Source organism: Haliotis cracherodii, unplaced genomic scaffold (assembly GCF_022045235.1).
Source record: "Haliotis cracherodii isolate W230 unplaced genomic scaffold, xgHalCrac1.p SCAF_8, whole genome shotgun sequence".
NCBI classification, from domain to species: Eukaryota; Metazoa; Mollusca; class Gastropoda; order Lepetellida; family Haliotidae; genus Haliotis; species Haliotis cracherodii.
In genome coordinates, this window is record NW_027266341.1 from 29,342,774 (window position 1) to 29,394,997 (window position 52,224).

The following is a 52,224-nucleotide window of genomic DNA, read 5'->3' on the forward strand; positions in this document are numbered from 1 at the left end:
AATAGATAGAAATGTGCCCATGCTTATATAGAAATGACCTTCCTCGTAAAACAGCAGAGTTTGTGCACGGATCCTTTGACAACGACAAACTTGTCTCGGGGTAACTTTGCTGAACACAACTAACCCTATTATAACTAAGGCTCATACAGACACGCGAAATCAGTGAAATGAGAGACACAGCATAGTCACTTAGCGTGGCTTCATACAATGTAGCTGCGGGCCCACGAAGATCCGGATAACAATTGGTCTTCAGCAACCCAGGCTTGTCGTAAGAGGCGACTAATAGAATCGGTGGTCAGGCTCGCTGACTTGGTTGATGCATGTCATCGCATCCCAATTGCTTGAATCAGTTCTTAGGTTATCAATCACTGGATAGTGTGTTCCAGACTCGAATATTTACAGACCCCGTCATATGGCTGGAATATTGATGAGTGCTGCGTCAAACAATAAACACACAAACAAACAAACAAACCAACAAACCAAAATTTCACCATCTTCACTTTTCAGTGTATAAATGTGGGTGATTGTCGTTCGCTAACATATATGTTCAACATTAGGTCTTAACTGTGCTAGGGATAAACGAGTCACCGTACGCTCACTGATGGCAGTTTCTTAGGTGTACATACAAGAGCTAGTTCGGGATTTGTTGGAAGCTCTACTGATGACCAAAACTTAATATCCGTTCACTTACAAAAAGGGCTTAACACAGACCCCTTTTAAATTAACAACAACTAACGCTAAATGAACACACCCCTACCCCACTTGACCTTATTATATATTGCATATTTATGACATACGCAATAAGATCTCTAACATTGATAACTAATCATGATGAACATAATTATATTTTATCAGGAGACGAGTTGGTGCAACTGTCCACACAAGAGGAAACTGATGTACACAGAGGACCAGAAATCAAATATCTTAATATGTAGGAACGGCATGTTGGGGTCTTGTTACCTATGCCATGCACGGCGACTAAATGGATATCGAAAGCACAGGGTATTGGTGCTGGAATATTGCCAAAGTTGTCATAACACGCTTGTAACAATACATGTGACAATGTTAAAAGTTTAATATCTATCATGTATTTGTATTACATATCAGAACAATGTTACACTTTAGAATATGGCTGTGGGATTATCGTTAAGGATAGGGGGGGGCAGAAAGTGTTTTTCTGAAACCCCGATGAGGAGAGGATGGGGAACTTGGGCTCTCGCTGCCAAGGACATATCCCTATGCAGAAGCAGGACATCCCTCACAATTGACAGGATAGTAAAGTGTATCCACTCGTCTCTCAGGAAGTTCTCTGTAAGCACGATAACAATCTTCCAGCTTCTCGACAAAGCATCAATGGTCACTTGAGTGTGAGTCTGACTTTGACAGTCGGTGACGTTACCCTGGTAGGCTGCACTATAACTGGTGTAACAGCCACTGACAGAGCTACATGTTACATCCGTCATCAGCAGGACACACATCATAAGTTCCACGTACATTGTTTCTGAAACACAATGACATCTGTTCTGGGTCGATTCCCAAATAGAATCAGTTATATACAAATTCCCGGGTGTATACAAACCAGTGATCATTGACAATGGCGTTTTCAAGCAGGATTGAGTGAGTTTTACGCAGCTTTTAGCAATATTTCAGCAATATCACGGCGGGGGACACCAGAAATCGGCTTCACACATTGTACCCATGTCGGGAATCGAACCCGGGTCTTCGGCGTGACGAGCGAACGCTTTAACCTCATGGCTACCCAACCGCCCCGCCCCTTGTTAAAAAATTGCCATATGACACATGGTACTCCTTACCAATAGATTTGGCCAAATAACGTGCAGATATATGAAAACACGCCTGCCTCGGTGCTTGTTGTTTTAGAATTCAATTATATCACATTTTGACAAGATATATCATTGTTTCTACAATAACAACCACGTCAAAAGCATGCAACATTGTAAGAAGTTGTCTTCTTGTTAAACTCCATTCAAATATCAACGTATATCTTAAATTCGCTTCATACACACCAAACGTTGAAGGCCGCATTCTCGGTTTGCTGTTTGTATTTTTTTTAATTCTAAGCATTTTGTTTCTTCCTTTTTGTTGAATAAAGTCACGTAATACCAAATCGTCTTCCTGCTTGAACTAGCCATTGTCAATACACCACTTGTTTGTATACTCCCGGGAATACAAGTGTCTGCTTGGCGGTGAAGTAGTGACTCATGTAAAATTAATGACATGAATCTGATTAAAACACATGGAAGGAATCCCACTCTGTCTGAAGCTTTGTGAGAACCTGTTCGGTGTCTACCATTAAAGCAATGCCCAGAGCAGACACCCAGAAGACCATGTCTCTATACAAATGATGTCAGGCGATATACGGTTGCCGTCTGTGCTATGTAAGCTGAGCGCTTATTGGCCGCCGAAACCAGGTCTTTGTTGGATGACTTTGGCAACAGAGGAGTTACAGCATCAGTTCGCGGTGATCGAGGACTGTAGCGCATACAACCTCCTAAAGTATTGGCAGGATAGAATTTCCCTTGTGTACTCAATATATGAGTGAATACACCAATTAGAGCTTACACTCACCAATCATTTTAATTTACAGGAAGAATACCAGGAGATCGAAAAAGGGGGAAGCGTTTCTAAATTGGTTCCACTGTTTGTGTGCGACGCAAGCTTATCGCTTTTAACCAACAGGCGGTGGCTGAAAAATGGTTCAAATCTGTACCATGTCCGGTTACGAGTGCGCAAGAGTAGCGTCCTTGTAACACTTTCAACATCACTACGCAAGCTATCTATTTGTCGTGGAGATAATAAGTACAGCAACCTTCTCTGCTGATGCTACTTGTTGCGAGAGCTATTTTACCATCACAAACAAACTTAATATAGATGTAAGCAACAGATCATGTCCGCATTCAAAAGAAACCTCTGCCAAAAGCTGGTTCGATTGTACTATTAAGACGCATTTTGTTTACTTTCAGTAGCTCTAACTGAGGATAAACCAGCACTTTCTGTAGCATACGTTGTGAGTGACGTTTATATTAAGAACTTGACATCCATATATTCTCTTCCTTAACTATGATCTACATGAAATCTCCTTATCATCCCATTTTGGATACCATAAGAACACTCAGAACACTAGAGATGAATCAGTGCATTCTCATCTCCCTGATGAGTATACAACCTAAGTTGACTGAGGAGCTTGAAGGTTAAAAGTTATATTAAGGTTAACATTACCATCCCATTCTACCGGAGACCCATTCACTGCTGGATGAAAAAGGCATGTGAACCAAGACACACTTGCCTAAGCCTACACAATGTACTTCAGGAGTCAAGCTGCCGAACGCAATCACCCATCCAACTACTCTCCGCCACCAACGTTGCTTAACTTCATTTGGTTTGTGACCTGTACGCTGTCCACAGTACCACGTGCCACCTTAATATGTTGTATGTTCGTCGCGGTTATCCATTCTAATTTCGACCTCGACGTTGCTCTATTGTTTGAAGCCGTCACTGACACAATATCCAAGCAGAATTTGCTTGTTTTGCACTTTATAGGTACAGTGTCATACATTTTATATGAATTTCCTTTGCGACCACAGTGATCTCTTTGTTAACAAAAACGGTAAGGTCAGGATTAAATTGTACAGAAAGGTTAAGAAAACTGAACGATGTTGATTGTAAAACGTTTATTAAAGTGTCACATGTACAACATGTACAATGCATAGTTGACGCATAGCACAAAAGGTGTATGGAGTGCGTCCAGACAGACAAAGACACTATATACAACATAAACAAAATATATACATACATATAATGTGAGAGGTGGGAAATGTAGCTACGAATTCAGAAGACTCACAGGACAATAAAGAACGAGAGAGCAAATTAAATAATCATGGTGACAACTGTCGTCTCTTAAACATTTTCAAAGGCGTTGCGGCAAGCAACTTTGGTAAAACGTTTGAATTCATTAAATGAATAAATTTCTCTTCTTCGCATATCACATTAAACTTCAGGTTTTTTTTTCAGCTGCGCAATATAAATCATACCGGAAATCATCATAAAACTGCTTTGTAGTAAAAAGTGACATTTATCTTCCACCAAATCACAATCGCAATATTTACATAACCTTTTCGATAGATGTATAGAAGGTTTGGAACATCTACCTGTCTCAACAAACAAAGTGAGTGAGTGAGTGAGTTGGGTTTAACGCCGCTTTTAACAGTATTCCAGTTATATCACGGTGTGTCAGCTTAATGTGGGAGGAAAGCCCGAAGTGATGCAGGTCTCAGACGTTTACCACTTCGGTGAAACCCACGAGCACGGGTATGGTGCTGACAAACCTAGAAACATAATCGGGTCGAACCGGAATTCGAACCCACAATCATAGGTTTCTGGCGTGCCCAAGGGACGCAAATCTGCACAGCGAATCGCGGCGCCTTAGACGACTGGGCCACCCGTGCCCCCCTCAACAAACAAAGGTAAAATTCAACATCTAAACTTGGCTAAAAGACGGCGGTGGTCTCTATACATAATATTTTTAACATAGAAATCAACAGCAGGTGTAAACTTAAATTTTCTGCAAGTACTTAACTTATTTCCATTTACATTACACTTAACATTCCAAAACGAAGTGTGAAAATTAACTACGTCATCCTGAAATAAAACGTTTTTAATATACCCAACACAGCATTTAACACCCAATCTGATTTCCAGTAAGAGGTGGTAAAACATCCAAACAATCGGTGAATAATATCAGGCAGAAGCTCTTGGTGCATAGATATAAGTCTGAAACATTCTGTTTTCTGAGTAACAGTAACTGAGCACCAGCCCATATCCCCTCTACTTGCAAGAACAGGTGCATGTTTACTTAAACCAAGATACCTTCAGGCAGCCTTTTTTTGCACAACCTCAACTTCTTTAAAACTATGAAAGACCCATATACTGGCACCATAAAACAAAACTGGTTCTACCAGCGATTTATACAACTTCGTAAAAACATAATGTGACATTCCAACAGCATAAATATTCTGAGAGTACAGAGCAGTTAACTCTCTACTAGCGGACTAACAAAGCTCTTTCATAGTCTTGTGCATGTCTAAATATTCTTTTAAACACAATCCTAAATGACGATAAGCGCTGTCATAAGAAATGTGAGTATTGTAACAATAAAACTTATAACAAGATCTAAAAAATTTTTTTCCCGAAAACAGACAATTTGGATTTTGTCATTAATACTAATACACCATTTTAAACACCAAGTACTTACAATATCTAACATATGTTGCAGATATTTTTTATTTTGAGCTAACAACGCATTATCATCAGCATATAACAAAATGGGTAACATTCGTTATCCAATGGTACACCCCATTTGAGAGTTGTTATCAACTTGGCAACATCATTTATATATAGAGAAAATAGAGTTGGTGACAATTCGCAACCTTGCTTAGTACCCATGGAAACGTTAAAATAGTATGTTATGTAGTCAATCACGCGTACTGCAACCTCACATCTTGATGTAGGGCTTCATTCACTCCTCAGGGGTTGTGCAATGTTCAGTATAATAACCCTATGTTTACGAGAGTCTTTCAGCGTAGATTTAGCCTTCATAACTTCAGCTTTTGCTTCCAAAGAATCCATAGTTGCTCTGACTAAACGTGGGTATATTTCCTCTAGGCCTCTTCCTTTCATTTTAACATTGTTTGTGTAGTTCCAGATCGTCAGGCAGAAGCGCCAACACCTTGTTCTTTGTCACTCGCGAATCCTTATCCTCGTGCGTGTGAACATTCAGGTTCTTTATGACTACAGAATTATCAACAGCATTATACATTTGTTTTCCTTTTATAACCCTTTGGTATATTTTTTGGAAATCTTGTACCTTTCTTTCATATGCTTCGAACTTTCAGTCAATTTCCTCATGAACAGAACTAATCTCACTTTTGACATTCTCGTAAAGATATTAAATATATTATATTAAACATCAAATGTTAAGCTTTAGAATAAGGCTGCGGGATCAGCGTTGAGGATACGCTGACACAGATGTGTCCAGAACTGGGGGTGTTCCTCCACGTCCAGAATGTGTTCCTCTGAAACCACGTTGAGGAGAAGATGAGGAACTCGAGCTCTCGCTTCCAAGGACATATCCCTGTACAGAAGCAGGACCCGGTCCGTGATAGCGTTGTTCACAGACATCAGTCTGACAGTAGACAGAACAGTAAAGTGTATCCACTCGTCTCTCAGGAAGTTCTCTGTAAGCACGATAACAATCTTCCAGCTTCTCGACAAAGCATCAATGGTCACTTCAGCCCGAGAACACCCTACAGGGTCATGTAAGTCGGGCAGGTACAGTCTTATACCAGGGGAGACTTTGGGGAGCTCCTTGAAGAGACAATGACATGGCCAATGATACTCAGCACTTTCATAGCATATGTAGGCATCATAATCAAAATCCTCCCTTTGTGGGCGGCGTCTTGGATTATAACCAAGCATATGTAATACGCGGTGTTCTATTTTGGGGAAATATTTCTTGAAAAGAAAAGCTACAAGTAAAGACAACAGTGCAATCAAGTTTCCAACTATGGCAGCCGCCAACCAGAACTGACCAACACATGTTCTCCACTGAAATGTCCCACTTGCATAAAAGGTAGCTGTATCAGACAACGTTCCATCACCAAGGATGCAGCTGTAGTTACCATGGTGATCTAAAGTGACATCGGTTTCCAGTAACCATTGTATGAAGTGCAGAGTTCCACAGCTGCAGCTGAAGATGTTGCCTGTTAGGTAGAGGTGGAACGAACCGTTATTCACAACAAAGTCATCGAGCATTGTCTGTTGCTGTTTACTGATGACTGACAGGGAATTCGATGTCATATCCAAATGTTTGAGCCTAGCCATCATCAGGATTTCTTCTGGTACGTTATCCAGTCGATTTCGTGCAAGAGAAAGGTTTTCCAATTTGTTAAAGTTTCTCAATGTATTTTTGTTGATAAGCTGTAGATTATTGCCTGACAAATCGAGTCTTGTTAATTTTGGCATGACATGGAAAAAAGGTTCAGATGGGGACACAAACATGTCTTCATCTGACGTCACATCGTGAACAAGCAATGTTTCGAGATTCGTCACCATGTTGGTGTTGTTGAATACATTCTGACTGATCTTCATATGGGATATGTCCAAGAGTTTCAGGTTTTTACAACATTCTAAATATGACGGAATGTCTAAAAGATAATTTCTAGAGAAATCTAACACAGATAGATGATCGCTTTGTGTCAGTGTTAAACTAATACGCACATGGTTAGCACTGGCAGATCTGCTGAGGTTTAGATAACTTAGATTAGGAGGTATGGGAAAATACACCCCTCCTCGTTTTGTGGTATTATATTTGTTACTGAGAGAAAAGATCAAATTTGTACCCCGAGACAAATCCAGATATTTCAGATTTTCCATCATGTACATATTTTTTGCAGCAGGGAGCAATTTCCCATTCAACAAGTTTCGAGACAAGTCTAGATATTCGATACATCTTACAAAAGTCGAATTGGTTATGGCATTATCATCAACTCGTGTAATCTTATTATGAGACACGTCTAGCTTTTTCACACATATATCTGCAAGATAACCGAACATCTCCTCTGTTAGAGTCACACTGGTTTCTCCTGTGGTAACAACTCGAGTCAGTATTATTTCCTCCATATGTCTTCCAGCCAAACACTGAAGAGCTCTTGTTATGGAGACGAACTTGGTCGTGCTTCCATGCGAGAGGCCAATTAGCAAATTGGTTAGGTTCTTAAAAGGACAAAATGCTCCTGCTTCTATATTTCTAACAACACCGTTGAAATTTAATATTTTAAGTGGAATATCACGCAAAGCTTGAAAGGTTGTGTTTCCAAGAACAGGTATACCTATGGTATTGATATTCAGAAGTGTGAGGGTGTCTTTCAACTGTTCTAGTTGAGGCCATTTTCCGTCTTTAGGCCAGGAGTTAATACGAAGCTCTTCTAGACGTTTTAGACCTTGGACGATATCAATAGGAAATTGTCCTTCGTTATTTATACTTCCTAACAGAACCAATTGCCTCAGACTAACCAAATACTGGAACAGTCCATCTGGGTATGTTGTCGTGCCCAATGAAAGCGTGTCACAAGACATTTCCAAGACTTCCAGTTTACCAAGACCTTTGAAGGCATCTCTCTGCAATGTATGTAACGGATTGGCACTCAGATAAAGGAATCTGAGGTTACTGAAAGTGCTAAAACTGTTGTTGGATATTCGGGTGAGAAGATTATCTTGTAAATCCAAACCTACAATGTCCTTTGGAAGATCTGATGGCACTTGAGTGAGATGCTGTCTTTGACAGTCGGTGACGTGACCCTGGTAGGCTGCACTAAAACTGGTGTGACAGCCACTGACAGAGATGCATGTTGCATCCGTCATCAGCAGGAGAAACATTAACATTTCCACGTGCATTATTTCTGAAACACAATGACAGCACATCAAGAAGAAGAAAGTTAACTGTGTAGACACATTTATTATGAATTAATGAATTAATTTGACTTTAGATCACGTTAAAACTTGCATGTTAAGGGAGTGAGCGAGTTGGGTTTAAGGCCGCTTTGAACAGTCTTAAAGCTATATAATGGCGTGTCAGCTTGATGTGGGGTTGAAACCCATGATCATTGTTTTTGTAGGTGTTTTTGTTTGTTTGTTGCTTAGCACCACACTCAGCAATAGTCCAGCTATAGTCCAGCTATATGATGTCGGTCTGTGAATAATCGAGTCGGGACCAGACAACCCTGTGATTGTTTTGGGGTGTCACAAAGGGATTCAACTCAATTGCGGTGCCTCAGACGACTGCATGTTACATGTTGCGCGTTGCATGTTAAGAAGTTACATGATCACATAAAATACCAATCAAAACAAATAACATTGAACTGAGCTTGTGAAAAACTTGCAGATAAACGAAAACAAATTTTGTCAGTGATTGTTTTCTAACATTTAATGATTTAAAATTCTGACAAGAAATACCATTATTACAAAATTGTTTAAAAATTTTAAAAAAAAACACACAAACATTACACGTTGTTAGGATTCGCCTACTGATTTTAACGTATTTCCAATATCAACGAATATATCTAAAATTTACTTCGTGCTAGACAGACTTAGTTTTTATTTGATATCCACATTCTTTTAATTCTATATGTTTCGCTATCCTTTTTGTTTAATAAAGTCAAACGTTATAAAATTGCCTACCTTCTGGAACCGCTTCACCATCAATACACCACTGGTTTGTATGACCTGTTAAAATCCGGTGTGTCTTTATATAATTCAAGGGAATTCAAAACATAAACTCTAGAGAAGACATTCTACAAATGCTGTCAAGCGAGAAACATTTCTCTTTTGCTATGTCAATTGAGCGCCCATTGTTCGCACTTGAAACCAGGTCACATAACAACTTCAAGGGTGCTCATGAATGTTGCCCATAAAAAACTCTTAAGAGTTGTAAGAATAGATCTTCTCAAGGCATGCTGGTCAACTCATGTGTTTTCCCCGCAATACACCAAAATATACTAGCGTGACCTTCAATATACTTGAGAAAATACACCATTTCAAACCTAGGATCACCAGTCATTCTAAATTGACAAGAGTTATTAGAGCATGTCCAGTATTTCTGTGTATCTCCGTCACTCAGTGTATCTGTCTTCCTGACTCTGTGTCTCTCTGTACCTACAAGTGGCTGTCTCTCACTTCAAATATTTCGTGGGGCGGTCGGGTAGCCTAGTGGTTAAAGCGTTAGCTCGTCACGCCGAAGACCCGGGTTCGATTCCCGACATGGGTACAATGTGTGAAGCCCATTTCTGGTGTCCCCCGCCGTGATATTGCTGGAATATTGCTAAAAGTGGCGTAAAACCTCACTCACTCACTCAAATATTTCGTACGATCCATTATGTTTCGTTATAACATGTTACGTATATTACGTTACGAGCCGATGTTCATCACACTGATGTACTACGCAATTAGGGCACATATATTTGACACAGACACATGCATATACACTCACTGATACAGCGTACAGGTAACTGGCTATTTAGCTCTCTTTGTCTACCTATTAATGAATAATGAGTTTTGGTAAAAATCGTGACCTTTTACTTAAGATCTATATCATCATTACCAAAACATGTTCAAATGATTTTTCATATAAATATCGTTTAGATGAGCAAACACTAACCTAATGTTTAGTAAATATATCATTTGTCTCCTTACCAAACTTGTCCAGTATTTCAGACGGATAATTATCATGATAATAGGCATCACTAGGTGATCATGGTTCCGGGAATGCTGACTTGTTTGTCCGATTGGCTAATGATGTCGGCTGAAGAATATCACGCTGAAAATAACAACACAATGCCTGAGGTCATGCATGGAGACAGGATAGACAGGATAGACACGAGTCTCGTCAACTGGCTTGGCTAATTTACAATGAAATGTTTGAAAGGGATGACTGGAGCTGCTGCACTGTGTGGGAAGGAAATACGATCTGTACCTGTAGTAAGTAGATTTATTACTTGCCCGTGAAGAGATCACCCGTTTAATAAACATACAGCTTTATTACACATTGTGTAATACCAAAACGCGTGCTTATGTACTCTCGGAACACGTTTCACGAAGAAATATTGAAAGCTCTCAACACCCCTTGGCTTATTCAACGACATTGTGTGTGGAGATGATAGATCACTGAGAGGAGCTTATGCACACTCGATGACCCAAGCAACCTTGTTGCTAGGCTGACGCCACATGGCATTGTTTCGCCGATGGATCTTGCAACGAAATTCAACAAATTACGTCATCGGGTATTGTGACGTGATTGTAAACTTTTAGGTGCAAGGCCCCGTTCCACAAGGCGATCGTGCTGTAGCGCAACGACAGTCGTTAGTCTAAGTTAAATTATGTGAGTTGTGATAGCCTTAGCACTACGATAATTTTGTGGGACGAACGCCTGAATTCTAAAGGTGGACCATTGTATGATATTAAATTCATACGTTTCAACTTTTGACGTGTTTGAAGTATTATTCTGTTAACTCAATTGGATTATGCCATGGATCGTGTAGGTGTCAGCCTATTTACATTCAACAGTATAATTCTAAAAACATTATAAATGACAAGTAATAAATAAAATACTAAACTCGCTCTCGTGTAAAACCAATTTTATGAAACTCGTGAATAGTTGTGGTATCTGACTCGCTTTCGCTCGTCAGATACCACAACTATTCACTCGTTTCATAAAATTGGTATTGCACGGGAGCTCGTTTAGTATTCTATATTTATTATCGTTTGTTGAATGTCGATATGACATGGACTTAGCTGATGTGTAACAATGACGGTGTATGTGATGGTGGTCATGAATGTACGTACCCGACACTACAATAAAGACACCGGAGAAGATATTTGGAACAACAACTTTACCCAAGACCAGATAATCCAGTGATTAATATCATGAGCATCGATCCACGCAATTGGGATCGATGACATGCATCGACTAAGTCAGCAAGTCTGACCACCCGATCCCAGTAGTCGCGTCTTACGACAAGCATAGTCGCCTTTTACAGCAAGCATGGGTTGCTGAAGACCTGTTCTCCCCGGATCTTCACGGGTCAAGACGAAAATGAAGGGATATTTAAAGCGAAAGGGTATCCCCTGTCTCCCTTAATTAGACCAAGGCTTCCTGTGCTGGACGTGTGATTCGTACTCTCATTATCTCTACCTGGATGAACTACAAGATCTGGTCAGTGATTATAACCACATTATACGTTAGTCGAACCTTCGCCTCCTGATATTAATAATAACAAAAGCGACAAAAAGAAAAATGAAGTTGTATGGAAAAGACAGTGAATTGATCTCTTCGTGAAATCTAAAAATCTGAAGCCAAAAGCTAAGCAAGGAAGAAAGTAGACAAATCAGTTGAAACTATGTGGAGGATGGAGAATATTCTGGCATGGACACGCTTTGCCCTTTTGTGAATATCTAGTGACATCACTGATTTTCAGTGATTCATTCATGTAATGTTCACCTTTCTTTTGCCTTGATGCCAAATGGAATCTATTTAGGTGGGTAATATTGAGACTGGATATTCTCTGGCGTGGTCATTTTAATTTGTGTAGTGATTGGAGGAGATTTGAATGCAAGATATTTGGACTGATCCAGCCGTTGTAGAGGATTTATTCTTGAATATCTAAAGGGTCTTGGTAACAGTTTATGTGGATTTTCATCAGACGATTTCACATTAAAGGAAACTGACAGACTGCGAATGAACCAGAACAAATATGTCTAGGAGAAGGCAGATGTTTCAAATGCCATAGTCAACTACCGTAAGATTCAAACATTAGTTCCCTGAGAATGGGAATTGTAATATTAGGATTTCCCGACATTCCGTAGTAATAAAGTAGTACGCCTCGGTGGGTATGGCTTAATATTTCACATTCATGAAATGAATGCAATAACACGTGACCAAATCTAGCTAATCAGAATGCAGAAATTACTAGGAACACAACAAAAAAATAATATTAGCACATTACAACCTACAGATGACAATGCTTCTGGCTCTGATAATGTCATAGCGGAGTTTACTTTGTAAATGTTAAGCAGCCATGCTATATTGTGAACTTATTTTCAATATTCTCTTTTGAAAGATCCTATTTTCTTGGGAATTTGATGACTGGTTTTCTTGTTTCCAATTTACAAACAGGTCGCCGCAAATGTTGTAAATAGTTATAGTGGAATAACTCTCCTTACCATGTTTAGTAAATTATTTACAGACATCGTCAAGAAGAGGTTTGTTGTCCAGGCAGATACCTTCGAAAATATGTGTGTCACAAGCTGGGTTTTGAAAGGGTATTTTACAAATGGCGACGGTATAATCCTAACCCTACTAAAATACAGAGATATTTATCAGTAAAGGGAAATAATGTAGTTGACTCTGTGAAAAGAATCAATATGTGATTACCTTATCAAAGACATTTTGGAAAATAAATGATTTTGTTTGTGTGAAATAATGAGAGGCTAGGTTTTCGAAGTATATCAGAAATGTTTATAGGCAACATCGGTGTCCGCCAGTGATGTATACTATGTCCTTTTCTATTTCCATTTTTCATGAATGAATTAGTATATCGAATTCATAGTAATTGCATAGATAGTAATTAATAACACCTCGAAGCTGTTATATTGTTTTGCCTCTCCTTTCGGGTGGCATAGGATATGGTCTCGAGCACAATACCTTGTTTACAAAGATAAATACATGCATGAGACCGTTATAGTGAAGAAGCGAAACCTACTGCCCATACAGAAAGAAACCAATGTAGTAGTCCTTGAAAGTGGTGCTAACTCATATAGAAAGAGAAATGGTAATCTATTTTGGAGAGTCAACTTTGGAAATTGTTGTATATACCTGGACATTTGGGACTTAGACAGTTTTGATGTTATTGAAAATAGGTACGCTTATTCACAAGTATAAAAGGGTTTGACTGTTAAACCTAGTACTCAAATTGCAGTGGTAGATGGCAAATGTGGAAGGTTGTCTATGTATGCATGAGGTTGTCTACACTACATACTGGGTCAACATATTAAATATACAAGATATTCATATGTCATAAAACAAAGATTATGTGTGGTGAATTGCAACACATTGTACCAGGCCTTCGCCCCCATCAAAACCACGAAAAAATATTGACTGTCAATGACGGCTGTCTGTAAATAATCGAGTCTGGAACACACAATCCATTGATTGACATTATGAGCATCGATCTACGCTTTTGGAATACGATGACATGCATCACGTCAGCGAGCTTGACCACCCGATTCTGTTCGTATGCTCTTAGGACAAGCATGTGTTGCTGAAGATTTTAACCCGGATCTTCATTGGGTTCAATGACAATATTTACTCATAATGAACTTTATTCCTTTAATATGTATCTGGGGCCAAGTATCACAGCAAATCAACTGTCAGGTGAGATCTGACCTTCTTATGCCTGACCAATCAACTGAATACGTTTTGTGGTCCATAACAAATCTGTAGTCAGTTTGATTATAGTTACAGGATCGTTGGTCCCCATAATATGATGTTTGTGACGTCATGCCTATATTCTTCTTCAGAGTTATTGTCTCAAAAGTAGCGCAGTCACATTGAAATTCGGATCGGTATTGTTTGAAGTTAAAATTAGAGAAATCAGTGGTTGGTTATCCAATGCCATCGGTCTGATATGTAGAACCCGTGACAGGACAGCATTACGACGCCAACGAGGTTCAACCTCTCGTGAAACATCATCGACGTTCTTCTTGCAGAAGATGGACCACTTAATAGGGCACATGGGAGGAAGGTGAGCAGGATAAGGGGGATTTCAGCTGGAGGGGTTAGGACGCTCGGAAGCTTGATTCCAGGTTCCGGTCGACAGAAAACACAGCTTCACGGTTTACAAAAAATTCTGTTCACACATCGGCGTATGGGTACCCGGAAGGATGATATTGTCAACTGATTGATGTCTGCCATACAGCGTTGGTTGTAGACCTATGTGGAAGAGAAGAAATTTGCATTCTCACTGACGCACTGATGCGTGAACAGAAGTAATAACTCTTTGTGCTATATTAACCACAAGGTGTAAGAGACAGGTGGTGAAATGGTCAGTGTGTTCACTTCATTTCAATTGATGAGTTCATATCTGAAAGGTCAGGTCGGTATTTTGTTTTCATTTATAAAAAAATCAGAGACTTCTTCATGATTTACACTTTATTACACCGAACACACACGTCAAACACTTCAATTCCGCTATGTATTCTGTATTAGTCATATCAACTGCAGACACACTACACAATCGAACTATATGCGTGTGCTATGTACATATACAGTTATGTCAACAGGTATAATGAGGTCTGCCTGGCACAGAGCGTGATGAATCAAACCACTTGATATCTTTTGTTGATTTAATGTACATAATGTTAGTATCGAATCGTATTTCGAAGTACTTTGCGACCTAAATTGTACCGTCAATGCGAAAAGTGCGAAAGTGTTAATGAATGAAGGTGATTGAACGAGCAGATCACTCGAACAGGACATTTGGATACCAATCATAAGAACACTCCATGAAAGTGTGTCTGACTCAAAAGTGTGCAGCCTAAATATAAGGTATAAAGGTCTGTTGGTCATGGAAGGTCGATGGGCATTGTTACGTGTCGATTCCCAGATTGAAACGACATGTTAATCCAGAAAACTGAAGCTAAAAGACAACCAACAAACAAACAACAAGTGGTATACAATCAACCAATGAATTATAAAATTAACTTCGTTTACATATCAATACAAATGTCAGCACAGCAATTACAATGGCAGAAAACAAAAGAGTGGATGTCCAATGTTCAATGTCAATAACTAGCATGATAGAAAATTACAGTGGTGATGGAAAAAGTCAGTGATACTAATACATATTCACCCAGCGGCCACGGTGGACAAGTTTCCAAGGTGGGCTAGGCAGGGAATCTGGGATGAAGAGCAATCCTGACATGAAAGCTGGTGCGAGACGAGATGAAATGCACGCGAGACGAAATGTGTGAGATCCAAAAGTGTGAGAGATGCGTAAACACGCTACTGTCCCCTTATGTACAGTCAAATTCGCTTCCTAAACACCACAGAATATTTCATACCAGGTCACGGTAAACCGGAAGTTTACACACAACACTAGTATCTAAATCTAGTAGCTTCCTGACGACTGCTTAGATTAAATAGTACTACATTCCTGAGGACTAATCACTGCCGAAATACATTGCAATTAGCGGCTACCGAATCTCTACAGAAACAAGGTAAAACTACTGTTAAACAAAAATACACTGCAATATAACAGCGTGATGAAATTAACTACATAAGACTTGTAACATGTAAATCATGCAAGTACCGTGTCGTGTCAGTGTAAAAGCCGTCAAAATGTGTCTGACTCAAAAGTGTGCAGCCCAAGATGAATTTTGAATCCCCCATCCACTCTTCTAACGATACATCATGTCCCCCAGGAGTCAAGCAGCGGGACGCGGTCACCAATTCAACTTCTCCCTACTAACGGTGCTTACTTTCACCTGGTTTGTGACCTGTACGCTCTCCACAGGACCACGTGCCATCTTAATATATTGTATGTTCGTCGCGGTTAACCAATCTTATTATGACAGTGACGTTATCCTAATGTTTGAAGCCGGCACTGACACAATATCCAAGCAGAATTTGTGTGTTTGCATTTCGTAGGTACTGTCAAACAATTAACATGAATTTTCTTGACGATCACAGTGAATTCTCCACGTAAAGACCCTGTAACGACGGGATTAAATTATGCAGATAAATCAAGAAAACTGAAAGATGTTGATTGATGTTGTCTGTGAAACATTTTAAGTGTTCCATCGCCAGTTCATTTCCAAATGGGATACGTATGTTGCAACTCCAATGTCATATGAAAGACAATAAATGGGACATTTTTTATAGTTGATATATGTCAGGTATTTGTGATTACCATCAGAGAAAGGTCACACTTCAGAATAAGGCTGTGGGATCAGCGTTGAGGATACGCTGGCACAGATGTGTCCAGAACTGGGGGTGTTCCTCCACGTCCAGAATGTGTTCCTCTGAAACCACGTTGAGGAGAAGATGAGGAACTCTAGCTCTCGCTTCCAAGGACATATCCCTGTACAGAAGCAGGACCCGGTCCGTGATTGCATTGTTCACAGACATCAGCCTCACAATAGACAGGACAGTAAAGTGTATCCACTCGTCTCTCAGGAAGTTCTCTGTAAGCACGATAACAATCTTCCAGCTTCTCGACAAAGCATCAATGGTCACTTCAGCCTTGGAACACCCTACAGGGTCATGTAAGTCGGGCAGGTACAGTCTTATACCAGGGGAGACTTTGGGGAGCTCCTTGAAGAGACAATGACATGGCCAATGATACTCAGCACTTTCATAGCATATGTAGGCATCATAATCAAAATCCACCCTTTGTGGGCGCCGTCTTCGATTATAACCAAGCGTATGTAATACATGGTGTTCTATTTTGGGGAAATATTTCTTGAAAAGAAAAGCTACAAATAAAGACAACATTGCGATCAAGTTTCCAACTATGGCAGCCGCCAACCAGAACTGACCAACACATGTTCTCCACTGAAATGTCCCACTTGCGTAAAAGGTAGCTGTATCAGACAACGTTCCATCACCGAGGATACAGCTGTAGTTGCCATGGTGATCTAAAGTGACATCAGTCTCCAGTAACCATTGTATGAAGTGAAGAGTTCCACAGCTGCAGCTGAAGATATTGCCTGTTAGGTAGAGGTGGAACGAACCGTTATTCACAACAAAGTCATCGAGCATTGTCTGTTGCTGTTTACTGATGACTGACAGGGAATTCGATGTCATATCCAAATGTTTTAGCCTAGCCATCATCAGGATTTCTTCTGGTACGTTATCCAGTCGGTTTCGTGCAATAGAAATGACTTCCAATTTGTTAAAGTTTCTCAATGTATTTTTGTTGATAAGCTGTAGATTATTGCCTGACAAATCGAGTCTTGTTAATTTTGGCATGACATGGAAAAAAGGTTCAGATGGGGACACAAACATGTCTTCATCTGACGTCACATCGTGAACAAGCAATGTTTCGAGATTCGTCACCATGTTGGTGTTGTTGAATACATTCTGGCTGATCTTCATATGGGATATGTCCAAGAGTTTCAGGTTTTTACAACATTCCAAATATGACGGAATGTCTAAAAGATCATTTCTAGAAAAATCTAACACAGATAGATGATCACTTTGTGTCAGTGTTAAACTAATACGCACATGATTAGCATTGGCAGATCTGCTGAGGTTTAGATAACTTAGATTAGGAGGTATGGGAAAATACACCCCTCCTCGTTTTGTGGTATTATATTTGTGGCTGATAGAAAAGCTCAATTGTTTATTCTGAGACACATCGAGATATTTCAGATTTTCCATGATGTACACGTCTCTTAATGTAGGCATCATCATCTCAATTATGTTTTTGGACAAGTCCAGATATTCGAGACATCTGAATAAGGTGGAACTGGTTATGGCATTTGCTTGAATCGAAATAATCTTATTGTTAGACAAGTCTAGCTTTTTCACACATATATCTGCAAGATAACTGAACATCTCCTCTGTTAGAGTCACACAACTTTCTCCTGTGGTAACAACTCGAGTCAGTATTATTTCCTCCATATTTCTTCCAGCCAAACACTGAAGGGCTCTTGTTATGGAGACGAACTTGGTCGTGCTTCCATACGATTGAGAAAGCACCAGCTTGGTTAGGTTCTGAAAAGGGCAAAATACTCCTGGTTCTAGTTTTGTTAGAACACCATTAAGATTAAATATTTTAAGTGGGATATCCCGCAAAGCTTGAAAGGATGTGTTTCCAAGAACAGGTGTACCAATGGTTTGGATATTCAGAAGTGTGAGGGTGTCTTTCAACTGTTCTAGTTGAGGCCATTTTCCGTCTTTAGGCCAGGAGTTAATACGAAGCTCTTCTAGACGTTTTAGACCTTGGACAATATCAGTAGGAAATTGTCCTTCGTTATTTATACTTCCTAACAGAACCAATTGCCTCAGACTAACCAAATACTGGAACAGTCCATCTGGGTATGTTGTCTTGTCCAATGAAAGCGTGTCACAATTCATTTCCAAGACTTCCAGTTTACCAAGACCTTTGAAGGCATCTCTCTGCAATTTCTTTAACGGATTGACGCTCAAATAAAGGAATCTCAGGTTACGAAAACTTCTGAAACTGTTGTTGGGTATACGGGTGAGAAGATTATTTAGTAAATCCAAACCTACAATGTCCTTTGGAAGATCTGAAGGCACTTGAGTGAGATTCTGTCTTTGACAGTCGGTGACGTTACCCTGGTAGGCTGCACTATAACTGGTGTGACAGCCACTGACAGAGGTGCATGTTGCATCCGTCATCAGAAGGAGAAATATAAATATTTCGACGTGCATTGTCTCTGAAACACAATAACAGTTGACATTGCGACACAGAATATTTGTATAAATCCATGAATTCTGATTCTGGAATAATTCAAAAAACGTAGGAAGGCACCTCGCTGTTTGACATTTGTAAATAAAAGTTTCACAAATAATACCAGATAAATGAAAACAAAGCTGTTTCTTTCTATTTTGATTGTATAAAATTTAATGTAAAAACCATTGTTTCCAACACCTGCAAGTGCCACGTCAAACATATAAGGGTGTTGTGATTTGTCAACTTTGAAAAAACATCGTACTTACCAAACGTAAACTGCCACCTTTGCCGTATGATTTGTGTCAACATTCTGTTCCCCTTACTCATTTCCTTTCCCTTTATAGTGTCACGTGTTACTAAATCATAATACTTCTTAAACTGCCTTATATAAACTCTCGCTTGTTTTCCTTATAATAAACAGTGTGACTTTCAATTGGATTGGCTCAACCAGGATCAACCAACAATATGACATCCTTTGATTCAATTTAATACGAATCAAGGTGTGAACAAAGCCTTTGTGTCTGAAAACCCTTGAAGATACAGGTATACATTTCAGTGAACTTGTAGACCTTCTCTTCAGTCGCTAGGGGTTATTTCCTCCTCAATGTTTGAATGACGCCGCTTGTCACTGATTTCTTCCTTCTATTGAACTGATTTATAACTACAGTTTGTATTCCTTCAACACACTGTTTCCCCATAAGGGTTATAAGCTAACAAAGCTAACAAAGGGGTAAACCTGTGCTCAAAGACATGTAATTATCCAATTGTTGTCCTATATCCTTCAGTGAGTGACTGAGGTGTAACACGGCTTTGAACAATATCCCAGTGATATAAGGGTGTGTTAGCTCACTGAGAACGGAAAGTCCGAAATGATGCATGTAGTTGACGTTTACCACTTTGGGGAAACCCACGAGTACGGAAGACACTACATCGAGCCCATGATATGATAAGGGACGCAACTCTTCACGACGAACACCCATGCATCCCTTAATAAAAGAAAAGTCTTGCTTGTCAAACAATTATAGTTGAATTGGGCCTTCCGATTGCTTTCAGAAGAGCTGTGGCATGATTTTGAAGCCTTTTCATCATCACCAAAGAATGTTCCAAACAAACATCATTTCTTTTCTAGTCGCTAACGTAACCGTCGGAGAACGACAGCGTATTCCATCTAGGTACTATGAATGTAAAAGGTAATGTTTTGTTTGGTTGGTTGGTTGTTATTCTCAGCAATATTTCAGCTATATGACGGCGTTCTGGAAATAATCGAGTCTCGGCAGACAATTCAGTTATTGATATCATGAGCATCGTTCCAAGCGATTGAGATACGATGACATGCAGCAACCAAGTCAACGAGTCTGACCACCCGATTCCGTTAGTCGCCTCTTACAAGGGTTTCTCAAGACCTATTATAACCCGGATGTTCACGTGTCGTAATAGGTAATGCCCCTCATTACCACAAAGATGGGTGTCCCGACACTCTTTGTCGGGGGCTTCACCAAAGTAGGAACACTACCCTGACAGACCAGAAATACAGTTCAATCACAACCGACTCACTCATTTGTTGCATGTGACTGAAATAACACTGGAACATATAGTACAAGACAAAATAGGCAATTGGATCTGACATCATTATTGTCACTGATGCATCAAATTTGGAGATGTCCTCCACATATCTGCCACTCACTCACTTGTTGCACTGGAGTGAGTGAGTGAGTGAGTTGGGTTTAACGCCGCTTTTAACAGTATTCCAGTTATATCGCGGCGTGTCAGTCTAATGTGGGAGGAAAGCCCGAAGGGTTGCAGGTCTCAGACATTTACCATTTGGGTGAAACCCACGAGCACGGGTATGGTGCTGACAAACCTAGAAACATAATCGGGGCGAACCGGGATTCGAACATCAATCATAGGTTTCTGGCGTGCCCAAGGGACGCCTTAGACGACTGGGCCACCCATGCCTCCTTTATTGCACTGGACCTGCATATTCAAACATTTAAATGTATGATTAAAGCCACATTATTATCGACATATTTACAATGGGATTAATGATTTGGGCTGACTTCAATAAAAGTTACACAAAACAACCCTTTCCAAAATCATAAGGAAAGATTCTCCTGTTATGTTAACGTAGACAGGCTCAAATTACGGAACATGAGCGTATCTCCATTGTTGCTTTGAGTGGCACGTTATAAGCTCAACAAATACGATCCTTTCTGATATTGCATTTTCAATTGTGGTTTAACTTCTGACACCGAAATAAAGTTTGTTGTGATAGATATGTTTGATATAAAATAAAAGCGACAAAAATAATTTCATAATGATGAGAAATTTCATTGTACGATTCCGACTTTGCATCTGTTTCATGTTTCATAAGATAGTGATGCATTAACACATTTGTTTGATATACAGTAAACTACGGTTATAACGAACTCAAAGGGACCACTAACTTTAGTTCGTTATAACCGTAGTTCGTTATAAGCATATATACAGTATAACAATAGCAAATAGTCGGGAAAAAAAAAATTAGTTCGTTATATCCGTCAGTTCGTTTTAAGCGTGTTCGTTATAAACGTACTTTACTGTAGTTGGAATACTGCAACGAACTGAATTTTGTCGCTAATATTTATGAATCATTATCACATAGATACCAGGTGTTCGCAAATACGTGAAAATGCAAGTTAATTGTACACCTAAAAACGCGAGAACAAGCGAAATAGAGAACTGTACCTGACATAGTTTGTGTCACGGATGCTTCAAATTGGGAAATATCCCCCACACCTGTACTGTAAAACATTTACAAAGGCCTTGAAAGTTGTATTACGGATGAAACAACTTTTGATTAAGATCATGCTCGGTTATACCTGAAACTTTGTGAAATGTTAACACCATAGGCTGGGGCTGCTGGAATATTGCTCGACAAGGGGAGAGTTGACTATTGGAAAGTTTGATACTTTGTGTCCTGCTCTATAAGACATGGATGGCCCCACCTAATCAACACAGCCCGCCGTATCCAGGTGCACAGTTAGGCTACTATAAAACTATAAAACAAACACTTCAGATCAACATGGATTGAGTGGCACCAACTTGGTAGAGCGTGGTTGTGTAAATTCTTCCTTGGACTAAATTCTCAATCTCACATCCAACGATGAACAAACTTTCCCACAGGGAACGAAAGTTTTACACAGTTGATATATAAGATATATTATATAAAAATATAGATGTATGCGTGTTTTTGTTTGCAGTTGTGTGTGATTTTTGTTTGTTTGTTTGTGTGTGTGTGTTCGTGTGTGTGTTCGTGTGTGTGTTCGTGTGTTCGTGTGTGTGTGTTCGTGTGTGTGTGTGTGTGTGTGTGTGTACAACTGTTTAAAGGATCCTGTTTGAGCGTGATAATTACCATGGCGAAACATGAACGATAGTATCATATATCACACATTATTGGGAAGGGACACTCCTTAAACAAAAAGAATGATAAATGGATACGACAATCCGAGTATAAAGGCCCAAACCCTCCGTAAAAACAGGAAAACAGGTTTATTGTTTAGATAATGTGGATAATTAGGGGGGGGGGGGGGGGGGGGGTAGAGCAAATGTTGTCAGCCCGTAGGGCACGAAATATGATTTATTACCCCTGACAGACAAAATGGCCGCACACACACAACGAATGATTAACACACTGTGTCCCAGCAATAAATCACCAGTGCCATTCATTGTACCCTGGGTGCAGGTTTTATCTCATGGCTATCCACTCGGCTTCTTAGTGCTGGAAGTGCAAACTGGCGTGCTGGCGTACAAACTAAACATGGGGCAGGCTCAGGCGGCGTTCCTATCGGATTGTTTTTTTCACTGGTACTCAAATCTCTGATACGGTTGTATGGCCTTACGGAAGCCGGTAAACCTTGACATGTCGTGTTTCGACACTCCTAACTGTTCGTACACAAGGAACCACTTGTCCTTAAACAGGTCGAAATGCACAGTGAATTCCCGTTTGAACTTTTCGGGATGATATTAATAAGGACACCAGCGTTCAAATTATGTACAAACGTTATCTGAAATGTAACCGTGTTAAAAAATACAATAACTCAAGATCGTGAATAATATGATCCTTTTTATTTGAGTGTAAAGGTGGGATAGCCGAGTGGTTGGCTCCTTTAGGGAAGCGACCTGGGTTCGATTCCCAACACGGATACAAGATGTGGAGCTCATATCTGTCACATCCCCCTCCCTCCCCCACAGCCCGTATGGCTTAATATCATACTGCCTCACTCACTCTTCTAATGCACATCTGCTGTGTCGTGATGTATAAATAGTGTCAATATATCATAGATTAAGGCTTCAGTATAAAAAAAACCCTACAGAAGTGGAAACTCATTTAAAATGTTTAGGGGCGTGCCGCTGTTATGAAATGCCCCTAACACCCGACTCAGTAAGGTTGGAGTGCACAGTGGGTTATATCAACAGCAACATGTATATTATTGGCGGAACCTTACATGGGATATGTTGTGAAGGTGTGCAGTTCTATATTTCCCTTAAAGCAGCCCGACTGTCAATGAAGGATGAATCAACTGACTCTAAACCAACTGCAGATATACACCAGAATGTTTAAAGAAGTCGATCTGAATCATGATGGACGTTTAAACAAATCCGAGGTCAAAGGCTTGTGTGTGGAGTTGGGCTTTGACTATGATGACTCCCAGGTGAAGGTAAGACGCGACAATCTACCGTACGACAAATAAGTCATGCCGACACGTGTCCAACTCATGTGTTGCTAGGAGTGAGTGAGAGAGTGAGTGAGTGAGTTGGGTTTAACGCCGCTATTAACAGTGTTCCAGTTATATCACGGCGTGTCAGCTTAATATGGGAGGAAAGCCCGAAGTGATGAAGGTCTTAGACGTCTACCACCTCGGTGAAACCCACGGGCACGGGTATTGTGCTGACAAAGCTAGAAACATAATCGGGTCGAACCGGGATTCGAACCCACAATCATAGGTTTCTGGCTTGCCAAACGGACGCAACTCTGCAAAGCGACTGGGCCACCCGTGCCTCCCTGTGTTGCTAGGAACTGTGGCACACTTTACTTGAGAACACTGACTTACACTTGAGGACGTGAAGGTGGAATGACACGCCTCTGAAGCGGAAGGTTGTTTGATTGTTTGTTGTTTAACGCCGGACTTAGCAATATCCCAGCCATATGACGGCGGTCTGTAAGTAATCGAGTCTGGACCAGGGGCGGTATTCATAAAAGAACTTAAGTCTGAAAAATATACTTAAGTCTTGAAAAAACTAAGTATTTTACCTTTTCTGACTTAAGTTTTTCTTTTGAGACTTAGTTAAGTTTCGGACTTAGCATCTTTATGAATATCACCTTTAGTCTCAGACTTAGCTAAGTCAGATTTCTAAAACTTAAGTTTCCACTTAAGAAAAATCTTAGTTTCTTTATGAATACCGCCCCAGACGATCAAGTGATTGACATCATGAACATCTATCCACGCAATTGAGATCGATGACATGCTTCAACCAAGTCAGGGAGCCTGACCACCCGACCGCGTTCGTCGCCTTTTACGGCAAGTATGGGTTGCTGAAGGCGTATTCTACCTCGGATTTTCACGGATCTGAAGCATAAGAAAATGTGTCCATGTCTTTTCTTCATGGATAATATCGTAATGGGGTGTTAAATTGTGTTTCCCGATTTTGTTTGTACGTTATTATGATACACAAGTTTTATGTTCTGTACTTAAATCGAATCTTTAACCAAGCAAGTGCTCCTTACGTTTGTATATAGAAAAATTATCGTAAGAAACGTGTACTTCCTGGTTTGAGGTTCACTGTACACACGGTGTTATACATACTTTGTCAAGCCGCCGCCGCTACCGACTGCGCATGCCCATGGTGAAAACAAACAGGACCCGGAAGTAATTCAAACCAGCCAGTATTAGACTTTTAAATGTTTATCTGTTTGATACTTTATAACAGTTCGCTGTACACAAATCTTATACTGCTACCATCCCTTTTATTTAAGTTTACTATTGCTGTGATATAAATACATATACTTTAAGATACCATTCCTTGTCGTAACTGTGATAGTGTGCAATTCTACACATGTTTTACCCGATTTTATATTTGTAAGTGTCTTATTTTCTTATGTACATAGTTTAATATGATATATTCTTTTCATATTTTAGTGCTAATCAACTGTGCAATATGAATTTCCATTGGGATAATTAAGTCTTATCTTATCTTATTTTATCTCTAAGCCCACTAGAACTGCCACATTTACAATTTGGAAAACGATTAAAGTTCATGTAAGAGCTATTTGACATTTTTCTTTGGACAAGTTGAATGTGGTTTGGAGAGAATGTCAATAGAACAGCGTGACCACAACTTACTCAGCAAAAATCTCTGCATACATTTGATGGATCACAGTATTACAGTTATTCCTGGAAATTCAACATCAAATTTCATGCAGCTTAACCACTGTATTTGATGTTGTTGTTAACCAAACTTATACCAGCAAGGAATTCCAGATATCAACCATTTGTTGTACTAAGACGTATAACATTTGAAATAAACAATAACATATTGCATATCATAATATTTTGTATTTCGAGAGTCTGTTATAACGGAAGCAAAAATGAAATGGATTCAGGAAATGACTGAATGTCTTGTCTCTATTTGTAGCAACTGTTTCGGGGCTGTATTCAGGAAATCGCTGAATGTCTTGTCTCTATTTGTAGCAACTGTTTCGGGGCTGTATTCAGGAAATCACTGAATGTCTTGTCTCTATTTGTAGCAACTGTTTTCGGAGCTTGACAAGGATAAAAGTGGTGATGTGACCTTGGACGAGTTTCTTGCTGCTATGCAACCAATCAAAAAAGAGAAAAAACGGTAAAATGCCTGATGGATGCAGATCCATTGCTCATGCAAGATGTGTATGTACTTACATACATGGCACCGAATTGTGTTTAATATTTAGGAAGGCGCATTAACCAGTAAACATCCAAATCTGTTCCTTATTCAGAAGGTATCCGCCATAGCACATGTACTTTTGACTAATATTCCAAGAAAGCAGGTTTAAATGATATTAGTGTTGTTTTCTATGTTTACATTGGCTATTTCAGAATTTTGGAGAATTATCTACAACAAAGTGCTTCACAGATGACTTCCGGGTCTCGTAACTGTGCTGATCGAACAAGATGATATGAAACCACGTGGTTGTTGTCTTTCACCATTTAAAAGAAAATGGTACCCGAAATCAAAAATGAAACACGAAAAAACAATCAGTTGTGGTGTCATATTTACCCGACAATTACAAATAAAGCGACAAAACCTTTTCAATGTCCAATAGCAAAAGGAGAGAGTCGATAATACGACTCCGACTATATCATGGGCATGTGTTTATGAATCACTATCAAATGGTGATGAGTGAGTGAGTGAGTGAGTATGGTTTTACGCCGCTTTTAGCAATATTCCAGCAATATCACGGCGGGGGACACCAGAAATGGGCTTCACACATTGTACCCATGTCGGGAATCGAACCCGGGTCTTCGGCGTGATGAGCGAACGCTTTAACCACTAGGCTACCCGACCGCCCTCAAATGGTGATGATACCAGGTGTTCGCGAAAAGATGAGCGTATCCTGCCCCACCGGTGGCACCGGTCACAAACACATGCAAACGCGCGACAATTGTTCGCCTGAAAAAAACACGGGTTCTAAAAATTGAAAAAGGGTTCTATTTAAAAATATATGAATCTGTTTTTGTACAATGACTTTCTACTGTAATACAAGCCGGATTATGCTTCTTATAAACTCCCCCAAGGGGATCACTTGGCCCAAAACTTCTTAATGACAAATGCGAATTTAGTGTTCTGGAGCCCCGTTGGTGTTTGTCGAGGGAGGATCCCAATGTCGTGTCTGCTTCACAATGGACTAAGTCCGGCTCGTGGTGGTTTGTTGAAATACCCAACTTTACTTCTTCTTCCAGATGCGCCACTTTCAGACGGATGTTTAGGAGGATGGACCTAAACAAAGATGGCTTCCTGTCAGTATCCGAGCTCCACCGGTCTCTGTCGTCTGCTGTGAATGAGGGTGAACAGCCGCTGTCTGCACAAGAGGTCAAGGACATCATAGCCCAAGTTGACGTCAATGGCGACGGCAAACTGGACTATGAAGAGTTTCTAATGCTGATGAAGCCTTGAAGTTTGACTGAATGTCAATCCTTCATGGCCAAGTCGGATAATGGAACATGCCAACCCACTAATAACAGTAGCTATTGACTATTGTGCATGTAAACAGCAAATATTTGACCTTAACGACCTGTTTAAGTCGTTCCTTAAAATTTGTGTCTTGGCAATATTATAATTATAAAATTATTATTATTAATAGAACTTCTAACATCAGAAGCACCTGTACCTGAACCAATAAGGATACCAATTTAGCTAAAATATAAGCCATAAAAGGACTTACTTAAAATACGGTTAAATATTTGTTTTTGATTTGCAAAATTGACCGCACGCTTCGACTGTTATTGGATATGGGTTAGATAGGACTGAGGGTCCAAACTGGCTGGCGAAAATGGTTACAGACTGGATCCGTGACGACACATTGGTTGAATTAGTGTCGGAGATCTAAACCTTATTACTTTTCCATGTAATAAAATAATACATAAGTCGACTTCCTTGAATTATTAAGCCTATGCTAGAAGTGCCCACAGTAATATGGATACAATACATAGAGCTAATAGTGGCCTACTCCCTCTCTAGCCACTACTCCCTCGCCAGTGAGTGAGTGAGTGCGTGCGTGCTAGCGTGCGTTAGTGAGTGAAGGAGTGAGTGAAGGAGTGAGTGAAGGAGTGAGTGACATTAGTTGGAGGTAAGAAACATTATAGTTGTGTTTGAAGGCCATTCAGAAGATACTTTCCCGGCAATGTCGAGCTGACGATTTCAGCAATATGAATACATATTTTCGAAGTTAAGGAACACAATCTTCCTCTGCATTCACAGACAGGTTTATGGCTTAAAAACACACAGGTCACGCTAGCACTGGTGCAATCTTTGTGTCCCCACGTACACGTGCAGGCACGGACACAAAAACGCACGCACACACACACACACACACACACACACACACGAACACACACACGAACACACACACACACACACACACACACACACACACACACACACACACACACACACACACACACACACGAACACACACACACACACGAACACACACACACACACACGCACACGAACACACACACAAACAAACAAACAAAAATCACACACAACTGCAAACAAAAACACGCATACACGCACGCACGCACGCACACACGCACACACTTCCAGATTATCAATTATTGTTTGTCACGTACACAAATGCCAAATACACTATCTCAGCATATAGCCATTCCTCGGAGTCTGCGTGATATACCGACTACGTTGAAAGGGATACATGCACTAGTTTCCATGTAAGCTAACGTAATACATCAGATGGTGTTAAGAAAACAAGATAAACTACCCAGTGCTTGTGCATAACCTGATAACAGATATCACATTTAGTGATTGCTTTTTTGGAAGAATAGTATTCCATCCACGAACAAAACAAGTAAGGTGATTACAAGGCATACAAGCATAGACACGAAAGGGAATCACTCCCTAATGTCATAGTTTTGCACACGCATACACACACACGAACACACTGTTAATGACACTAGACCCATGGACCAGGAAGTCTTGTATATGTATTTATTCTATTTAAGATATAATTAACTATACATGCTATTTATTATAACGTTGTGACTCCGGTCATATTGATTACCGTTGAGAACTTTTATCAGTCGAGGGTATCAAGTTTCTAAACGCTCGTATCTCTGCAATATATAAACCTCTTGTGTTTGCCCAAGACGCTACTACCCAGGAATCGATTATATTTGCGTGCCCACTGTGCAATGTTTTTACGTATGGACAAGAAGGAAGTAACTGTTTAATCCCAGATATCGTATACCCCTGCATGACAAGCACGACTACACACTAACGCTGGCCCTCGCACCGGCGACATGAGCCACTTAGACGACGACGAACTTGCTGTATATACCAAGGCGTTTCACGACTTTGACGCCAATCATGACGGCTACATGACGTTGTCCGAGTTCTCACGAGCGTGTGTAGCCCTGGGCTTTACCTATGAAGAGGAGACGGTACAGGTATGTGTGACTCAATCACGTAGTTTAGGGGAAGATGTGCATTTATTTAAAAAAAAGATGTACATTGCTTTGCTGTGGAAGTTAAACGATCGAAATTAGCGATAGCCGCATATAGGTATTACATGCCGTGTATCGTTGGTTAAGCTTGGATCGTGGAGAATAAATGAGTGAATGGGTGAGTGAATATTGTTCTGCCCCGCATTAGCAATTTTGCTAGCCATTCGCGGCGATGATAATATTTGCGAAAGTCGACTCAATGCACGATGTTGACGGTGTTGATAGCAATGACATAGTTATATCACGGCGACTTGCAGACACTGATACTAATAATATAATAAATTTAAATATAACGATGATTGTCGCATTACACTTACAGATATGGTATATATATATATGGAATCCTTTGCAAAATAAAATTGCAATTGATTTCAACAACACAGTACAGTATAGCTGACCATATACCTCTTAGTTAAGGAAGAACATGTTAAAGTTCCGTATGAACCAATACCACCTTTGTCCTAATATACCTCGTTCTTCTCTCAGCGGAAATAATGGTCCAACACGTTTTGATGACATCCTTTTTATTTTTACTGATTGTACACTCAACTCAACTTTAGGGAGAGGCTGACAATGGTTTATTTTCGGAATGGCATGTGGTTTTATGTAAATCCTGAAATGAAACACAACTGCTACGGCCTCTGTCCATCGCCAGCTATAGCTGATGAATTTTATTTTCCTATTTAGATGTGAAGCATATATGCAACATAGAACCTCTCTCATAGCCGATAATTTCACGACCGCCTCCGTGGTCTAGTAGTAGAGCGGAAGGTCCGGGGTTAAACCCAATTTCACCTCACCGAAATTTTCACATATTCTTCTCACATCACTAAATTTAAACACTTCCTTTCCTCCAAAACAGATACAATTAATAGATCTGAAGAAGCTCGCAAATTCCTCTCAATCATTGATAAAAATATAAAATGAATAACTAATCAATTTAGAGTCATGTATACCTTTATGGTATACAAACTAGTATGTCCCCATGTACACTAGCTTGATTTTTCATATGATGTATTGTTATCCTGATACATTGTAAATAATTATGTGTGAATTATCATAAATTATTACGTATGTGTGAATGATCATTGTACGAGATATATGTGATATTCAAGTGTGCATTACATTATTTGTATATATTCATGTAATATTGCGTATCCTGCCATCTTGCTTTATATTTATGTATTTTATTGAAATTAATAACTTTCCTTTTGTACCACCGTGGTTGTGTTTGGAGAATACACCTGAGTTGAGTTGAGGAAGCAGAGTCGTCCGAAGGCGACTTTCCATCCGTTCTCACATTCAGAACAATCTTCAGATCCAACGAATAAACAAATCTCACTGACAGACAACAATTGGTTTTGAGTCATTCCTTTTCTCTGTGTACGATTATATCTGCAGAAGTCAATAAAAAATTCTTTCAAAGCATTTTGCTTAGTCTGTTGTGGGTCACTTACATGTATACTTACAAGAACCTGGCATCAAAGGTGCGTGACGTGCGATCCGTGTTATATCCTTTGGACCCTCACAATTTGTATATCACGTTAATCAATACGGATCTGGCCTTTGCGATCTGTCCCGACTATATCCACTATGCCAGCAACACTATAGCCAGCCATACGTGAATGTTCAATGTCATATAAGAATTGACTTCAATCTCTGTTTGTTAATATAAACCGAAACGCTCTCGTGTAAATCCTCGTAGCGGCACACCAGTTTTTAACGTTTATACCTCCAAATACATTATCAAATTCATATCTAAGAAATAAATAAATCAACAAGGATTACTTCACAGACTTGTTATGCAGTCCTTAACACAAAACAACTGCCGATAACCATACGAAAATAGCGCCGTCGCTGAGCGCAATAATGCAACACAAGGCCAACCCTCTCTATCAGCAAATCAGTTATACGTGTCCCAAGTCCCTGGTTGGCCTGTTCGGGTTTATGGAAACCAGTTGCTTGCTTGGCTATGGGAATAATTTGCAAATTATATTACATGGCGACTGATTCGTTATCTTTAAAATATGCAGCTATCTAAAAATACTAGAGACGTGACTCACACATATTTGAGACGTGACTCACACATACTTGAGACGTGACTCACACATACTTGAGACGTGACTCACACATACTTGAGACGTGACTCACACATACTTGAGACGTGACTCACACATACTTGAGACGTGACTCACACACACTTGGGACTGACTCCCACATACTAGACACATGACTCACACATACTAGACACGTGATTCACAAATACCAGACACGTTACTCACACATACTAAAGACTTGACTCATACATACCAGACACGTGACTCATACATACTAGACACGTGACTCATACATACTAGACACGTTACTCACACATACTAAAGACTTGACTCGCACATACCAGACACGTGACCCACACATACTAGACACGTGACTCACACATACCAGACACGTGACTCACATATACTAGACACATGACTCACGCATACCAGACACGTGACTCACACATACTAGAGACGTGATTCGTGACTCATACATACCAGACACGTGACTCACACATACTAGACACGTGACTCACACATACTAGACACGTGACTCACACATGCCAGAGACGTGACTCACACATATTAGACACGTGACTCACACTGAGCTGGGTCTCGTTTCTCATATTGCATTTTAAGTTGAAAATGTGCATATAGAGCCGTGAACCAGCTTAGACTTCCACATTCAAGGGCGTAACTTCCACACACCAGGGCGTGATAACTCTTTAAAGACCGAAAGTAAATACTTCAATTCAGTTGTAAGTTGTAGCATGCTGACCCTTTAAAGACCGAAAGCAAAGACTTCGATATAGATATAAGTCGTAGCATGCTGACCCGTTAAAGACCGAAAGCAAAGACTTCGATATAGATATAAGTCGTAGCATGCTGACCCGTTAAAGACCGAAAGCAAAGTGGGTTTAGTTTATTGTCGCTGTGTGCTGCCACAAGGAACAGTTGTGATACATTCAATTGAAATGTTCAAATAGTACGGAATTATGACTTAACTGATCCTCCCATTTGGGACAAGCAATGTAGTAGACTTCTGTCTTGATGAAAAGAATAGCAAACTAGATATTTTGTGGAGTGCGCCACTTGTGTGTGTTGACCACTGTGTTCCGGTTGCATGCAGTTGCTCCATTCTAACATTCCATACCCCAGGAAGAGCTCTGAGATATTCTTGTCGATTATCAACGTGACACCAAGTGACAAATCATTTCCAAACATACCAGACGACATGGAATCACACCGGTTATCACAATCGACCAGCAACTTTGGTGAATTTCATACATGATCATCGAATCACGGCCAGCTGAGAGCCCCTTGCATCAAATAGCCCTGGTCTTGGGGGGATTCCATACTTAGATGAGTTTTGTGGGTACAGGTAGGAATCTGATGGCTGGATCTGGGTTAAAGGAGATCATCACTCAAGTATATTCAGAGGGTAGTACAGATCAGATGTTGTCCGGCAAATCAGTGGCACAAGCTGTGCGGGCTCATTTCTTGCGGAACCACTTCTGCAATGCTCTGATCGTGTTTGATGGTTATTGTGGTGTTTTTTTTACCAAGCATGAGATCCATCAGAGAAGAACTGGAAGTGAGATTGGAGTGGATGTGGATTTCACACCAGACATGATTCTGAAAATGAAGAAAAATCCCTTTTGGCAAATGAAAGAAACAAACAGAAATTCTTCAGTCTGTTGGGGGCAAAAATAAAAAAAGGTGGGTTTTCAGATTAAACACTCATCCGGAGATGCTGACTATGACATTGCAATGTCTGCCTGTACATTGGCTCAAACACTGCCTGTGGTAGTGGTAGGGAATGACACCGACCTTCTCATCCTGTTGCAATATCACTTCAGACCCGATACCATGAGACCATCTTTCTTCAGACAAGTACAAAGATCATTGAAATCTTCATACTACAGATGATCCTTGATCCTAATCTCAGCCATTCTTTGCTCTTTGTACATGCATTGTCAGGGACCGACACAACATCGAGGCCATATGGCATAGGGATGGTCTCAGGAATATTCAAAGGTTTTCATGGTGACAGGTGGAAACCATGCAGAAATCGAGCAGGCTGGTAATCAGGCACTTGCAATCCTCTACGGCTGTATGCCTGGCTTGGATTTGAATTCTGAACGTGTGACAAAATTCACTGAGAAGGTATGTATCAAGCTCAAATTACCTACCCCTTCGACACAAGTGCAGACCTGGCTAGGCAACAATATGGATGCGACGGAATGGGGCTGGACGCTTCACAAGAGCAACAAGGGCATTATATTGAAACCAATCACAAGGCACCAAGCTGTCACTCCTAAATTTCTGTTGAAAATAATCAGATACAATTGCACTGGAAAGTTTGATGAAAACACATGCTCATGCAGAATTTTTTTTGTCTACAATGTATCTCAGCATGTGGACAATGCAAAGGGATGACATGTTCAAATGGACCAAGTCATGACTTTTCTGACATTACTGAATAATCGTCTCTTCATGTCCAGTATATGAGTGTGATTATAAAGACTGTCTTGAACTTTAGACATTTAAATTGATAGTATGTTTGACTTGCAAACTGTAATATTGCAGGGTTATATCCTCTTTATAAGACCGTGTTAAGTATTTTAATTTGTAGTCCGATATGAAACAATTGCATTTTTTTCACATTTCGGGCAGCCGTAATTTATTTCTGTGTAAGATTTCACTTCAAAATTGTTAAATATATATTCCCCTGTCTTGATCCTATAAATTATAAATAGAGTCATCATCCAGTTTAGATTTTGATTGATTCTTTTTTTTTTTACTTTTTCGATTTTCGTTTGTATTGATGGCGGCCATCTTGGATTTGACTTATTTTGGGTGTTTCCCCAAGTCAAATTTTGGTAAACTATTTTTTTTTTAAAAGTAGACCTATCAAGGAAGTGAAATGTGTTAAAAAAACCTTTTCCGTCAATTTTGTTGAACCTTCATGAAAAATAAACCTTTAATTACCGGACTATAGGTACAGATTGACCGGATGCAGCTGGACTATTGCTGAAAAATTACAGATCGACCTGATATAGACGGACTATTGCTGAATAATCACAGATCGACCTGATATAGACGGACTGTTGCTGAATAATTACAGATCGACCTCATATAGACGGACTATTGCTGAATAATTACAGATCGACCTCATATAGACGGACTATCGCTGAATAATCTCAGATCGACCTGATATAGACGGACTATTGCTGAATGCGGCTTACACCAATATTCACTCACTGTTGTATCGATGTTTTCAGACCCTGTTCTGTGAAATGGACGCCGACAAGAACGAGAAAGTAACACTGGAGGAGTTTCTGGCCTTCATGGGTCCCGACAGCGAGGAGAAGTTGTAAGTAGCATCTTACTTGAGATTATACTACACTCTTGCCACGTACAGATTCGTTCTACTCCCTAAACACCGCCAAAGGCAAGGTGAATTGGTGATAAAGGATGTGAATTGTATACCGTCATAAAGGATGTTGACCGTACACCTCAGTTAAGGATATAGGTTGTATACTTGAGGATGTAGGTTGAATGCTTTCACTAAGGGCGTAGGTTGAATTCTTACATTGAGGAAGTAGGTTGAATATTATCATTTTGGATGTAGGTTGAATATTATCATTTTGGATGTAGGTTGAACAACGCCATTTGGGGATGAAGGTTGAACCACGCCATTGGGGATGTAGGTTAAATGCCGTCATTTAGGATGTAGGTTGAATGTTGTCATTGAGGACGTAGGTTGAATTTTGTTATTGAGGATGTAGGTTGAATGCTGTCATTGAGGATGTAGGTTGAATTCTTTCATTGGGGATGTAGGTTGAATTCTTTCATTTGGGGATGTAGGTTGTCATTGATGGTACTTGTTGAATATTGTTATTGAGGATGTAGGTTGAATGCTGTCATTGAGGATGTATGTTGAATTCTTTCATTGGGGATGTAGGTTGAATTCGTTCATTAGGGATGTAGGTTGTCATTGATGATGTTGGTTTAATATTGTTATTGAGGATGTAGGTTGAACAACGCCATTGAGGTTGTAGGCTGAATGCTTTTACTGAGGATGTAGGTTGAATGTTATCATTTGGAATGTTATTTTAATGCTGTCATTAAGGATGTAGGTTGAATGCCGTCATTGAGGATGTAGATTGAACAACGTCACTGAGGATGTAGGTTGAATGCTGTCATTGAGGATGTAGGTTGAATGCTGTCATTGAGGATGTAGGTTGAATGCTGTCATTGAGGATGTAGGTTGAATGCTGTCATTGAGGTTGTAGGTTGAATGTTTTTATTGAGGATGTAGGTTGAATGTTATCATTGGGGATGTAATGTTAATGCTGTCATTAAGGGTGTAGGTTGAATGCTTTCATTGAGAATGTAGGTTGAATAACGCCATTGAGGATGTAGGTTGAAGGCTGCCATTAAAGATGAAGGTTGAATGCTTTCACTGAGGACGAGGTTGAATGTTATCATTTTGGATGTAGGTTGAACAACGTCATTGGTGATGTAGGTTGAATGCTGTCGTTGGGGATGGAATATGAAATGTTGTAAGTTGTACACAGATATAACGTAATTAGAACACCACACTGTGGACGGAAGTTTTTGTACGTAATGTCATACTGAAAGAATATACTGACAGATTGTCAACACTTTCGCACACGAAGAAAGCAAAGAAACCGACTGTAGTAGTGGTTGAGTTGGGAATGCAGATTATGCTGACACAAATTTTATGAATTATTTCAATCCAACAGTTGACAGTTCCCTTCATGCATTACCAATTCCAACCTGTCGACCTATGCTAAGGGTGCAGTTCATATTAACGACATCTAAAAGTATTACTGTCAAATCACACAACTATATCTTTCAGAGTGGCCAGTGTCAGGCGGATATTCAATGAATATGATACAAACAAAGATGGCTTCCTAACAGCAGACGAGATCCAGAGCGCGTGGTTCTCGGGGGATCGTGGAACGAAGAGACTTTCGAAGAGTGAGGTTGCAGAACTTATGGCACCGGTAGACACCAATGGAGACGGCAAACTGAACTACGAAGAATTTCTCCAACTGGTGTTGTCGGCAATGGGAAATGATGATACCAAAACGTTTGACAAAGTCTGAATTATGTACACTCGCTCGTTCTCAGCAGAATAGGCCATTTGTTGAATTTTGTACATATATTTGTTATGTTCATAAGGTCAGCATTAGCATCACAATTATGTCGATAAGGACCAATAACTAAAATCTATCTCCCACTTGATTCTTGTCCAAACTCTTCGGGACATTTAACCACCAAACCTGTATAAAACATAACTCTGCGTAAAGCCTTCTTTTTTCCTGAAAGTACTTCGTTACATCTTACTTTTATACTGATACCCGGGATATTTACAGGGGACCTCGTTGTAGAGTCCGTACCCATGGTGCATACAGAGAAACTCTTTAAAGAGATGGTACCAAGGGATATAGGGGAAACTTTGTTGTAGATGTGGTATCCAGGATACTTACAGGGGACCTCGTTGTAGAGTCCGTACCCATGGTGCATACAGAGAAACTCTTTAAAGAGATGGTACCAAGGAATATAGGGGAAACTTTGTTGTAGATGTGGTATCCAGGATATTTACAGGGGACCTCGTTGTAGAGTCCGTACCCATGGTGCATACAGAGAAACTCTTTAAAGAGCTGGTACCAAGGGATATAGGGGAAACTTTGTTGTAGATGTGGTATCCAGGATATTTACAGGGGACCTCGTTGTAGAGTCCGTACCCATGGTGCATACAGAGAAACTCTTTAAAGAGATGGTACCAAGGGATATAGGGGAAACTTTGTTGTAGATGTGGTATCCAGGATATTTACAGGGGACCTCGTTGTAGAGTCCGTACCCATGGTGCATACAGAGAAACTCTTTAAAGAGCTGGTACCAAGGGATATAGGGGAAACTTTGTTGTAGATGTGGTATCCAGGATATTTACAGGGGACCTCGTTGTAGAGTCCGTACCCATGGTGCATACAGAGAAACTCTTTAAAGAGATGGTACCAAGGGATATAGGGGAAACTTTGTTGTAGATGTGGTATCCAGGATATTTACAGGGGACCTCGTTGTAGAGTCCGTACCCATGGTGCATACAGAGAAACTCTTTAAAGAGATGGTACCAAGGAATATAGGGGAAACTTTGTTGTAGATGTGGTATCCAGGATATTTACAGGGGACCTCGTTGTAGAGTCCGTACCCATGGTGCATACAGAGAAACTCTTTAAAGAGATGGTACATAGGGTACATACAAGAGACCTCGTTGAAGTGCGGGTATATATGTCATACACCAAGGGAATTGTTGGGATTTCGTTGTGGTTCTCGTACCCGTGATATATACGGTGGTCCTCGTTCTAGAGCTGTTACCTTGGCTATTGAGAGGGCTCAGTCACACAAACACCAGGCTCAGTCACACAAACACCAAGCTCAGTCACGCAAACCCCAGGCTCAGTCACGCAAACACCAGGCTCAGTCACAGAAACACCAAGCTCAGTCACACAAACATCAAGCTCAGTCACACTAACTCCAGTCCGGCCACAACTATAAATGACAGCAGATACATTTAAACTGCCTTTGCATGAATATGATGTTCCTGAATCGGATCATTGAAGCTGAGGGTTCGAACACTACATCGATAAAGTAAATATACATCGGACATTACGCTGACAGTACACATATGCAGACCAGTCATGGCGATTTAGCGAATGTACAGCTTGTACACATGGGCCCCACTTGCGGTTAATCTGAGCTGGGAACTGGCCCTAAATGGGCAGCCCATCGGGGGCCCGTTCGACTTTGTCCAAGGGTCCCGACAGGGCTCTGAGTGGGCATTATGAGTTATGAGAGTGATGTACCGTGTGTGAGCCTACGTACCCCGAACCGTCTGGCTCATACACGAGGTACATCAAACCACATGCCCCGAGGGATCGGTTGACAAGGAATTTATCTGATCGATATACATTTAAACAGACCTGGAATTTATAGGCTCTTACACGAGGTACATCACACCGTATGCCCCGAGGGATCGGTTGACAAGGAATATATCTCACCGACATACATTTATACAGACCATAAATATGTCCAAAGCTTCACTGGGAAAAACGCTTCAGCTATTTTGACAGCTCCAGACGACCCTAATGAACGGAGTTACTTCCCTTTAACGAATGCATTCGAATAAACATCGGCTCATTTCTGCTTAACGATGCTTATGCGAGATATGCAAGTTACCTACGGTCTGTTCCGATTGATTTCTCGGCAGACTACATGATACATACTCAATATTAAATTGGCGAAATATGAAATATGTCTTTGTAGTGACTTACAAGTTCCGTTCCTTCAGACCCATGTACGTCACATCCCTTTTACAGCAGGAAAAAGGACGCCCCCTCATGTGGCACGTGTGGACAAGGGAATATCTTCATACTTTTTCGATCTGCTGTTTCCATAGACCTCACGCCTATATAACATGTGTGGGATGGAATTGTCCAAGAGTGTTGGTAGCTCGGGGTGATGTTGGAAGACCAAACTCAGGGATGAAGTTTACTCCTGTATAGTTGAATCTTTCGGGAACACCCGTTACTCCTGTATAGTTGAATTGTTTGGGGAACACCCGTTACTCCTGTATAATTGAATTGTATGGAAAACCCCGTTTCTCCTGTATAGTTGAATTGTTTGGGAACACCCGTTACTCCTGTGTAGTTGAATTGTTTGGGAACACCCGTTACTCCTGTATAGTTGAATTGTTTGGGGAACACCCGTTACTCCTGCATAGTTGAATTGTTTGGGAACACCCGTTACTCCTGTATAGTTGAATTGTATGGAGAACCCCGTTTCTCCTGTATAGTTGAATTGTTTGGGGAACACCCGTTACTCGTGTATAGTTGAATTGTTTGGGAACACCCGTTACTCCTGTATAGTTGAATTGTTTGGAAACACCCGTTACTCCTGTATAGTTGAATTGTTTGGGAACACCCGTTACTCCTGTATAGTTGAATTGTTTGGGAACACCCGTTACTCCTGTATAGTTGAATTGTTTGGGGAACACCCGTTACTCGTGTATAGTTGAATTGTTTGGGAACACCCGTTACTCCTGTATAGTTGAATTGTTTGGGAACACCCGTTACTCCTGTATAGTTGAATTGTATGGAAACACTCGTTACTCCTGTATAGTTGAATTGTATGGAAACGTCCGTTACTCCTGTATAGTTGAATTATTTGGGGAACACCCGTTACTCCTGTGTAGCTGAATTGTTTCGGAACACCCGTTACTCCTGTATAGTTGAATTGTTTGGGAACACCCGTTACTCCTGTATAGTTGAATTGTATGGAAACACCCGTTACTCCTGTATAGTTGAATTGTTTGGGAACACCCGTTACTCCTGTGTAGTTGAATTGTTTGGGAACACCTGTTACTCCTGTATAGTTGAATTGTTTGGAAACACCCGTTACTCCTGTATAGTTGAAGTGTTTGGGAACACCCGTTACTCCTGTATAGTTGAAGTGTTTGGGAACACCCGTTACTCCTGTATAGTTGAATTGTTTGGGAACACCTGTTACTCCTGTATAGTTGAATTGTTTGGAAACACCCGTTACTCCTGTATAGTTGAAGTGTTTGGGAACACCCGTTACTCCTGTATAGTTGAATTGTTTGGGAACACCTGTTACTCCTGTATAGTTAAATTGTATGGAAACACCCGTTACTCCTGTAAAGTTGAATTGTATGGAAACACCCGTTACTCTAAAAACAATTGTTGCATGTTCTGAGAGGTTGCACTTGTATCTAAAAAGTCCCGATAAATACAGGTTTAGTTTGGCAAGAGTACATTCATGAACAAACCTCTGCCCATTAACAACACTGGGAGGATCTTCAGCAGCCAGATGACATCAAGTATCTGAAAGACTTCTTGACAGATGGTCACACATTCAATAATGCCAGGATACCTTGACTGACCCAGGAGAGAACAAAAACAACAACTGAACGTTCAAATATGAGTCTTGATGTGTAGATACAAGGTTAAAGAAGTAATATGCCAGGTTTTTATGCTTAATTCGAAAGATTCACACTCCACGTGCTATTTACTGTCCTGTTTAAGTAAGACGTATTTCACCCCCTTTACTATTATATTATTGAATGCTTCCACTCCACTTTACTGTTAAATCAACAATATCAATATTTTGCAGACCTTATCTTGCGTCGCTTGATGTACATTTTACAGGCGCTTCTGGAAGTGTCAGCCGCGTATCGAACTTTCCTTGTCCACGACAAATCACACAAACATGAGCGGAGTTAGGAATCTAAACACGAAGGTACAAAGGGCCCGTGGACGGAAGTTTCTTGATAAACCCAAGGTGAAGCATCTTGTCTCAGTTTCAATTTGACAAATAACCATCACAGACATCAGAATGAATTCAGAACACATGTCCACTTTGAGCAAAAAGGAATACTTGAGATCTTTGTCCTTTATACGGATGTAGATTCGACAGGCGCCTAATCAGTTTTAAACATGTACATGCAGCCAAATTGCCCGTGACAACAACGTACAGGACGATTTATAAGTGTCGTAAAAGGTCACACAATCATTGTGATTGCATTTTCCTGGAATGCGAGAAAACGCTACAAACTATGAACGTTCAAATATGAGTTTAATAAAAGCACTAGTTGATGTGTATATACAAGGTTACAGAAGTAATGAGCCAGGATTTTATGTTATCCACGACTGGTCATTCTGTTTACAAAAGTAAAATAAAATGAAGAATTGTGATCTTAGTATTATCTAAACATACATGTCAATACACTAAATGGATGTGTAAGAACGAAAAGCTTTAACAAAGGAAAATTCAAGGGCAAATAAAAGTTACATGTATATCTAAGCTCTTACGGATTAGCATCAAAGATTGATTCCAAAACTCTCCCAAAACAGCCCAAACGAAAGAAAAATATTCTTTTTTTTCAAAACAAAGTCACTATCGATTATTATTAAAACAATTGAAATCAAATATACATAGTACAACAATATACCGACTCAACTCAACTCAACACAAAACATAGGAAAAAACATATACCATTACATACTCTCCAAACAAAGTAGGGGATGTTCTAAATTATCACATACCTATCAAGGATATGAGTCATTTTGCACGTACGATAGAGCCAATCGAGTCAACCGTCTAAGATGGTGACGAAATCATGTTCGCCAACCTCGAATATGGTGGAGAAATGTTGTCTTTACAGATGAATCGAGGTTCAACATTTCCCACAGTGACGGGCGCCAACGTGTCTACCGGCGTTTGGGAGAACGTTATGCACGCAACTGTATTGTGGAGAGGAATCGTTTTGGAGGTGGCTCTGTGATGATTTGGGGCGGGATAACAGCACGGCACCGAACCCCTTTGGTGGTTGTTCAGGGCAATCTCACCGGTGTTGGCTACAGAGATCAGATTCTGAGGCCTGTGGTCATTCCTTTCCTGCAACGGCATGGCCCTGGATTGACATTTCAACAGGACAACGCTCGTCCCCACACGGCTAGAGTCGCGATGAATTTTCTTCACCATAACAATGTCATATTACTGCCATGGCCTGCAAATTCTCCAGATCTCTCCCCAATAGGGCATGTGTGGGATGAAATGGAGCGCCGTCTGCGTCGTCTTCCACATCCTCCAGATAACGTCCGTGACTTGGCACAGGATTTGAGGAGGATATGGCAGGCCATTCCCCAGGCCTTCCATGCCGATTTGGTGGACTCCATGCGTCGCCGATGCACTGCTGTGATTCACGCACAGGGTGGTCATACCCGTTATTGACTTCGTGACTTTGTCGTTTGACCCCCTACTCCATTTTGATCTTCTGACGTCATCGTACAGATGTTGTTTAGGTCCCGTTGACATTTTCTTATGGTCCGATCATTCAGCTGCTACAACGTCTGCATCATTTTGTTCTTGCTGTGTTGTATTTCAATCCAGAATATATTTTCTCCGTGCACAGTTTCTTTATGTGGCTAGTATATGTTATTAGTTAATGCCAGTTTGGGTTAACAGTGACAATGCGATTTGCAAATAACAAATATAATCATGGTCAAAATATGTACTGTTTTCATCAGCGCGCTTTGTAATAGAAGCCTAAATGAAACAACATTAATAGGTATGTTAAACTTACAAAGAGATGGCGAAAGCAACAGTGAAAAAATAAATACGGATCTTCTTACCAAAATAATTCTGATGTCAATACAAATTAGAAACTTTGTAGAAAGTTGCAAAAGATATACAGTATTAGGACCATAATCACAGACATAGGATGTTCTGTCGCCTGCTTTATGGTAATTTAGCTATAAATATATAATGTAAATATGGGTTTACTTAACTGTATATTAAGAACATACTGAGAAAATAACAGCAAGTAGCCACAAACATATTGAAACGATTTAATCCATTAAAACCCCATTCAAAAAGGTAAAATCTTAGTCTTGTCAGTGTTGCCGTTCATGGGTTTATGTGTTCATACATTTAACGACAGAGGCTTTTGAAACACATTTCTTAACTCTTTGTGCCCCATAGCCCATACATATCATAAAGTTTCAAAGGCACGTTTGCTAAAGGATCCGGACGATTCATTGCTTTGGATGAAAACAAATTTGATTTTCTATAGTGACTTTTGATTTCTCTGACAAAAGACGTAACTTTGTAAACACATCAAAATGTTTTCAAGAAAATGTGGTTCTTTTGTCAAATGAATTGCAGTTACCAAACCACACCTGGCCTGTTCTTCTCTGCCCACCTGTGAATGCAAAGTATGAAATTATTTTTAGAAGTCCACTGAAATTATAATCGCATTTATTATAAATGAAGCATTTATCCAGTTATAATACACTTCAACCACAATTAACATGACAATATATGCAGGTTGCGAGAACCGTTTCTTGGACTCCCTGGCTTGTTAGGCATTGTAATTATCTCAATAGCGCAACTTTCGTCAAGCGGTGTTTCGATTACCGCATTTGCCGTATTAAGCGCCCCATTCCAATAAGCGCACCCTGACCAAATTATTAAGTAAGTGCTTCCTACTAAGACCGAACATTTACATGACATTCAATTCCGTTTTTTTATGTATGTTCCAGAGGGGGTATATAATTGCATAGCAACTATTACTGAAAACATTTTAGTTTCACCGACGTTTGAATAAGTGTATTTACTAAAGCTTGATCTCTGCCTGTTGTGAACGCAACTCCATTTTTCAATAACCTGGCGCAGAGTTGAAAATGCGCTTCCGCAATCTATATTTAGTAAACACATATTCAAAACTCTGAACATCGCTGGGCTTAGTCAGTATGTATGTGTGAGTATGGTTTTACGCCGCTTTTAGCAATATTCCAGCAATATCACGGCGGGGGGCACCAGAAATGGGCTTCACACATTGTACCCATGTCGGGAATCGAACCCGGGTCTTCGGCATGACGAGCGAACGCTTTAACCACTAGGCTACCCGACCGCCCCTGGGCTTAGTCAGTGACATTGCTTGTTCGTGGTCTCTGTATTCACTTATACCATACGTATTCATCAAATTGAATAATTCAAGCAGTCACAATACACTTGAACCAGAACTAACATGACCATATATGCAGGTCTTGGAATTGTAATTATCTTAATGGCGCAAAAAATGTCTTCCGATTACCGCATTTGCCGTATTAAGCGCCCAATTCAAATAAGCTCACCGTGGCCAAATTATTGACCAATCTTGAAGTAATCATTAAAAACACCCTGATAAGGACTAATGTCTTATGGCCTTTCCCCTGAAAACCAACCTCATTTACGCCACACGTGAACTGGGCGAGGTGAAATTGGGTTGAACGTCGCGTCCAAGATTATTGTATTTATATAGCGAAGTGCATGCACGTGTGAGTGTGGCTGCTTGTACTAGTCCGGACTGATGTCGATTTATAGTGCTAGCTCACTGAGACACCATGCCATAGTTTAACACAAGTACCCGACTCCGACAGAGTATACCGACTCCGAGCCGACCAGTCCTTGTTTTAGCCCTTTTAATGCAAGTACCATCTTTTAACGTCTTTTGGTATGACCAGGACCTTCCGCCCGGAGAGCGGAAGGTCTACCACTAGACCACGGAGGCGGTCAACACGTGAACTAAAAAGAGGTTAAACTAATGTACTTCCTGTGGAGGGTACGGTACTCACACGTTTTGTGTGTCCTATACATTCAGCCTTGTAACTTATGAGCACGTGACTTCAAAGTGGCCGGTGCGAGAAGGACTGGCTGTTCATTCTAGCCAAGTTCAATTCATATCGATGAGTCATATGATCTGATATTATTCTTTGAGAATAGAATGTCTTACTTTGGTTTGTTGTTGGTTACGGCGCTGCATATGTAGTTTGAGTAGACCTACTGACAAGCTCTAAAGTCTCAGAAGGGCACAGCAGGATGACATCACCCACACAGGCTCACTGGTCGCCTTAGTTGGTCACTATTTTCATAATCCTCGTGAAGCTTACCCTATCCAGAGAAAAACGCTCCACATACCAGTAAGTATTTTGATCCTTTACTCATAATCGCCCAACTGATCCCCCAACTCTCAGATATTTCAACAGAAAAAGAAAAATCAATCCCTTCCAATGTAAATTGCCGGGCAATAGAAAGTATACACCCGTGTTTGAAACAAAAAACCTGGTTATTCGATGGAATGTATTTGAAACAGGTATCGTAGTTGTGTTTGGAGTGTTTCGGTGACTGTTTTCAGCCTAGTAACGTTTTGATAACGTTTGTAAACTTTCGGTCAAGTCCAAGTTTCAAGCGTATAATTTCATATGCCAAGCATGTTTAAGAAATATACTACTTGTGGGAGTTGTTTATCGTACAATAAAACACTGCAGGGAGAATAAAACATGTGGGGCGCAGTCCGGAGTGGTTTATTTCTTATGAGATAAACATTATGTTCAGTCAGCCTCTTTAAGGATGTTGATAAAATGAACAAGCTTTAAATATATTTACCAAATTTTTAATAATGATGACTCCCTGAATACAATCCGACCCTGAAAATGTCGGACAAGTCCATTTTACGAACAGGTGGGTTAAGTTTGGTATATCCCGCATATTCTCACAATTCTCACCTCGATTATCTGGTCCTTTTCTACTAATACCGATTGTAATATCTCTCCCCTTTTGGAAGCGATCGTTCGGCCTCTGCGTTTATCTGCGTAGCCCAGCTACATCTATGGGGAACAAATTGCTAGACACTTCCCTCTCAAAAATAGCGTCGTCCAATATATGACGTCATCAAGTTGAGAGCGCATATTCGAATCTCCAGAAATTACATCATAATAGAACATTGTTTTATCGTGAAATAAACGACGCTTCGCTCGTCATTGTTCTTTGCGATTTATCGCGTAGCTATCTTATATTTAATTATAAATGACATCAATGTTGGAGTAAATGACCATACACACGATTCGTATGTTTGTTGTTTAACCCTATGGCTGCCACATACAATAGCCTGTGTACTATCGCTGTGCCGAGTTTACTTGCGAGTTTTCACAATATTTTCAAATTTCACACTATAAAAGTTCAACCATTTCCCCAACTGACTATTGTAAAGCCTTAACGTGGTTATCAGTAGTTTATAGCTTGGCAAACGTATTGAATATGCGTCTTTTTACAAAATGTCCATGGCGGCTATTTTGTTGACATTGCGCACTGGATACTTAGTGCGTCTCGTCAGGTTGTAAATCTCCAATAATGTAAAAACCAAAAACATTATGCGTAAGGTTGTTTGTTTTCCGATTACTGTGGTGAAAATGAAACATCTCCGTGGAAAATAGTCAGCGAAATCGTCGATTACGAATTTGTTCAAATATGTGTGACGCCATTTTGTCCGTAAATCAGTGCAATTGTAACGTTATCGTTTGCATATCATGTCGGAACATGCATAATAATGGAAAAAATATTATAATAAAGGAATGAAATCTTATGCCTAAAATCTGTGGTTTATTATCTACATGCTCATATCAATTGTAATGTGTAGCTTTAACTATGAAATTTAAAATTACGTACTTTTAGAAAGAAGAGAACGAAACCGCATTTCATAATAAAAGTTATACACCGTGTTTTGTTTTCTTCATTGCAATAAATCATTATTCTTTTCGGGCATTATTCCTTTTTTTAGTAAAAGAATCACATTAGGTAATCTGCAAAGAACATGCCCTTATGCATGGCATATTTTAACTTACATGGCACCGAAAGGTATTCCTCACGGCTCATGTAAATCAGTTCACTGAAAATACTTCTGCCGGGCGATGGCGGACACGTCGACGGAAATTTGCTTACAGACGAATGGACGAGTTAGTCTCGTATCTTTATGAATCCTAAATAACGTTGGTTTATTTTCATATTTTACTAATAACGATTATACAATCACAGAACAATAAAAATTCACGTGAAGTAGAAACCAAACGAAAATGCCTTTTGTGTTGTCGACAGCTCTAGTTTTTAATATTTCAAAATATCGATCGTGTTCAGCGCTGTTTGGGATTTTGGATTTACTATATCTGTGACAGCAACCGAAATAGTAAGTATATTTGAACATCAGTCTGTAAGCATAGCTTACTGTTCTAGTGATGGTCTGAAATCTGTCGCAATGTGTAGATGATAAACGCATTGATTCATCAAAGATTCTAACGTTGCGATCTGGTCATATATTCCCGAGTTCCATTTCCATCCCCGTTTACAACATCAGCCACTGCATGACCATCAAGCAGTATTCAAGACATGGAACACTGAATACAAATCCAAAGGACCTGTATTAGCCATCATTTATTTATCAGTTGGATTTGTGTGTGATTTTTGTCATGAAATGTTCAAAGTATAATCGAAATTGAACTCTGGATCTATAATCAATCTATCTGTCGGGAACATTTTGACGACTGATTTCCATGGCGATCGTGGTAGCCTGTTATGTATACTGTTATCCGAAGTAAAAGGTTAACATCATTTCATCGTACATTTTTAATGCAAATCAAACTTTGTATGTCTGGTAATGTTTGACTAATTTGAAAGAAGGAAGTCACATATTACCCGCCCGAAAAAACGGACATTTCAGATTAACGTAAGCCGTGACAAATACGTTCAGGACTTGCTGTCTTCGCTCACATCCGCGCTTGCACGTGGCATTTACCGCTCAAATTTATGAATTACGTTATGTCAGTGGAGCGAACTTCATGTTATATATGTGTAGCAGCGTTAGAAGTTGGCACTTGTCCAACAGTCCTTGGCAAACTGCCCAATAGTTAGACTCGTAGAAATGTGCCATTTTTAAGGGTTTATCATGATAAGGACTAGAAGCCAAAAACATTTAGTTGCTATAGCCAGAGACCATATAATAGATATTATATGGTCTCTGCTATAGCTGTGTAGATGTATGTACGTCCATGGTTATGATAAAATTGGATAATAGATTATCATTTCTATATATCAATTATTAATTGAAAAATATTCCTACAAATGCATAGGGGGCGGTCGGGTAGCTCAGTGGTTAAAGCGTTCGCTCGTCACGCCGAAGACCCGGGTTCGATTCCCGACATGGGTACAATGTGTGAAGCCCATTTCTGGTGTCCCCCACCGTGATATTGCTGGAAAATTGCTAAAAGCGGCGTAAAACCATACTCACTCACTATAAATGCTTAAATGTTTATTAATGAAAAATGAAGTGCTTCCTTGAGTAGCCACAGGTTAACAATTGTGCAATCATGACACAAACATTTCCAGGGTTAGAACTAAAATCAAAACCTTTACTAGCCCAGATGAAGAGAAAGTTATGTTAAACCAATTGCGAAATTTAGAAATTTGTACAAGCCCAAAGGTATCTGTACCAGCCCCAGGCTAGCGGGTTAGTGTTAAATTCTAAACTTTGCTTGATTCCAATTATGGCAAATTTTCTTTTATAATTTGGCCATAGCTCCCGCCCGGTAAGGGAACATTTGTTCAGTATGCTGACCCTCCAACCCATTTTGCACAAGGACAACAACAGTCGATTGGTGCATAGCCACTCCACTTTGTCCTTAGTAAGTTATAATACATGTTTATCTACATTCTTAATTATATGTCAATAACATATAACATATAAAATGCATGAAACATGTAATTCATTCATTTTTACTATTTCAAAATAAGATTGATCTTTTAGATTTATAAGAACTGACACATGATGCTCCTTTTAAAATATGGCTTCAGGTCAAAACGTGTGAACCAGTGTGTCCTTTCAGATAATTTTCATTTTTTTACAAAGACATTGTTCATTAATTTTACTGCGCGTTAGTAAACGAACATGTAGGCCACAAGTAGACATGTTACAATTTCACAATCAAACGAACCTTTCTTTCAAATCATTTCTAAGATTCATATTTCATGAAATAATAAACAAGGACGTTGGCTGTTTCTACTATGACTATAATGGTATGGTAGACATTGCTTTGGCACTGACAGTAGCCCTATTACACAATTTTCTGAATATTAATTAATGTTACTTACGGCTTATTTGTTCATGGGAGATGGAATGGGATTCCCCAAAACATCATCATCTCCTGGTCCTACTGCAAACATGCTTGTTTAGACAGCTTCGATCGCAATGTTGTCGTCTGTCACGTGGGGCTATTTTTATACCTATGAATATTCACTCCAGTATAGTTGAATTATTTCGGACCACCCGTTACTCATGTATAGTTGAATTGTTTGGGGACTCCTGTTAAGCCTGTACAGTTGAATTGTTTTGAAACAACGTTACTCATGTTTACTTGAATTGTTTCGAAAAAACAAGTTACTCATGTATAGTTCAATTGTATGGAAACACCCGTTAATCCTGTATAGTTGAATTATTTGGGAACTCCCGCCGTTACTCCTGTATAGTTGAATTGTTAGGGAACTCCCGTTACTCTTGTATAGTTGAATTGTTTGGGAACCCCCGTTACTCCAGTATAGTTGAATTGTTTGGGAACTCCCGTTACTCCTGTATAGTTGAATAGTTTGGGAGCTACCTTACTCTTGTATAGTTGAATTGTATGGAAACACCCGTCACTCCTGTATAGTTGAATTGTTTTGAAACTCCCGTTACTCTTGTATAGTTGCATTGTTTGGGAACTCCCGTTACCCCTGTATAGTTGAATTGTTTGGGAGCTACCGTTACTCTTGTATAGTTGAATTGTATGGAAACACCCGTCACTCCTGTATAGTTGAATTGTTTTGAAACACCCGTTACTCCTGTATAGTTGAATTGTTTTGGGAACATCCGTTACTCCTGTATAGTTGAATTGTTTTGGGAACATCCGTTACTCCTGTATAGTTGCATTGTTCGGGTACTCCCGTTACTCATGTATGGTTGAATTGTTTGGGAACAACCGTTTCTCTTGTATATTTGAATTGTTTGGGAACACCCGTTTACCTTGTAGAGTTGAATAGTTTGGGAACACCCGTTACTTATGTATGGTTGAACTGTTTGGGAACACCCGTTACTCCTGTATAGTTGAATTGTTCGGAAACTCCCGTTACTCCTGTATAGTTGAATTGTTCGGAAACTCCCGTTACTCCTGTATAGTTGAATTGTTCGGAAACTCCCGTTACTCCTGTATAGTTGAATTGTTCGGAAACTCCCGTTACTCTTGTATAGTTGAATTGTTCGGAAACTCCCAATACTCCTGTATAGTTGAATTGTTTGGGAACTACCCCATTACTCCTGTTAAGTTTAATTGTTTGGGAACATCCGTTACACATGTATAGTTGAAAGTTTTTGGAACACCCGTTTCTCTTGTATAGTTGAATTGTTTGGGAAATCCGTTACTCGTATGGTTGAATTGTTTGGGAACTCCCGTTACTCCTGTTTAGTTCAATTGTTTGGGAACATCCGTTACTCATGTATAGTTGAATTGTTTGGGAACATCCGTTACTCATGTATAGTTGAAATTTTTGGGAACACCCGTTTCCCTTGTATAATTCATTTGTTTGGGAACATCAGTTAGTCATGTATAGATGAAGTGCTTTGGAACCCTCGCCGTTACTCCTGTATAGTTAAATTGTTTCGGAAAACCCGTTTCTCTTGTAAATTTGAATTGTTTTGGAACATCAGTTTCTCATGTATAGTTGAATTGTTGCGGAACACCTGTTACTCCTGTATAGTTGAATTGTATGGGAACACCCGTTACTCCTGTATAGTTGAGATGTTCTGGAACGCCCGTTCCTCCTGTTAAGTTCACTTGTTTGGGAACATCCGTTACTCATGTATAGTTGAAATTTTTCGGAACACCCGTTTCTCGTTTATAGTTGAACTGTTTGGGAACACCCGTTACTCCTGTATAGTTGAATTGTTTGGGAACATCCGTTACTCATGTATAGTTGAAATTTTTGGGAACACCCGTTTCTCTTGTATAGCTGAATTGTTCGGGAACTCCCCCGTTACTCCTGTTTAGTTCAATTGTTTGGGAACATCAGTTACTCATGTATAGTTGAATTGTTTGGGAACACCCGTTCCTCCTGTTAAGTTCACTTGTTTGGGAACATCCGTTACTCATGTATAGTTGAAATTTTTGGGAACACCCGTTTCTCTTGTATAGTTGAATTGTTTGGGAACATCCGTTACTCGTATGGTTGAATTATTTGGGAACTCCCGTTACTCATGTATAGTTGAATTGTTTGGGAAGACCCAATTCTCTTGTATAGTTGAATTGTTTGGGAACACCCGTTCCTCCTGTTAAGTTCATTTGTTTGGGAACATCCGTTACTCATGTGTAGCTGAAATTTTTGGGAACACCCGTTTCTCTTGTATAGTTGAATTGTTTGGGAACATCCGTTACTCCTGTATAGTTGAATTGTCAGGGAACTCCCGTTACTCCTGTATAGTTGAAATGTTTGGGAACATCCGTTACTCATGTATAGTTGAATTGTTTGGGAACACCCGTTTCTCTTGTATAGTTGAATTATTTGGGAACATCCGTTACTCGTGTATGGTTGAATTGTCAGGGAACTCCCGTTTCCCGGGACAATGACTTCCAAACTAGGTGGAAATGTTTTGTGTTTACTTGCAAATACTAGTAGTTACATTTTACAATTTTATTTCATGGCATGTAATAACAAGACTACCCCCAAATAAACCCCAGGCCCCCACATCAGCCCATGGGTCGAGGGCCAGAAGGTTGATAATGGGGTCGCGGGTTGATATGGGTTATGACATTAAAACTGCTATAATAAACTCTAAATAAAAATGATTAAAGAAATAAAAAGGGGTTTGAGTGATTGTAAAATGGATGGATATTATATATAATAAGGAAGAACTATGCGTAACACGACAGTAAGCAGAACATGTTGGTTGTGTATTGTAAGGTGGTTTCTTGTCTGATCATGAACGTTTGAGATGTGTTGATCAAAGTGAATCTCGACTCATCTTAAAACATTACAGAGACCATCGGTCATTCCCCAAGTTTCTACGCTATAAACACCATTGGCGTCTGGCTAGACAGTGGTACAACATGTGGTCGCTGAGCATGCAGACGATTTCTGATCTAATTCTGGTCAGAAACTTGAACTACTGTGGCCTGGCGCAAGGGACCAGCGATTTTGCGCTCGACTTCTCCAAGCCAGTGTTCTGATAAATCGATCCTGGACTTGTGTTCTTGACGCCCTTTCCGGGGTCGATAATTAACCCATTTGTGTCTGCAGAAACCTTTTCCAAAGTCTGCAACACACAGACTGAGACACATTGATCATACTGGCTATGATCGTACTTATTATGTACAACATTGAAATATTTCCTAACTGCTTATATCCAGTTTCGTAGCTGGAGTCTGTATCTTG

The 52,224-nt window shown here is 40.0% G+C and overlaps 4 protein-coding genes across 4 annotated transcripts; 2 read left to right on the plus strand and 2 right to left on the minus strand.

Moving 5' to 3' along the window:
- Window positions 1–6,000: 6,000 nt before the first annotated feature.
- Window positions 6,001–9,335, minus strand: LOC139450252 (toll-like receptor 2). The gene is made up of 2 exons (XM_071231931.1): window positions 9,256–9,335; window positions 6,001–8,477 (listed from the first exon to the last, which is right to left on the minus strand). Exon 2 carries the CDS (start codon window positions 8,470–8,472, stop codon window positions 6,001–6,003), a length of 2,472 nt encoding a protein of 823 aa, XP_071088032.1. The 5' UTR covers window positions 8,473–8,477; window positions 9,256–9,335.
- A 7,223-nt stretch (window positions 9,336–16,558) lies between these two features.
- Window positions 16,559–19,027, minus strand: LOC139450712 (toll-like receptor 4). Its single transcript, XM_071232513.1, has one exon. The coding sequence runs from the start codon at window positions 19,025–19,027 to the stop codon at window positions 16,559–16,561; it is 2,469 nt and encodes an 822-aa protein (XP_071088614.1).
- A 4,572-nt stretch (window positions 19,028–23,599) lies between these two features.
- Window positions 23,600–27,239, plus strand: LOC139449429 (calmodulin-4-like). The gene is made up of 3 exons (XM_071230816.1): window positions 23,600–23,746; window positions 25,834–25,928; window positions 27,026–27,239. The coding sequence occupies exons 1-3, from the start codon at window positions 23,600–23,602 to the stop codon at window positions 27,237–27,239; spliced, it is 456 nt and encodes a 151-aa protein (XP_071086917.1).
- A 1,862-nt stretch (window positions 27,240–29,101) lies between these two features.
- Window positions 29,102–36,650, plus strand: LOC139450610 (calmodulin-4-like). The gene is made up of 3 exons (XM_071232385.1): window positions 29,102–29,248; window positions 34,629–34,720; window positions 36,233–36,650. The coding sequence occupies exons 1-3, from the start codon at window positions 29,102–29,104 to the stop codon at window positions 36,480–36,482; spliced, it is 489 nt and encodes a 162-aa protein (XP_071088486.1). The 3' UTR covers window positions 36,483–36,650.
- The last annotated feature ends 15,574 nt before the right edge of the window (window positions 36,651–52,224 follow it).

Bases quoted from the DNA above. Each gene is read 5' to 3' on its own strand.
- LOC139449429 (XM_071230816.1), top strand. From the start codon at position 23,600: ATGAATCAACTGACTCTAAACCAACTGCAGATATACACCAGAATGTTT. The intron at 23,747-25,833 runs GTAAGACGCGAC...CTCTATTTGTAG, and splicing joins ATGATGACTCCCAGGTGAAG to CAACTGTTTTCGGAGCTTGA. The intron at 25,929-27,025 runs GTAAAATGCCTG...TTCTTCTTCCAG, and splicing joins ATCAAAAAAGAGAAAAAACG to ATGCGCCACTTTCAGACGGA.
- LOC139450252 (XM_071231931.1), bottom strand. From the start codon at position 8,472: ATGCACGTGGAAATGTTAATGTTTCTCCTGCTGATGACGGATGCAACA.
- LOC139450610 (XM_071232385.1), top strand. From the start codon at position 29,102: ATGAGCCACTTAGACGACGACGAACTTGCTGTATATACCAAGGCGTTT. The intron at 29,249-34,628 runs GTATGTGTGACT...CGATGTTTTCAG, and splicing joins ATGAAGAGGAGACGGTACAG to ACCCTGTTCTGTGAAATGGA. The intron at 34,721-36,232 runs GTAAGTAGCATC...TATATCTTTCAG, and splicing joins CCCGACAGCGAGGAGAAGTT to AGTGGCCAGTGTCAGGCGGA.
- LOC139450712 (XM_071232513.1), bottom strand. From the start codon at position 19,027: ATGCACGTCGAAATATTTATATTTCTCCTTCTGATGACGGATGCAACA.